At 41.0% G+C, this 72,089-nt stretch overlaps 2 long non-coding RNA genes across 2 annotated transcripts; both read left to right on the forward strand.

Moving 5' to 3' along the window:
* Positions 1-20,558: 20,558 nt before the first annotated feature.
* Positions 20,559-26,265, forward strand: LOC116789191. The gene is made up of 3 exons (XR_004357935.1): positions 20,559-20,582; positions 24,263-24,356; positions 26,156-26,265. It is a non-coding gene; the product is annotated as an uncharacterized LOC116789191 (long non-coding RNA).
* A 2,484-nt stretch (positions 26,266-28,749) lies between these two features.
* LOC116789195 lies at positions 28,750-51,283 on the forward strand. Its single transcript, XR_004357936.1, has 3 exons — positions 28,750-28,759; positions 42,618-42,622; positions 50,806-51,283. It is a non-coding gene; the product is annotated as an uncharacterized LOC116789195 (long non-coding RNA).
* Positions 51,284-72,089: the final 20,806 nt, after the last annotated feature.

Genomic DNA, 72,089 nt, shown 5'->3' on the forward strand with positions numbered 1-72,089 from the left:
TTAATTCTCTTTAGTGCTGGACATGGTCCTCTGACCAAGTTGTTTGCTGCTTTCAAAAGGCTCAAAACGAGAACTAAACTTCTAATGATGTTAATACAAACTCTCAGTTAAAGAAAGATTCTGTCTTTGTTCTAAGAAGTCTGTAAGGAGCTTTGCCCTCAAATAGAAAAGGCATACCTGGGTTCCAACCTGGCTCCTCTACAGTCAGGAAGAGTACAGTTTGAGGTTAGCAAGTGTGGCATTTCCTTAAAGTAATGATTTTTACATGGAAACAGGCTGTGAGAATTACAGTGTGATGCCAGAATTAGCACAGTCACCTAGTGTACATTCCTGCCTAAAATAAGCCATACTTTGCTGCTTGTGGCATGTAAGCCTGCTAGGGATCCTTTGCTGTTGTATTTTGTACAGAGCCACATGAGGCAAAGAACACCAGCAGAGAAGTCACACAGCAAACACAGCAAGTACTATGGCCCATGAGGTCCTCCCAGGACAGCTACCACAAACAGCTGCAGCCCACGACAGGGCACATGGCAACAGCCTCCCATGGCAGAGGGTCCCTTGGCGATGGGGCTGGTGTGGACCCAAACAAACAGACCAGTGTTCACCCTGTGTGACAGACAGAAGTGGTGCACATTCTCCCAGTGACCAGTGCTCATGCACTAACGCCTCCTGCCACTCTTGACACAAACCTCATTGAAACTGGTGACCTCGCGGGGAGGTATTTATGACATGTTCATTACCCAGCCTCTGAACACCTGGAAGAGAAAAGGGTCTGGATTCTATTACCAATCCTCTGAGTTGTCCTGTTCCACTAATTACTTTTAATTTGCATTTGTTACAAATGACATGGCTACTTCTCTGCCCATCTTTTCTCTCTGCGTGAAGCGTAACATAGAAAAATTATTATTCTTATTTAAGTCACCAAGTGAGAAAATGAAACAGTATCTCTCTTCAAATCCACAAGAAAGACAATTTCTTTAAAAATTGCTTTATGCATAAAATAATAGCATTATTTATGTAAATAAATTTGGCATCTATTGTCCCCAACACAACATTATATTCCAGGCAATAAGTCACAGTCAGTGATGATGAAGACAAAATGCAGCTCTTGAGAAGAAAGATTCAACAAACACATATTTACCCTTCCTGGGTTTTTGCAACACAACCACCCTTGTAGATACAAAATGCCAGTTAGATGGCTTGTTCTTCTGTGGCTTTCCCAGAATTTAACTCAAGACGAATTCTAACTAGTATATCTATACTGCTATCTGGTAGAAATACCCAAACTGCACACGAGACGACAAATGTTTCTGTGAGGTTTTTCTTTTTGCAGAAAGACCATTCCCTTTGAAGTGAAGAAAGTAAAAAATCAGCAGACAAAAGGCACACATTTTAAAGACTCAAAACACGGACTCCTTATTCTTTCCCCTGTCATAGGCTTAGAAAAAAATTGTGGGTAGCAGCACAGCCCAAAATGCATTTTATAAATATTAAATAAATGTATTTACTAAAAAATGCATCTTAAAAGTACTCAAGAAAACAGGACTCAACATTATTGATGGCGTTCTCCTGAAAGCACATGAGGTAAGAGGAAGGGTGAAATTTAAAGGCATCAGCCAGTGCCTCTGCCAGCACCAGAGAATAAATTGAAAGCAGTCCTATAAAACACTTACTTATAACATGAAATGAGTGAAGAGGTAGAAATTGAACTGGAGAATTGTCTTCTCATCCTCCACTTTACCCTACTTGAGAACATCATAAAAATTCGAAGCAATTTGGCGCAATGGCCCCTTCTCCTGTTAGCTCCTTAATGCCTTTCATTTCTTCTAGTGTTCTTAAGGCTTCATTAGGCAAACAATTATATGATTCATGCACATCTAGGACAGAAAATATTTAGTGAACTATTACAATTCTTGACTCTAAATTCTTATGGTCAAAACCACAGGGAGACAAGACAAACTTACTATAAAGCCACACAAAGCTTTTCATTTTCCCCAAGGTATAACAACTAGGTGTAATTACAATTAAACCCTTAATGAAAATATTTCCATATTATTCTGTCAAGGTGTGACAAACTCATCTGTATTCAAGGATTGGTGAAAAAAGAGTTCTGACACAACTGAAGACTTTAAGAGACTGAGCATACAGAAAGCAAGGTAATTTCCTCCAACAAAACGTGTCAGAATGTAGCTTTTCAGAAAGAAAAATCCCAGCTTGAAGATATTCCAAAACGCATTTGCTCACAAGAGTGCTTGCTAAAGGAAAGAAAATACAAAAGGAAGACTATTGCATAAGAGGAGAAAATCCACCTAACTCAAACCATAGCCATTTTCTTGTCTGATAAGTCCAGAGCCAGGTGGCTAGAATAAAAGATTGGTGTTTATCTGTTGGAAGATCAGTGCTGATTCATTCTATTTACTCCAGCAAGCTCACCTGTGAGGCTTTATAGATGCCTTGGGGGAAAGAGGTCAGCAGGGGTTAACTTCTTTTTGAGGGGGAAGAAAGGAGAGGTGAGATTTGGGGTTTAATTGGCGCAAGGGGAAATCCCCTCTCTTTTACATATGTGGTTCAGAGAAAAACACAGGTAATAACAATAATAATAAAAAGTCTTAGGACAGGAGTTCTGCTAAGCACAATTCTCTAAGCATTTCCAGGTCAGCTTGGAGGTGGGGGAAGGGAGTTATCATTATAAAAGCTTCCCCTGAGGTTCAGTATGGAACGCAGTTGTGAGATTTGTAGGAAGCTTTAACTTGTGTGAAATCTGTGAGTTTATTGCTTGAATTAACTCAGAGTTGAGGAATAAAGTATACTTAATGCACTTTTAAAGCACTGTTTTACTTCCCCTTTTGTTTCTATAAAAGGATGCTTTCCAAGCTGATCTGTGCAGTATATTTGTCCCTCTGGGTTTTACCTTAATTGGCTTGCTTGATCCAGAACTAAGAGACTTGAATATCTGGTCCCAGAAGTTATTCTTTCATTGTGTACCACTGTCACTTTTGTCTTACTTTCCATTTAAAAGACTCCAGCTTGCAGGATTGAAGTTTTCAGGTGCTGGAAACCTAAAATGACAATGCTTCTCTCCAGTGTAGTAACTGCAAAGATAAAAGAAATCAGTTAAAAACCCCAGAACAGTTGCTTTAGCCCAATTTGCAGTTGATGTGGGATAAAACACCAGGCTGTTTAAAACTAAAAGCAAGAACAAAAAAACCCCTTACTTTTACATATGGCTGCAAGGCAGTTTATTTTGAACAAAAACCCTCTAAAGTTATTCCAAAAGTATTTGCTTGTAGAGGCAAGGTTTTTCAATAGCAGCGGGCGTGTTTAGGTGTGTTGCCCTCTGTGTGGTTAGCAGATATTCTCCCACCAGCCTCCTCACCCATTGGCTGCTAAAGGCCACCTCAAATAACACAGCAGCAGGAGATGGTGCCAGACTTCATCCCTTTAATGTGAGAGAAAGATTTTTCATGTCCTCCTCTGTGGGTTTCTTCACTCTCTGATAAAATACCTGAAGAATTATACTACTGCTCTCTCTGGACAATTTGATCAGGAAACACTGCTGGCAAATAATAATGTCTTATATTTGCAACATTTGCTTTTTTTTCTTTTCTTTCTTTTTTTTTTTTTTTTTTGCATCTATCTACTTGTTAGGGTAGACAGCTACCTACTTTGCCTACCCTTAAAGCTATTTGCCTCCTGGCAAATGCTGTGTTGTATTCCCATTGAATCTATAAAGTTTACAGAATAACAAGGCTACTTTAATGTGGCAAATGGAAAGGCCAGAATAAGCCAAAATTACTTTGACATTTAAAAAGTCCAGCATCCTTTTCTTTACACTTTCGCTTAGCGCTGGAGTTGAGAAACACTTAGAAAAATAAAGCTTTACAGCTTCCTATTAAATCTATTTCATACAGTGTAATTAATTGTGCCCTCACTCTTTCAATTCTCTCAAACTGAAATTAGTAGGATCGTGGGAAGCTGTGACTTTTACAAAGATGGTATAAAAACTGTGAAGAAATACTGATTCAAAGAATAAAGTGAGAGAAACATAATAAACATTCTGTCTGGGGGAGAAATGAGCCCATTTCTTCATTTTTTGTTGGCTGGAGTCTCTGAATTTCCCCACCTTGGTACATCTTGTGAAGTGAACAATTTGAAGTAGATGACTTGTGGTTGTACAGTGTGGTAACACGGAAATTTTCTGGCTCCACAGCCCTCACGTACCTTCATCTATGTTATGCTCTGTCAGCTGCACGTGACTGAAAAAAAATGCCCAGTTTAACCTTCCATCCCATTTACTATCCAGGATAAACTGACAATGAAAAACTGGGGATAGGAGTTATTTGTCCTTAGTCCATTTATTTTTCACAAGTAGCTCCACAATGTACCTCAAAAACGAAACACTACTGGGTTTTTTTAACTATTTTCCTGCAGCTAGGCCTGAACAGAGCCACACAGCTGCTGGCAGCGGCACAAGGGCAAGCAGTGGGATAAAATGCAGATGGCAAATGTTCTTGCCACTGTTTCCCACACAGGTCCTACTGTGTCACTCCTTAGGGGTCTTTCTGTCTCTGGAGGCACGTGCCATCCTGCTTGTAAAGGAAACAAAGAATGTTCATTACTGCAATGCAGATCAAAACCAACATGAATTCTAAGGGTCAGAAGGGCGATGACTGCCCAGAGCTGGCCATGATAACTTTATCACACTGTAGAAAGATTGAACACTATAATCCTGATTTAAATGTCTGTTCTGTGGCTCTCTTATCCCTAGTGAAGCAAACAAGAAAATAAAAATAAAGGAGCCTGAAATTTCTGGGTAATCTTACAGACATATCAATAAAATACTCAAAGAACCAAACATGAATCTTGTTTGAAGAAGAATAAGATAGGAAAGAAGTTAGGACTTCACCACCAAGTCCAGTGGAAGCTGCTGTGTCCGCATTAGGGCAGGACAAAAGTAGTTGTTTTTGTCCCAGGAGCAACTAAGCAAGGGCTCAGAGTCCAACCAGCTTCTCCCAAGAAGTCCTGGAGAGCTGCACCCAGTGTTTCCCACCAAGAGGACTGGAACATGGCCACTGCCTTCAAGGAGATGGGTGCAGGGTCTTTCATCTCAGTGGCTGCTTTGCCAGTACCAATGGATTACAGTGCTGACTGGGGATGAGATCTCCTGTCACTACCTTGAGCTCTGCACCCGACCAAAGTGATTTTCCTGGCATCCGCCTGCGTGTCAAGTCAAACACAGCTGCAAATTTTAAGTAGAAAACTGTGGCAAATAATCAAACAAATCTTTTCAAAAATATTGGAGGGCAGAAAAAAGAAACAATTGCAATTGGAATAACAGAAAAGGGAAGAAAGGTTTGGCTGCGATCTAATAGAGATTTGTGAGGCAAGTATTTACTGTGCCTGGTGATTAAGTATCCAGCTGCCTGTATGAGTTTATTACCCTGAGTTAGGTGCTGAGGGTCTTTACAGAGGGTAGGGCCTTAGTTGCTCAGAAAAATCAAAGCACTTAAAAGTAGCTGCTCAGCGTCTAGGAGTAAGAGTTCTAAAAGCAATCAGTTGGAGAAGGGAACTGCCCAATCTAAAGTGGTAAGAAAGGCCAGTATTTCTAACTTGGAAAGAGACATGTTCTATCAGAGCAATTCCTTCTCCTTTCTTCATCAACAAATACTGGACACCCTAATATTGATTTGTATGTGCCTGTGGAGAACACTAACCTGGATTTAACCAAAGGTGTTCGCAAACTGCAGGTAAAACGAAATGCAGAAAGAAACGTTGATCTGCCTCTTCCATTTGTTGTTCTTTAAATGAGGCAGTGAGCCTGCTCCTAATGAGTAATTTGAGAGACAAAAGAACCAGGAGGCAGGAAAACAGAGGGCACTTAGCATAGGTGGGAAATTCCTGTTAATTCAGAAGCCAAATCTGCTTTTCAGTGAGGTGAAATTATTTTCTGAATTTTTACCCCAAGACAGTGCAGCTCATACATTAAAAGTCTGTATTGCCTAGGGAATCAAATCACTTGCTACAGCTCCTGGAGTAATTTCTTGAAACAAAATATATTTGCCTTTTCCATTCTAAAAAAGTTGAGATACTCAACACACATGCAATGCTAAGGGAATTCTTGTTTGCAACAGCAGTAAGAATTTAGTGAGATCAAAAATACTCCATGTGGTAACATACAGGAAGACAAAACCTCTGTTCCTCAGATATTTCGATTTTTTGGACAAAAAACTAGCTAACACAAATCACTATCCTTTAAATTACAATTAGTTTCTCAGAGACCTGCAACACTCCATGCACCAAGAGTTCATTTATACACTAACCAGCTTTTGCTGCTTCCTTTTTCCCTGCTTTTCAGAGTGATTTCTATTTATATTAATTCCCATATGTCTTTTCTGAAAGTCATTGTGTGGTAATATTCCAGGCCAAGGATGTACTTGGTGCTTTAAACCAGGGATTGAACAGACAATGCCCCATTGCTATTGTCTTGGCAATATTTCACCATCATTGCAGAAAAATAGGTTTTTGGATGTCTAATAATTATTGCTGATGTTAATCATACTACTAACATATTTTTATGTCAGCTATTATTATTTATTTATATGATCCTAATCAAATCTTAATATAGTAAATTAATAAAGTAAAAATGCATACTGTGAGATAGCACTCTCTTTCAGCTTCATTTCTCTTGGTTGCTCTTTACCTACTGGTGGGACACAGCCAAAGGATATAGCAGGGGCAAAAAATATTTTAGAGGTGGGAAAATTCTTCTCTACTGGAAGAAGAATTCTTTGCCACATCTGGCTGTAGAAGACAGCTGGACCCCAACAGCTAGGACATTCACATAAGTCCTTTATTACAAGCTTTTTCAGTAGCATTATGACATTAGTTTCTGACCCAAAGGATGTTTATGTGCTCAAATCTGCACACAAAAGTTGTTTTAATCACAGGAATACCGTGAGAACATGTGCAGGAACATTTCCATAGAGGAGTCGCTTTATACACTGCCTTGGAGCTGCTCTCATTTTCTGAACAGAAGCCAGTTGAGGATAAGCAACTTCCCACCTTCTCATGGAAAAGATATTCCAAGTCAGTAACTCTCACTTTTTTTTAATGTGAAAACTTGAAAACCCTTTTCATGGGAAAAGTGGATCAGGCTGAAACCTGCTAACAATAAGGCTGCTTTTCATAGGGCTTCTTGCAGATTTCCCTACCGTAGTTCCTCTCTCTTATCCTTCCAAACTGTCTCAGTGCACAGGTTGGAAAACATTGTTCTGAAGTTAGTTTCCAAATGACAACATAAAGCAATGAAACAGAAATCCCTATGGCACTACTATACTATGTTAGAATATTTTAGAACTGCAGGGAAAAATTATGTTTCACCTAAGGAGGAAAAGGTAAAACTGTTTCATAAAGACCTAATCTCACATTTCTTCAGAAAATGTAATTTAGTCATAATCAATTAGGCAATTTGAAAACCTTCAATAAATTAAAGATATGATTTTTTTGTGGTTGCATTACAGTTGGAAAATCAATTTCTTAGAGATAAAACAGCAAATGCATAACCTGGGTTACTGTGCTGTGTTGCCTGACAATCCTCAGGTGAGATTGCTGTGTTTTTCTTTAGGTGTGAGCATCAAACCTGTGCAATCCTAAAGTTACAGGTGTGAGGATTGTCTCTTTGTATCCTTCCTTACCCTCATAAACACGTATCAGATTGAGATGGGTTGGTGATCATTTTTTTGCTATAGCTCTTTTATTTTGGTAATTTTGTCAACAGTCTCACAGGAAAAGTGTTAGGGTTTGAAAGTGTGCTTTGGGGATTTAGACACTTTCTTCCTTCTGTGGCATTATATGAGTAATTTGGTGGTATCTCAGAGCATAACACAATTGTCTGGGGATTTGTAATGAGCTGGTTATCTCATTCCCTTTGCAAATCAAATTAGAGAAACAAACTGGAATATCCTGTTTGAAGGACGGGGGGGGTTTTATTCAGGGATGGTAAACAGACAAAGTAGATAAAAGCTGATTATTAGCATCCTACATTTAGTTCCTTGGACTATAGATATTATATACCTAACCTGTTTAATATGAATACTGTCTCTATAGCCCTCACAAAATGCTTGGTAATAAGAGCTAAACTGTGCTGTATTTCATTTCATTCCGCTGATAGCATTTATTCAGCAAAATCGGGATTTAAAAGCCCCCCAAAATATGCAATTTAAGCCTCATCTAACTGGACTGCTGAGGAGGACAGTGAAGGGGATATCTGGAGCCTGGAAGCACAAATATAAGAGTTGTATTGTCAGCTTGGGTTATAGGCCTTTTAGCAAATGGTTAGCGTAAGCTTCAGCTGACAGGCCTTTTCGCAATGTACAGACGAAAATATGAACTTAAAGTCTTCATGACAGATAGCTGTGCTGAATGAAGAGGCCAATGGGACAGTGCTGGGCTGGGGGTGAGGGTGACATATACAGGCCCAGTGTCTACGGCGTGGATGGCTCTTTGTAATTCGCACACAATTCATTCCTCCTGAAGACTCACCCACTTTGCTAAGCAAACTGGGATTTTTTCCCCTCTTTTTCTTCCAGACCACCTCTTTTTTCAAAAGATGAATGCTGAGTCTTAAAAGATGTGAGTGGCTGATTAAATTAATATGCAGGCATGAAAGATGTTTCCTGGATGCTTCTCCATTGGACTTTTCCCACCCAACCTAACACACTGCTATTGTAGGAAGCTTATTCACTGGTTTATGAATTGGCTAATCCTCAGTGATGGCAAGCTTTGTCAAAATTTTTAGAAAATTGTGTTTTGAAATGACTTTTCCTTTCTGTCAGCACCCCACCTCTTCAGCCCTGTTTGCTCACAGGTTGCATTCCCAGCCAGGATGTCCTTTGGTGCAGGAGGGACTCCTTTCATGAGATGGGAGGCCCTGGGAGCAGAGCACAGCCCAGCTACTGCCTTCAGAGGTGGTTTTGGTATAGCAGGGAAAACACAACTTCCACAGTCAGAGAGGCCATAGCTGTCTCTGCTTGCGGAGCAGCCCCAGCCCTGGGGCCCTACTCCTCATGGCTCCATCACTGGTGCCTACAGCACCTGCCCATCGGGAGGTCATTTTTCCGTGGCCCCCAAGATCCTCCTGAGGGTGCAGCTGCCTCCTGCATATACTGCTACCTCATCTACCAGCAGCAGTTTCCAAGCTAGCCTCCTTCAAACCTCACTTTATCCAAGATGCTGTTGGTGTGGCTGCCAGCCAGTTTTCTGCAGGAAAGCTCCTGGCTTGGTGTCCTGCAGGGTATCACACCAGGTGATGGCAAAGGTCTCCTTCTGGCCTTCGAGTCCATAAAAAAGAAGAAAACACCCAGGCACGTTTTGTTGATTTGCTTGCTTCTCCTTTTTAGAGGTAAGTGCCCAGCTATGGAGCCATTATGGTCTCCCCTGTACTTTAAGCCTCGTTACTGGGCTATGACAAGGGTAAACGGGAGCCAAAAATAACAACTGCACAGTACAGCCTCTGGCCAATGCCAGAGTCATTACCTTCACAGAGTACCCTCTGAAGTCAATGGACTGTAGGATCCAATCCCTAGTATTTGTCTTCTTTATATACAATTTGTAATTATCAATACAAAAAAATAGAAAGCCCTAGGTAATATGTTATTCTTACCAGATGTACCGTATATATCCTTATATGCTAGAAGCCTGGCAGGACTGCAATGTCACAACAGACATTTACAGAAGTACCTGGGGAAATGTAACAAAAAGTGTTAGTAGAAAATGGGTCCTTTCAGCTAAATTACCTAATATTTGCTAATGGTATCTGATTTAAAAGCCATAAAATACTAAGTTAAAAGCACATTAGAAGATGTGGTATATTTATAAGTGTTTGTCACCTTGGCAACAAAAGAGAAATCCCAAATCTAACACTAGCTTTCATGGGCCAAGACCTTTGAAAATGATAAATATCTGCTCTTTATAGCAAGGATTCTTTCAGTGAAGAAATACCCCACTGTAAAAGGAAGTCTTCACTGCACAACAGGATTGTGAGAACTTCAGGTACGGTTTTGCCCTGTCTGCTCACAGTAGTATAATTTTTTAAAGTCTTGACAATTAAAACATATGTTTTCAAATAGGTAAAGCACTGATCTTTGTTGTACCCTTTTTTGTAACTTCAAACCTTAATTTCCTGTATACAAACCAGGTTTGTTAGCATGCACTGAGCTCTAAGCTGGCCTGGGTCAGACCTATAGCTCTGCTCTGATGGCTGTGATAGGAGCTCTTTTTCCTGCCGAAGAATGCTGTGCCACGAGCACTAAACTATGCATGCCTTGACAAATGTAGTACAGCTCTGCCTTCCTACATGATATATGGTCCCATGAAACTGTGCTTTAAGACTAAAAGGAAAGCTATTTACTCACTTGTAATGCAAATGCTTCCAGTATGTTACTTCTGCATACAACTGAGGATAGATCCTTATTATGTTAATTCTCAAAGCTCCACTGATTTGCCCACTGATCATGGATGGAGAACACAGGGATAGATCTACACAAAGAACTATCAGTAAACCAAAAGGTATTCATCCAGTGGACCCCTTGTACATTGTAAAGCTCTGTCCTGTGTGATGGTAACAAGCTTCTCTGAGAAACTGGGAGTCAAATTAATCATAAGAAAGAAGCATTATCCAGAATAATTGCCTTTCATCTGTATCCTCAAATCTGACAGAACTGATTAAACAACTTGGTCACAAAAAGGAAAGCAGTATCTGTTGTATGTTGATAGTCTCTCAGCAGAGGTGAAAACCTATGGATTTGAAGCTCCAAGATGCCTTTAAGGATTAGAGAAGCCTTTAGAGAGTTTTAGGTAGCACTAGGTTAGACACTGCTGAGCATCTCATATCCCCTTTTTCTCCTCTTTGTAGATGTTTTCATTTTCCTTTTACTGTTGATTCATGAGGTGACAATTGGCAAAGAAAGGCGAGCATGCAAATCAACAGAGGAGAACCAAAAGGGGCATGTGAAGGGCAAGGCAGGCGCGGAAAGCAGAAGGACTGGAAAGTCGTAGAAGCCTCCATCAGCAAAATTAGGTTGGAGCATGCTCAGAAGTGTGTTTTATATGTTGGGCTTGTGAAATGGAAGTACTTAGGTTTTATTTAAGGCACAGTAAAGCACAGCTGAATTGTCCATGACCTCAGGAGACACTGAACTGAGCTGCGCAGAAAATTTATATTTATTTTTCATTCAATTCAAGTATCTATGGGAGAAAGGAAATGTGTGAAAATTGGAGAAGTTGCTTTGAAAGGAAGAACTTTTCATTTCAGAGATGTTTAGGGTTGTCAGTGTTGGTATATTCTGCTGTTCTAAGTTTAAAATTTTTGGGGTTTTTTTTAATAGGAAATTTGAAAACACATATTACTAGTATGATTAGATTTCTCCATGGAAGTGGTCATGTCTAACTAATTTTCATCATGAGCATACCTTGCTTTTGTTAAAAACGAATGAAGACTGAGAGTGTTAATCAGACTGAACCTCCAATCTTGTACAGTGTTTCAGTGGATTGAACACTGAGTTCACAGCTATATCCATCTCTATCTATCCATCCAGTTGTGCCCTAACACCTCCAGAATGAACACCTACAGTGAATCACAGAACTGACCCTTATATTAGTGAAATTGCTTTTTACCGAAATACGTGCAATTTATAAGGAGCTGATAAAGGGTCTATTAAGACACTGGTTAATAGATGTGGTTGGAGCTATTTTTCAAGTATTGATAATAGGGTGGAAAAAGGGTTTCAATTAACTGAGGTAGCAAGAATCATATGGATAAACACGTGCTCTTACACTCAAGTGCACAATTTTCACTGATTGATAAACCTAATACACCACTTGAGACTATATTCTAGTTACATCATTTCACCATTAAATTCTTCATTTACCCCCAAATGAATAGATTAACATTAAGTAAACTCCACTGAAAAATTGTCCCATTCAGTGAAGCTTTAATATAAATTAGTGCTACCCATAAAAGAAAATTAAATTTTCTCATTTGAAGCTCATTATTTAAAATTAAAAAAAAAATCAAATTTTCTATTCAATAAGTGTTTCAAGATGTGCTTGTTCAATAAGTTCATGCAAATTTGCAAAGGACCACCTGCATCACATGTATAATATATATATAAATACACAAATTACCATATGAATAAATGAATAATATTATATACAAAAAATATGTATATATTAAAAGGTGATTAAATTTTATTATTAAGATGACCAACCACATTGTTTTAGCAAATCTGTATTCATAGTTTTTGCTTGCTTTTATGTATGTCTCAAATAGATTGGATTTTTGTTCTGTTTAAAGTAATTAAGTAGGCCATATGACTCTGTCAATTGAATCAGCATTTTATATGACAAAAATGACTATATTATAGGGGCATTTCTGAAAGTCATTGAAAATGCAGAGAAGATGGAATCGCCTTAAGAAGAGGTGTAAAACCAGTACTGCTAAAGGATTGTCAGGACTGTGGCCCAAATTTTGAGGAATGGTGGAGTTGTTCTGTGAACATGAGACGACTGAAACCCCACTGTAATACCTCAAAGAATCTGGGCTCCAGTACACAAGGTTTGGCTGCACGCAGAACTAAAGACCAATTGCTAGTTGCTTTGGGCTTTTAAGAGGAGATGGTTTTCCATTATACCCAAAAGGCAGCTGTCACAAGTCCTTGGTGAATATTTGGAAACCCTTAGGGTCATTAACAGTATGAAAGATATGATGTTTCTAAATAGTCTTGTATAACTTAGTTAGAATTCTGAATATTTGACACCATAGGGGAGATCTGCCAACCTCTTTCTTTTTCTTTCAGCATTAAAAAGCATATCTATTTTTTCAATTCTCTTTTTAGCTTTGGTTTAAACTCTTACAGCTGAAGAGCTGGGCATTTGGATGTATTCAGTTACACTGTACCAATGAACCATGCGTGTGATAACTGGTTGGGAAATCAAATTCTATATTTAGTCACGTTTTGGGAATTGAGGAGCCATTGCTTCAGTTGCCTCTCTCAGATCTGCGCGTGATTGTTCAAATTTATTTTTCCTTGTGGCTTACATACAGCTTTCATAAACGCTGAACATACAATTTCAAACCTTATTGTTTTGTTTTGGTTATACTTCAGACTGTAGCCACCTCAAACCACTTCTGAGTGAAAAGACAATGGCAAAAATGGACTTTTCCCTACAGATGACAAGGCAATGAAACACAAAAACAAAAATCTATTTTTTTGAGACACTGACTTTTTATATGGCCTATAAATCATTTGCCATTAAAGTGCAGGAACTTTTGTGAAGATGGTGCCATAGTCAGGCAGAATGAGGCAATAGAGAGGATCTAAAACTCCCAGCACTTCAGAGATTTTTAAAAAAAATAATTATTGTTGTCTTAACTTTAAGTATATTAACAGTTTCCTGAAAGATGGGAAAATGTTCTCTGGTGACCAAAGTTATATATCTAACCAGTAAGCACAAAACAGTTGACTTAAAATGTAGATATCTGTTCTGAATGGTTTTAATAAAACCTGTGCTACTACACAGGGCAAAAATTACTATCTAGATTTGCAAGAACATGAAAATAAGATTATAAAACAACCTTCCAGATCTCAAAGATCTGACCTGCAGAAGTGCTCAGCATTGGCATCTCTGGGTGTTTGGAATCTTTCAAAAATCAGGCCCAGAGGCTGAACAAGAATGTCACCACAAGACATTTCCATGCTATTTGCAGATTTTCTTTACAATACCTCCAGCTTTTGATTGTGCTAAAGGCTTAAAAGCAAATCAGAGAAAAGACTCTTCTATTGTGCCTTACAAAAGATACAAGCCAGAAACAGTAAAACTGAGGAAGCTATTTCCTAATGCACTCCTTCACATGACAATCAGTTTAGATCTTTTACTTTCTCAGCCAACCTCAGTAACAATGTACTCAAATCTAACTTTTTTGCTGTAATATACTGCTATAGGTGACCTTACCCACTTTTAATTTACTTTGTACATTAAAATAATAATTACAGCACCACTGTACAACCATATAAGCCTGCTTAATTGTATAGTTTACCTGTAAAATAAGTACTGTACAAATAAATATATTAACTTCTGTATATGTATACAATATAGACAAAAGAATTATATATATATATATACTCTGTAAAACCATTGGGTTTGTAGATTGGTTTGACATATGATCAGCGTTTACTCTGATGCTGTTTTTATAAGAATTCCAGCTGTCACTGCATTTGCTAAGAAATAGAGCTACAAAAGATTTATGTGCTTTGGAAAGCAAGGCAGGAACAGTTAATAGTTTGTTTTCTAAGGTTTTCTTTAAAATACCATTCAGAATAAACTACTAACAGAAACAAAAAGGACTATCAGTTTTTCATTGTTGTACATACAACAGCCCAGAGTCTTCCCTGCACTCATGAGTTGGATGAGATGAATAAAGACCAGGACTTGCCTGAATTGTTCCTTGTGGCTCTGATTTGTCATACTGCATCAACTTCACTTGGTAATCTAAGATAAAAAAAAGACCGATCAAGCTCTCAAGAGTATCCTTGTTTAGAAAGAAATTAATTGCCACCTCTGCTAGTGGCACAGCATATCTTCATTCTTTTCTGTGGTAAACCACTAGATGATTTATCAAAACCTCTATGTTTGCTGAAGAAGACATGACAGGAGCTCTGAGGAAGAAGGTATCCTCTGCTTTTCAGGATGGATGAGGAGAAGCTTTGGGGCTCTACGTGTTCCTGCATATAAAAAGTAATGCTTTGGGTCATGCCACAGGCGCCACTCTCTACTTTTGCAGCCAGGGTGGCCTTGCTGCCCTTCTGACCATGCAGCAGGTGGCAGGGCAGGAGCTGGGGTGGCCAGTGTGGTGGTTCTGCTCATGCATCGTGCTGGGCCTGCACCGCTGGCACCTGTGTTGTACCTCCTGGGAGCTACGTCCATGGCTTCAGGATTAAAACACACCTTAGACACCTGACTTTCATTTACTGGATAAGTCTATGTGATAAAATTCACCCATCTTGTTCTCCTGACATGTTTGCAACGAAGATGTGTACGCAAGCTTAGGAAGTAAACCAACTGCCAACACTTCTTCACAGGCCATGGGTCAGCCACGCTGGGGCACAGGAGCAGTAAGAAGCAAGAAACAGTGGAGGGCAAGAAGTGAATTGCAGTGAAAACAAAAGGAGCTGTGGTAAGAAAGGAGGGGGGAGAAGTGTTTGACTAAAGTAGAGCCTGAAGAAAGGTAAGAAAAGGTGTTTCCCTGAGCGTTCAATAGTATATGTTTTCTTCCCCCCCCAATTCACAAATCAATAATTAAAAGGTTGTGTTAATTGGCAATAAATTAAATTAAATTAAATTCCCTGAGCTGAGGCTGTGTTGCCTGTGACACTGCAGAACAGCTGAACAACAGCCAGGGCTGGTGACAAGCAGGCCCCAAGGGGGTGGAAGGGCAGCAAGAACGCTCTGCCTACCAGCACTGAAAAGCCAACACCAGCAGCAAGCTCTGAGTGACACCTAACTGCTACTGCCAGCTCCCACCAGACACACTGGGGAAGCTCCTGAGGGGCGTTGCTGAGCTGTTAAGCAAGCTAAACAGATACCTTTAAGGTTAAAACTGCCCCTGGAGAAACTTTGCCAGAGAAATGTGGCCAACAATGGTGACTGCTGTTACATGGACTTGTAAGAGATTATTTCCATCCCCTGACTTTTCATACATAGTTATGGGGCAAGTCCTCTAAGCATAGTCAGAGATGAGACAGGTCCCTTCAAATTACATTTCAGGGCTGATACTTTTGGCAGGTGCTCTGAATCTCCACCTCGAAGAGCCTAATTTATCTCTTTTCTGAACTGAGTGGACAGAGGGATTGCCTGAGTAAGCTCCCTATGGTGAGGGTGGCCTCAAGTTCAGTGGCCTGACTCCTGTTATTGAAATAGTCTAGGTATCAATAAGTCCTGCACTTTGCCAGGATTGCTAATGAATAGCCCTGCTTACCTATCAGAACATCAGAAATAATGCTTAATTATTCTTCCCAGGCTACTGCATTTGATTTTATTTGGGTTGAGCTTCATCCTGACCCCACCTTAGCCACTATCTACATATGTAAAGGTAAAAGCACGTTTGAGACGGAAAAAAAGGCCTAGTCTGTGCACCTGATTCCTAAAGAGTCATACTAACCTATCAAGTGAATATCTCATGTTGAGGTTACCACAGTGTAGTATTCTCAGGGTAGACATGGCAGAAATAAATGAAGGCAGTTGTGCAGTAACATAAAAAAGACACTTAAACACTAAACACAGTTATTCCAACATATGACAGGAGTGCAATTCAATTGCCTAAACATAGGCAACTGATACCATTTTAGAAACTCTGGAGTATTTTGTCCCATGTTCAGCTGCAGTTGGGAAGGGCCAGAGTCTCCCAAATTACATCAAGTGGCCCTGTGTTTTAGGGCATCTCAACTGACCTTAGAAACCTTTGTTTAGGCAACTGAATTGTACCCTGACAGTCCTGATACTTGCATGGAAATGCAAGTCATGGTGAACGGTACCTAATGATGAATTACATTGTGATTATCTTACATGTTCAAAACATCTATACAATTTGCACTGAGGTTCAGCAATAAACATTCTGCTGATACAGCTACATGGAATATTTAGTTATTCCAGGATTACTTGGCTCTGTAAAATCTGGTTCTGAGTGCATTTGGTACTCTTCCAGGATGTAGAGCTGGGAGGCCAGAGATCAAGTGGTCAGAAAATGAAAGAGAAACAATATCTAGGAAACTTCCTGCATCCTATCCAGAGGAAGAGTCAAAGGAAAATAATGCTGAAAATTTGCTATGATGGACTGAGAGGAGAAGAAAGATGATACCAAGAATGGTAAACAAAGGCAGGAAATAGCCTGCTGGTGGTGTTAGTTCTTGATTAGGAGCCCGTTAAGTTTTGGCTAGAGGGCTAAACCCAAGGAGTCATTTTGTCAGCCCAAATGTGGAGAGAAAACAGAAAGACAATAGAACAATCAGACAGAGGAAGAGAGCAGAAGTGAACAAACACATTGCCCCTATTACAGGGACACACAGCTAGAGCTCTGTAGCAATACTGCCCAGCTGCCTTTAGATCAAGTGAAAATGAGAAAATAAATCAAACTTTCTCTTGACTGTCAAGGGTAAAGAGAGAACTGTTTCTATTTCAGCCACCGGTAACCCGATAGCTTGCCACAGTGTATTTCACATAAGGAAGTCTGTAAAGCAACATCTAAGTGTTCCTTGTGATTAATATTCCTTATGATCTCCAGCCACCTAATCGCATTCTGACCTCCATGAGGGTCAACTGTGAGAAGGGATGGGCTGTGGGAGCAGGGTGGGCTACCAGGAGATGCTGGTGAATGATGGAGCAGCTGGAGAGAACAAGAGGACCTCTGCAGACATGAATAAATAAATAGTGGCAAACCAAAGGCACTGACCTCGGGAATAATGCCATGGGTCCAGAGCGGCACAGAGCTATTGAAAGAAGCAGGGCAATCTGTTCCTAACCTCCAGGTTAGGAACTGAATGTAGGATATGCTTTCTTATTTTAATTTAATCCAAAAAACTTGAGCATGAAATGCAGCACTATCCTGAGACACAGAACACTATCTCTGAAAGGATCCCCAGGATGCATTAATCAGTGCTTGGCCTGCCCAATATGCTGCATAACACAGGGCAGATATTCTGCACTGCACAGTAATTCACACAATCTGAAAGGTAACAACAGTAAAAACCTTTCCTGGTTTTGTGGTTTGTTTTTTTTTTTTTTAGGAATTAGGTGCATTCCTGCATATCTAATAGCCTGGACCATAAGACAGTCCCTCTCCCATCCAGATAAGCTTTGTAGGCACCACTGGTCTGAGACAGATGTGTCTGAGCTGATGGGTCAATAGATGTACGTCTGTGCACATGGACTTCACATGATATTGATGAGGCCAGCTGGATCAAATACATACAGTGACAATTTTCTTTGCAGCATAGGGTTTCTCTCAATAGGTATTGTATTGGTAACCTGGAACCATGCAGACCTCCAAACCAACTGTTTACCCAATGTATCTAAAATCCTTACCATGGCTCTAAGATTTTTTTCAACAGGACACCTTTAATTGCTTATAAGCAAATTAATTTCCAATCTGTTCTATCTCCTCTTCTTAATCTTATCTTCAGAATATGCTTTCAGACATTAAAACATCCAAGTCGAAGAAAATGGCCTCAGGCATCAAAATGACTGATAGTCCCCCACAAAAAAAATCCGGAAATCTGAACCAGTATACTACATTTTTTGTTTCAACAAACATTTTTTGTTTCACCTTGAAGGAGAAAAAAGGGTTCTAATACAGAAAAAAAGATACTCTATTTCCATTTTTCATTTATGCAAATTACACTCTGAATAAATAAATCTACATAATCCACCTTCCTGCTAGACAACTTGCAGTAACATTTGCCAAGAGAAAGACAGGCTTTTCTGATACTAATGCATAAAACATGCTGAATAGAAAAATTAAAACAAATCATATTGAGTAAATAGCTGCTGTGTAGCTCTGGAAAGACTAATAGAGGTACTGATGAGTTACTCAGGATTGTCTTGTTCAATTATTTCAAACATGCTACCAGTTAAAGGTATATCGAAGTTAAGGTTTAATAGAGAGAGTCGTATCCCAAACCACTGAAATTATAGGAATTTTTTTCCCTTAATTTCCATGGAACAGGTATGTCAATCTTGCTGTTGAAACACCCACAGGGTCAGTTTTTTAGTCCTGGGAAACCAACCTATTCAGCATGTAGCTGATGTGCTGTGCAGGGGCTGCAGCCCCAAGAAAGCAGATCTGTTTTGAGAATGTAGGAAACGCCTTCCCTAATTTGATCAAAACTGATCTTTGCTCTGTGTGTTCTCTGTCCATGTGAGATACAGGCTTGGTGACTGTAAAGGTTGCCACGAGTCTTGAGACTGCCACAGGGGAAGGATAAAACAAAAATCAGTGTCAGTATGTTCTTTACCGGTATCCATGGCCTTCCCCCACTGTGGGGTAGATGATGAAAGGCAACTCTTATTCTCTATGGTCCATCCAGAAACTATCAAACTCTGATCATACTTGGTGCTTGGACACTCTCCTCTAAACTGTCAAGTATCTTTCCACACTGGAAAATCTACTCTGGACAGCTGAATCCTTATGCTCTTTTCTCTAAAGAATTAAGACTATTCCATGGGGATGGGTCCATCAAAAGTCTTGAGTATTATAAACTGCATCACTACATTTTTACATACTGTGATGCTTCATGGAATTCAAAGATATCTTTTCTTGGTGGAGAAATGTAAGTTCCTTATGTGCTTCTTGAGGGCAGTGGAGTGTGGGATATACAAAGCCTACAGACGGAGTAGGAAGCTACCTAAGAAGGCCAGTAAGAAAAATTAAGAAAATATGATTTAATACTGTGCCTCTGCTAAGAAATCACAGCCCCAAGACAGGCACTAAAAACAGTGTTTTCTAACAATTACCAGCTATCTGCAGGAGAATAAATTCTTTCTATTTGTTTACTGTACAATCTGGTTATTCAAAGCATACATCTGGGATATGGTATGTAACCCCCCTCCACCAGCTGCCAGGAGAGTTTCTCCTTGGTATGCTATTTGGTGTTGCAGATTGAGTTATTTACTTGCCAAATCTGCTCTACCATGAATGAAAATACCTGAATATACTTTGGAAGAGAGAAAAAGACTGATCTCCAAATAAGCAGCAAACAGTTTTGCGGCTGTGGCATTCAGCATTGACACCGGGTCAAATCCAACTTGCACACAGTGGAAATCTGAAGGCAAGCCTGTCGCCTTGCCCACCGGGAACTTCTTCCTGCAAGGTCTAGTAGGCTGGCTTGGAGAATGGTTTGCAGATCAGCTCCTTCAGGCAACATGGGATGGGCTTACCTTATGAGAGAAACACAGCATGGCAGGTACCTATGCCCTTGGGGACCTTCCTAGCTGACAGTTAAATGGTTTGGCGAAGTGAGGTCTGAATCCATGCATTCATCTGCTAAAAAGGCTAGGTAAGGTAATAAAATTCCAGGCTTCCAAAACCTGTGGTATTGGATTTAAAGCAATGGATTTACAGCTTTTATTTCTAAAACCGTTATTTTAAAGCAATGGGTTTTGCCTGAACACAAATCAACACTGAAAGAACATCAAGAGAACGGGCGCGCTAGGCAGCGGCCCGGGGAGTTTGGTCTGACGTTGCAGTGGAAGGATTTGCTCTCCGCACCCATCGAAAATACAGCGGTGCATCCCAACCCAGCCCGGACCGCGCGCGGACCGTGAGGGGCGGGGTGGAGCGGGCGCCGCCAGGCTCGGGGCCGCCAGGGCGCAGGCGCGGGCCGGGGCCGCGCAACGGCGCAGGCGCGGCCGCGGGATCCCATCAGGCTCGGGGCGGCGGGAGCGCAGCGGGCCCAGCATGTCGGAGAAGAAGCAGCCGGTGGACCTGGGGCTCCTGGAGGAGGACGACGAGTTTGAGGAGTTCCCGGCCGAAGGTGCCGGACGGGACGGGGCGGGGCGGGCCGGGACGTGGCGGGACGGCAGGCGGCGTCTGTGGTGCCGCCCGCAGGCCGCGGCCTGGGCCGGCCGAGGCGGGCAGGACGCGGCGGGCCCGGGGCGCTGTGCCCGGGATGCTCTGTGCCCTGTGCCGGCCCGCGGGGCACCGCCACGCTGTCCTGGGCTGCTGTCCTGGGCTGCCGCCCCGCTTCAGCCACACGGGAGAGGCTTCCCCGCGGGTCCCTGCCCAGCCCCCGCCCCGGGCAGGGGCTACAGCCACACCAGGGCCGGGATCGAGCGCGGTCGTGGTGCCCGTGCCCGACTCTGTGCGGTGTCACGGCGCTGGACACATCGCCCTGGAAGTGCTGTGTCATTGTGCGAGGGAGCTGCGAACAAGTGCGGGAGAAACTTCCCTCCTCTCGGCACTGAAGATGAGAATCCCCAGGGAAGACGAGGGATGAGGGCTGGAAACTGAGTGTGAGGTGCAAACGAATGTGAAAAGGAAATGATGTGCTCCGTAGTTACTCTGAATCACTTTACCTTTTGAAGCACAGATATTTATGTGTTGGTTTGCTTGTCGTAGGTACAAACATACTGAATGGGGAAGTTGAATTCAGTAAAACAACTCACTGTCCCTTTACAGAGATAATCTGGGAAACATCCCTAGGTTTGTTTTCTATGTCCTTAATTCTAGAAATTGTCTCAAGCTGTGGATAACGAGAAATTTTATATATAGCATGATGGATGAAAAGTTAGGGGCCATTTTCTGTAATGTCTTCATTACATGTGGTTTTTCCGTGACCTTAGATATCCTGAATCTTCAGTACTGGTAAAAATTGTATTTCTCCACTTGTTGACAGAAGAAGTTAATAACATGAGTGAAATAATAGCTGAAGTAAACTTAGAAGACTATGTCCTCTTTTTCATATGTATTTCCTAAACAGGAAAAAAGTGTTTAGCTGTGCTGCTAAAACAAAGTACTGTGCAGGCTTTCTGAGTGGAACAGAGATTTTAATAGGAGTGATCACCAGCAAGGCTTCTTGCTGTTCCCTCTTGCAGAAAATAAGAACCTCAGAGAGGCCCATTTGAATCTTCAAGTGAGGTCATAGTTTTGAGGTGTTATAAAGAGTGTTCAGACCAGTTTGACTGTTACCTGCAGTGCTTAGGAAAGTGCTGTGATAACTGTGTGCTCAAACCCATCCCACACTGTTGTTCCTTCAAGTTAAAACACCACTTTCAATGCAACAGAAAAAACTTTGTGTTTTATTACCTAGGTTTTAACCAAAGGAAATTAGATAACGCAAAGCTGTGTTAAGGGATGAAAATACTGGCTTCTGGGGTTTATTCCAACTTAAAATTTTTCTTAAAGCAATTTATCAAATCAAGTTTATGTATCGAAAGCAGACATATACAATTTTTATAGGACACTACGAAGTATAGCATTAGCATGGTAGATTAAAGTGTATGGGAATCAATCACTTAAGAATTTTTTGTACAGTGCATTTCAGAGTATAAAATGTAATGTATAAAGTAATACAGGAGGGGATTAAAAAAAACCCCCTAAATTCTAAAAATTGTTTTTTGTTTCCCAAGTGCAAAAATAGGACAATCAGTGATCAGCATAGTAAAATACTTTATTAAGGAGTCCAGCCATGACAAAATTATAATTTTGATGTGTATTAGCAATACTTAAGGATAGTGGGCTTTCAAATGCTCTTAATACTTTCAATCCCCAATAATGCTCCATTATTTTTTACTTTTACTCAGTCACAGGCATATAATGTAGCTGGGAGTGATAACTGTATTGTGCAATTTTGGAGTATAGTATCAACATACAGGTGCTGTAGAATCTTGTAGCCACAGTGATGAGAATGTAATTCAGGCTTTATTTTCCACCCCTTCAGTGTGGAAGATCACATGGGCCTTTCTGACTCTTCATCACTCAGTGTGATTTGGAGCGTGTTTTCACAGTCTGCCCAACTGATCTTTTATGATTGAAGCTGCTGTTTGTTGTGTTGGATACAAGTTATGAGCAGATTTTTTTTTTTTAAGTTTGTGGTTCTGTCTGAGTTACTTGTATGTTTGCAGATAGCAAAGTATGACTTCGTAATTTTAAACTGGTTTGAACTTTCTTTTTTTGTATCTTTGAAATCCAGCTAAATAATTGGTAAAGCTTTTTTATTTTAACAAAAAAAATCAATTGTATATAAATAGGCAAAGCTTATTGCAGGCAGTTCTAAATTATAAGTCCTTCTCTTTGAGCAATTAGCAACACAACTAAATTCAAATAATGTGGTTTTTTTTAATCTGCATTTTCCCTTCACCTTTTCTTCCCATGTTTTTTTTTCTTTTGCTCTTATAGCAGGATTTTTATGGTCCTTCATCTTTTCCCATTATATAATTTATATGAGTAGGAAAGTTTGATTGTAATGCCTTTTATACATGTGTCTTCAGTCAGTTACAAATGGATTTTTGTGTCCTGGTGAATGACAAATATTAATTTTGTTGCCTGTCAGTGTTAAAAAAAGGAGGTGAATATACAAAGACCAGGCTTTTTTCTTAGAAAGTTAACTGATCACAGGGAATTAGTTTTTAATGTTTTACCTCACTAGCTTCCCCTCCCCCATACCTCCATCAGTGTTTAATGTTACTTCAGGCCTTAGTCCTCAGAGTGTTCTGTAGAAGGGCAGTAGATGGCTCACTGAACTGTAAGGGGAAGAACTCTTTAAATACACTACCAGACTTTGAGAAAGACAAGTGACAGAATTAGGGGCTTCTTTTGTTTTGGTAGTATTTGAAAAACTTGGTGTCCTTCGGTAGGGGAAAACTGAGAAACTCAAAGAAATTGAATTAAGCCCACTTGTGTTTTCATGGTGATTCCGAGCTTTTAATTTTCATCATTTTTCTAAACTATTTAGTTTGATCATAATTTTTTTTAATAATGATGCATTAAGTGGGCAATGAGTAATTTGTCAAGAATGATGTGCCAGATTACTTTTTTATAGGACAAGTAGAAATAAGGTTAGCAAATGGGCATTTAGTGCCTTGCCTCTCTAAGGAAACAGCTTCTGCTGTCTTGGGAACCCAGAAATAGCTGGTTACGGGTATCAACTGCTGTTTGCAGATGCCTGTTTCAATTTGCCTTTACTTCTGCATCATGGAGAAGTTTTTGGCATTTATCCATAGACTGACTGCATCTGATCTGAGTGAATGGAGGACCTGTGCATGTGTTTTCGCAAAAGCATCTGATACATATTTACTTTTTTATTCTGAAAAAAAACATATCAGTACAAAGTGGAATCTCACACCTTTTGTTGAGCTTTTAGGAGTCAAGTACTCGGTGTTGCTTTCTTTTTACAATAGTGTTACAGTTTGTCCATTTGTTTATCCATTTGTATGTCCATTGTTCAAAATGTCTTTTATGAATGTGTAATCTTGGAAACCATGATGTGAAGTGTGTAATGATTTTTTTTAACCGGGTTTCACTTTTATTGTAATTCAAGAAATTGTGAGGCATGTTTTAGATCTTTCTGTCTCATAAACACTTGAATGTGATCCAGACTTCTCTGTTAAACTTAACAGAAGGCTGCCTTATCCAGAGGCTGAGCTAATCTGTCAGTAACACATGGTACCAAAACTATGCAGCATACAATATTTAGACCTCTTTTTCTGTCTTTAGATTGGACTGGTTTAGATGAAGATGAAGATGCACATGTCTGGGAAGACAATTGGGATGATGACAATGTAGAAGATGATTTTTCCAATCAGTTAAGGTAATTTTATTTTAACTTACTGTTCTAGAATGTGGGTGAAATGTTTAAAATGGCACTGATTAGTTACTATTTCAAAGTTTGAAATCTGCTTAATTTAAAAAAATAGAGATCTGAAGTGGAAATAAATGAAAGCTCTACTTTCTGCTTTTCTATTTAAAACCTTTCAGAACCAGACTTAGAGATTACAGCACTCTGACGTACTGATCAGGATATCATCTTTTAATAATTCTAGTGATCCCTGAAATATGCCTTATGATACGGGGGGGACAAACAGTGCAAAGATCTCTGCAAGCTGCAACACAGTTCACACTTTCTTAATTTACCATTAGATCCCTTTTCTAATGACTTTCCTGCATATATGTGAAAGTTCTGAATTGTGCTGCAAGGATTAATGGCAAGGCATCCAAGATTATCTCTTCCGTGCTATGTGGTGTGCAAAGTTTTTTGTTTGTACTTTCAAATAGGACTGCTGTTCTTTGTCCAAATGGACAAATTTTCTAGAGATCAGTGATCTGTAATAATGTTAAGGTTCTCTTCTGTGTGATGAGCATGCTGTTTATGAGCAACAACAGCAAAGTAATTGTTAATTATATGCTTTAAAAAAAGTGATAGCAATTTGGGTACCTCTAAACCAGTTGCTTAATCTTCTTTGTCACTTATTTCAGTAATCCTTTACTGATGCATAATTATAACTTAAATTGTTTCAAGCATCAGAACAAAGCCAGATTTTATAATTAATCCCTCAGTATGTTGCATGAGGAGCAAACTGTCTGTAATACAGCCTGCTTAAACAGTTCCTAGGTTGATCTCCCTTGTTGTACTCCAGCAAAAGCAATTATTTTTGTATCTTCTACATAAAAGATCTTTGGTATAGTTTTTTCTTATGAGGTTGAAAGGCATAAAGCTGTAATACTGGAAAACAGGTTGATAGGTAGTGAAACAGACTTTCAAGAGGTATAATAATTCTTGATAAACATAATTGATCTAGACAAACCTTCCCTAACTGGCCTTAATTGTAGCCCTGTAGTATTGGTGACTGTATACTGTTTTGCAATGTTGCTTGGTTGCAGCATGGTTTTATTTCATCTCTAGAAAGCAAATACTGCAGTCTTCCATTTTTAAAATTCCACTACTAATTATGTAAACTAACCTGAAATATTTTTGGTGATTTGGAGTTCTGTATGTAGAGACACATATGCTAAGATGAGGAGATGAAACGGGGTGCATCTCTCTGTGTTTGGAGACAGGTGAGGAGCGAAGTGGGGACAGGCCAGGAGCAATAACAATTATAGTTGCTGACTTGCTACCCTGGCAACTAAGGGCAACAAAACAATCCTTTCCCTCAGAATTGTTCGCTGCAAGGTGTATTTCACCAAAACATAAATAAAACTACCAGAGTGCACTATTTTTAAAACTAAGAAAAGGCTTAAAATTGTCTTAGAAGCACATGCATTTAAATGATTCAGAATTTTTTGGTTTAAGGAAATCTTGAGAATAACTGTATAAGATAATACTTTGGTTTTTCTAGTGTGTTTGGAGTTGTTGCAGGCTCATGGGTGCTGCTTTGGGTCAGAGGGCAATAACTATGATTAAAACAAATATTTGAATTTTTCACTGAGAAGTCACTTCTAGTGATCTAAGATATAAAGCTGAAGTTCAAGAACTACAGAGTAAGTAAGGTCAAGGTTACTGGTGTGAATCAAAAAGCAGTATGGCGTTGATATTCTAAAATGATTGTATATTATATGGTACATGCAATTTTTAAAATCATTTAACAGGATTGTATCTGTATGTTTCAGTATATCTATCTCTTCTATACAGAGCTGAATTAGAAAAACATGGATACAAGATGGAAACATCATAGTTTTTGCAGAATATGGAGTGGCTTAACATGGAACTGTGGATAGACTATATTGAGAAAAGAAGAAAAGGTGGAAAATGAGAAGACACACCTAGTTCGTTATCTGCTTGGATTTATTATTGTTTTGTATAAAAAATAAAGTTTTTAATCTTAGCCTCATCATACATCAGCTGCTACTCACCTGGTACCTTGTGGTTTGGTTCTGAAATGCCTTGTGTGCCAGAATTCATGGACTTGAATGCCACAAATGATCTGTCAGTGGCTGACGATCTTGCACCAGCTTCTGTCATGGGGAGCTAAATATGTGCAACTAGAATGAAGACTAGTGAACATTTCTGTCACAGGAAATGTGGAGGTGTCAAAAAGAAATAAAATACTGGTATATTCCAATTAAAATGTGGTAGAGATAGAAAGCAGTTTTAAGGAGTGATAAAGCTTGTTTTGCATCAACACTTTGTTTCATAATTACTTGGGTATTTTTGTTAGTAATTTCATGTGGGTGCTGGTTTGATTGACTCAAAAGATAAAACCTGCTTTAAAGTGTCCTATGACAACAGGAACCCAAACTCTCCAATCTGGTCTTGTCATTTCTCAGATCTGTTAACGAGGACACCTCTCTGGAGGTGAAAGAAGTTTAAGCCTAGGAGTCTCTGCTGAAATTGCCTCCAATTTGCCAGTTGCAGCAGTTCATGTGTATCACACGAACAGGCCTGCTGAAAACGGAAATCAAACTTCCAACTCGTTTCACAGAGGCCAGCAGATAGTTGCCAGATAGATATGGCAGCAGTGACTGGATTCGATTACTCTCTGAACTAGAAAACAAGGTGAAAATTGCAAAACCTATGACCGCTTCCATGAATCTTCCCCAAAGGAGCTGTTGAAGCTGGTGTATGTAAAGACAGAGGGAGATGTAGCCATGATTCCAAATTTAATTTTATTTTTTTTTTAAATAAAGAGGCAACTATAGTTACATACTAACAGAATTTGAATTAGCCGCTTGCTTTTTCAACAGTTCACTAGAGAAGCGGAGCCCTAATTGTTATTTATAGTGAGCTTTCAGAATAAAGGTATTAGTTGATGGACATGCAGTTATGGTATTAAATGCTTTAACCTTGTTAACTAAATAACCGAGTCTCTTATGTTACAATGGCGTTTATTAATGCAAAATGCTAGGAAGTTTCCCTTCCCTCAGATTATTAGGTGGTGCTGTATTATAGTGGAGGCAAGATTCACTGTGACCCTTACTGCTTTCTGAAGATAATTCTGTAAAGACTGAGACCTTCCATTGCCATCTGAATGGCTCTGCAAAACCAGATGTTTCAGATGGTGTTGGATGTTGTCAGTTTGTCCAGTTCTGTGCTGCTTGGGAGAAGAAAGGGAGGCCCTGTCAAGTAGGCTTGCCCTAGGGTCATTTAAGTTGTTCACATTGAAATGTGTGTCTCAGGCAGCCCAACTCGGTAGAATACATAGTCCTCGAGTTCATATTTTGATAAGTAGGAAATGAAAAGTCTGTCTGTTGAGTGGCAAATAGCAACACAAACATCCTCAGCTTAGTGTTGGGAGTTTAAGAACAAAGTATGTTGAGTACAGTTCTGGGATTATTAATGCATGGGTACTGGGAAGTTGAGTAATGCGACTGACCAAAAGAGGATGACAAAATAATTACGGAGATGTCTGGTGCAGTCTGGAGAGGGACAGCTGCTTTCCATTACAGGATTTTGGAAACTTTACTAAAGCAGCCCTGTCTCATCAATTGCTAGCAGCAGGAGGAAGCCATGGAGGTGGAAAAGCATCTTTGCCTAAAGAAATCTTTGTTTTTGCTGAGCCACAGTTGTGTTAGTATCTTTTTCTGCTTTTTTCACAAAAGCAGAATTGGAAGGAAAGCCTAGGCTGAGGTAGCCTGGTGGCTCTGTGCTCTTGCAGTAACAGCCTTCAGCTGCTGGGTTATGATCTGAAACCTGGTGTTTTAGAAGGAAGTTGAGGTGGTTGGCCAGGATGTCACTGTAGCAATTCACCCTAATGTACCTGTTGTTCAACCTTAGAAGGATCTAATCTTCCCATATGAGAAGAGGTTTTTAGACTGGCCATGCTGAGAGGTTTCCTTTGGAGGTGTTCCAGTGATCCCTATTAGCAGAGGAATGCATGAAGTGTGGGAGATAGGAATGCTTTGGGGTTGTGAGGGAGGACACACTAAGCGAGGACAAGGAGTTGGGAAGGAAGATCTGCAGCCTGGCAAGGGTGGGAACGTGGTGAAGAAAGAAATTTGGCGAAGATCTGAGCGAAGAAGAGGTTGGGCCTTCTAGTTAAGGAAGTAGGATGTATGAGGGGGGGTGTGGCGATGGCTGGGTGTGGGCTGCTGAGTAGTCTCTGTTCACTGTTTTGGGAAGCAGATTTAGGTTGATGTCACCCTGTGTTTGGGGACCTATCCTCCTCTCAGCCAAGCGGTGGGACTCTTGGCCAGTATCTTTAGTCTGAGCCATGCTGGGATATGTGGCACATGTCCGCAGCTCTCCTCTACATGAAGGAGAGGGTGTTCTGCAGTGTGGGAAAGGTTGGCTTGCTCTGACCTAGATGCTGAGGATGTCTCAAGGCAAAGCACTGTTCAACTAACTTGGAGGAAAGCTCTGGAATGTTCCTTATTGCCAATGAACTTGATGCTTTTGCTTTGCCTTGGTCCTTAAGAAACCACACACACATAAGAAATGCAAAGTCACAAATAAGCACAAAAAATAGTGAGCAGTCCAAAGTAAGGCCTCTGGAAAGCCTTCAGTTGAGCTCTTTTGTTTCATAATAGCCTTCCTCTGGCCCTCCCTCTCTGCTAGCTTGCTCAACAGCACCAACAGCTTCCCCACATACTTCTGCTCTAGGGTCACAGTGTGTCCTGTTCCCCACTTCCTGAACTGTGTCCACACTGTGCTGTACAGAACGAGTAAGTGTGGGTCCCCATACTGCAGCAATCCGTCTGTTTTGCAAACGCTCTAATACATTTTCCACCATCCCTGGGAAAGGGAGAAGTGTTTCCCCCTTTTATAGTGTACAGTAATTTTAAGTGCTTGGTGTGAGACCCCAGGACCTCGTCTTTCGCTGGGTTTGGTAGTATGTGAAATGCTCTGCTCATTCAAATGTTTCTTTAGCTTCAGTTACTGCTGTGCATATTCAGCATTTCTAAGGATCAGGATTTATGGGGTACCAAGTCAGCCACCCAGAAAATGAAGAACACACATTCTAACCTTTGCAGCTTCTGTAAAGAATGAGGCAAGGACTCCACAAGTGGATACCTTTGCCTGCTAGCTTTTTCTTGAACCTTATTTTTTCTTATCCTGTTTTTTCTTGAACACTAATAAGGATTAATAAGTCCCCCGAGGGATAGGGTGCATGTAGGAAAATAATGATCATAAAATTAAAGACTATGAAAATACATATGTATGGAAAAAGGAATTTATATTGCACAGAGTTACAGTTCCAGCATTTCTTATCTTTTAACTGTCTGACTTTACAGACCTAATAATAATCTTTTAATGCAGGTATGATTTTGTGTTTGCATAATGATACAGCTAAATTTGATTTAATTTCAAGACATGCAGGGAAGTAAGAAGATTGATGCCCAGAAAGTTTCTGTGATGGAATTTTACTAAAGAATAAATGTTATGTAACATTTCAAACACAGTGAGATCCTTCAAGATGAAGTGTGTGATATAAATGTAAAATATTTGCAAACTATAATTTAGCAACCATTTTAAAATCGCAATCAGTATTCCAGCCTCTTACATGTGGGGTGTGAGATCCTTTGTTGAGATCTAGCCGAGAACTAAGGGCAGTGAATGTGAGATTCATTAAGTAATTATATAGGAACATTAATTTCAAATTAATTTCAACAGTTGTTTTAGACATTAGCAACCAAATTAAGGGACCAAAGGCAAACAGTAATGTAGCTTAGTACTTTTAATAAATGAAGGCATTTAAAGTGATTTGCATAAATCGGATGATAAGTCCTCATTTAATGGGCTTCCAAATGCCCCCACCTCCCCTTCCAGTTCACCTTTGAGCGCTTCCAAGCTGTGTCTGTGCTCTGCATCTCCCCAGCTCTCTTATTACATTGTGCTTGTCTCAAATCCTTCCTTCACTGCCTTCATAATAAACGGTCAGACTTTCTGGAATTTGTTAGCGTGAGCTGGAACCCTTTAAGGCTTCTGAATCTGCAGTGCTGGGAGGCATGGGAAGGGAAGGGAGCCACTATTGACAAGGCTCCTAGGAAAATAAATGGTGGAGAACAAAAAAAGCAGATTAGGGTATTGGGGGATGCTTGCCTGCAGGCAGGGCAGGGAGATGAAAACCATCCCATCAGCAAGTGAATGGGTCACATGTAATGGATAATGACCAGCCCTTTTCATCTTTCCTGCAGTGAGCTCAAGGCTCTTAATGAAAAGGAACAGGCACTGGTCTGGACTTACATAGCACCTGATGGTTGCAGGGCAGTTCGGTGACTCACCCAGGAGGTGAAACCATCCCTGCCAATGCTCCTGCCATGGGTTCCTCCTGCCATGAGAAGGAATAAAATAAGTAAAAGCCCTTCCTTCCCGAGGGAGCTGGTAATCTGTGAGATGTAAAAGGTGAGATAGGGCAGCTGAGGAGGGTGAGTGACAGGCTGCATTTCCCTTCCTCTTAGTATTGGTTTGCAGTGTCTAAATAGGATGCAGTGGAATATACAAGGCAAGCCTCTAACATCCACAAAGATTAAAACAAGGAATTCTCCCAGTCACTGGGCTGTTCAGTGATACTCTCCACCTGGCAGTAACATTGGGACCTTGTTTTTCAAGACTTGAGTGATGAACTGTTGCTATACAGGCACTACTATCAGGGAAAGCATTGGGGTGGCTGGGTGGTGCCAGCATATCAAGAAAACAAAGATGTAATGATTCTGTTTGTGCTTAGCTCAGTAGAGCTTTCTTACGTCAAAGAGATCTGGTTCAGGTCAGAAATGCAGAAAGATACATAAGCTCTAGAAGAAGAGTTTGATCAATCTTACTCTGAAGTATTTAAGATGTTTGCTTTTCTCCTCCCTTCCCAAGCTGCCTGCTGTGCCCTCAATTCAGGTGAGTGGGAGCTGGTGCTTGAACTGGCAGAGCTGAGACCCAAGCACTTTTCTTCTTGGCTGGCAGTTTGCCATGGAGGAGGATCCCAGAAGGTCATCAGGGCAAATGGAAGACCATGGCAGCAAGAGGCAATGTAAAAACCCACCCTTTTTCCCTCTGAAGATTAACATGGGAAAGAGTAAAAATCCCTCCTAAACAGAAAGCAGCATCTGAGAGGGTATGAGAGCACACCACATTTTTAATCGCTGTAAAGAGCAATTCGCTCCAAAGTATACATGTGAAATGCCAGACCCCTAATATAACCAGTGGTGTAGATGGATCCATTTCAAGGGTGTTGCTTCAGTGGCTTTTTAGGGTATATTACTTTTTTTTTTTTTCTGGTGAATATTAAAAATGTAGAGGGTGCTATACAAAGCAGACCTCATCCAATAGGTATGACCTCAGTTCACTGAGTTTCCTGATGCAGGGCCAAGCCTCTGAGCACTCAGTGCTGCAACCAGATGTGGCTCTTCAGTCTTTTCAGAGCCAGGTTCTGGCTGCAGCTGATCCCTGGTACCTCAGAAGAGAAATGGGCTGTGCAGATATGGCTGCGAGATGGGTGCTACTGTGTGTTGCCTACAGGGAGCCTTGGCTTCAGCCTAGGAATGTGACTTTCTCCAAGCCTCTGACTTGACATTTCACAGATGAAGTATTAGCTGCTAAGAAATTTAAGGGATTTCACAAAAATGTGCGTTGGATTCTGTTCCTTGCTCTGCTACTCTATGATCAATGTCCATTAGAAGAGAGAGCAAAATAATGTTTCATTGCCTGTGAGCATCAGTAAGATTACATTAGTGCTGTACATCTTTTCAAGGATGCCGTTTTCGGACATTACTAGGGTGAAGCTTGCCTCATTAGAGCCTGTCTGTTCGCCTTTGTAGGTGCTTGCTGTCTGTACCACAAAGAGGGTCTGGAATGGGCTAAGCCAGCCTTAGAGGAATTATAGCAGTTTAAAGAGTAATTATAAAAGCAATGGCTACAGATTTGATTGCAACTTGATGGAGCTGCAGGAACTGTGTGACTCATCTTAAATAGAATATATATATTACAATTATAAATCGGCTTTTTTTTTTTTTGTGGTTCTAATGGAATATTTAGAAATTGCTGTTTTTCTTAAAAATAACTTTCATGTTATACAGATATCTGGAGCTTGCAGTTGCATTGTTTATTGTGAAAACACTCCCTTTAGCAGCAACTTTCTGTCACAACAGGCATGCATGGTGCTTTTGGAAACACAACATCAGCCATGGCCTTCCTACCCTGAGACTCTCAGTGAGACCAAAACAATGCACAGGATACATACACTGCAAGAGAGGATGGAATGGGTTGTGACGGCCACCGGTGAAACAGCACAAATAGTGGATGTTTGGGATCAGGCAGAAGAAAGGAAAGAGGAGTCTCCTGGGTGAAGAAGTTAGGATGAAACAAGGGACATTCTGGTTCAGCTTCAGTGGATAAAATGGACTGGATCCAGGTTGCATCTGGATTGAAAAGGCTAATGTGAAGTGGGCTCTCTTCCTAACCTGAAGAACATACTGTGTACTTCCTAACCTGAAAAGCATACCTGAAAGACATAGGGAACTTGGTAAGTTTGTTTCACCTAGGAGACAGTTCAGTGGTGATATAACTCCAGTTCTCAAGTTCCTCTGTGGAGAAGAAAATTGTCCCATAAGGAGATGGTTTTTTAACCTTACTATAAAGGCAGAACAAGACTGAGAGACTGGAGGCTCAAGTTAGACTAATTCATGCTGTACATTTTTACAGCAGGTTCTGAATTGAGCCAGTGAAAGATTTTTCTCCCTCAGATGCAGCAGTCTGCCCACCATGGAACTGGTAATCAAGATTCCTTTTGATGCTTTGTGAGAGAGATGATGTAGGTGCAATGCAGGAGTGGCAGTATGGAAATATGGATATGTTAAAGGGGATAAGTGCAGACCAGTGGTTCAGTCCTTCCTCACCACAGCTTTTCTGTTTTCCTTCTGTTCAGCAGTGCAGTGATTTTTGCTGTGCATTACTGGTGTGCAGCATGAGTTCGTGTTGAACCATCTCTAACCTTTTCCATGACAGAAGACACTGAATCAGGCAGTCTGCCTCCCAGGTCTTTGTCTCCTCCTGCTTTAACTTCATTGTTGTCAAAGGGTGTTTGTCACTTTCACACTGATGTGGGATCAGAACCTGGAGCTTGAGAACATGGGGTAAAATGGTTGCAGCCATGGACTCGAGGAATCACCGCAAGGTTGTTCGTGGTGTGTATGGAGCTGGTCCCCTGGCACGACTGGACCACTGGGTCCTTCTGTGTGTAAGAGGCATGGGTCTCCTTTCACTCCTCCCTCTGAAGACTGCAAAGACAGAGATTTAAATAAAAGATCTTAACTAGGTTCAAACTTCTTACAAACTTTCAAAATACTGAGAAAGGTGTACAGATTCTCAAATATTTGATATTTCCAAGGGGCAGTGGTTGGAGTCCAGTGGCTGAAATCCATCCTGTTGGAACCATATCGTGAGCTTCAGCTACGTAAATTGGGAACATAGAAGTGATTTTTCCCCTAGGAAGTCATATTAACAAGAGCATTCAGGGAGCTTCGTCCTTAGCTTTGCTGAAGCCAGTTCCAGTAGGTAAAAGTCTCATGCTGATCTCATCTTTGCCATTTCCACAAAGGTTTTGAAAACAGGAGAAGGAATCAGGGAAGAACCATGAACTGACTCAAGAGAGATTCCTGACAGCAAGAACATTGTGCATATTGACAATGTAGCACTGAGGTGTCACAGGACAAAACCACCTTAATATAGTGAAGGTCCCACATGCCTGAAAAGCAACTGTAAGAGGGTCTCACCCAGAGGTGCCAGCTCCTGGGAGGGAGAGTCTGGGAGGAGTATCCCTAAAGCAAAATCTTCCCCTCAGAGACATGCCACTAGTGCTGCTAGCAGGTAGACACAGGTGTTCTGTTTTGAGTGGGGAAATGGTCATGGAGAAGCATTTTTGCCTTCATATCAGTATATCTCCATGGTGCAAGCTGGTGACTTTTATAGCTATGATGAGTGATAAGCAACAGTGATCATCTGAGGCACTTCAGCATCAGCTTTGCCATCACTGATTGCTCTTACTGAAGCTTCAAGTGATTGGAGAAACTGCCCCAACGTTCATGAAAGGAGTTTAACCTATTCAACCTATTGCTGGAAAATCTTGAAAACAAAGATATTGGTTAGTTTGGGAGGGGATAAGTCAAATACTGTGTTAGTGAGTTTGGAAAAACATAGAAGGAAAGAAAAATGTAATTGTAGAGACAGCAAGAGAGATGAGAAAATGCAGAAGAGGTAAAACCCACAACAGCCACTGAGTTGAAGAGAGTAAGAAATGTTGAATTCAGGCTGTGGCCACCACAGGGACAAAGGAGGATGCATTGTTCCCCAGGGAGGTACATATTGCATCAGGATGAATGCTTGCACCCAATCCCCATGCCTGAGTGCCATGTTTTGCCAGTGTCTGGTATGCAGAATGGCACCAGGGCCTGGGCTGTGCCTCTCTGTGTGTCAACATATCTGTTTTAGAAAGTGATGGCAAAATACCAGTTGGATGTCCTTTGGGAAGAAACCTTCCCATGTGTAGATACTCCTCCTCCAGGAGGGTGTTCTGGTTTTACTTGCTTTGAAATGTTGGAAATAGTTGCTGGTTTTCCAAGGACACCTCATTGTGCAAGATGTTGCATGTCCCCACCTGAGCACACCCTGTGACCTTAGCCACAATGTCTCAGGACAGAAAGTATTGTTTTTCAGAAAATCTTTAGTTCCTGAAGCCAAGAGTCTCTTTGGGAATGTATTATATTGAGCTAGAGGTTTCAGATCTGAGATCAGAATAAATGCAGAAGAGAGTGGGACACTACGGGGGTTACTGACAGCTCCTTATCCAATGGCAGGGAGTAGCTGGGTGGACAAACCCACCGGTGCAGAGTCTGTGATCTGGGTGTAGAAGTGGCAGCCAGACCCACTGGTGATTTGCCAGGCAGCGTCTTTGTCACTTGTCATGCAGAATTTCAGGAGCTTGTTGGTTTATGCTGAGGAAATGGTAATGAATGAAAATTCCCTTTTTTTTTTCCTTTTTTTTTTTTTTCTTAAAATCTCACACCACCTGTTGAGGAATATTTCTGCTATTTTAAGAAATTCACAGTCTGAGACCCTGTTGGTCATTTTTATCTGGTAAAGTTTGCTGAATTTATAGCAACATTGTTCTCACTATTTTCAATCACCCAACACTTATGTATCTGAAATTTGTACCTTCTCATAAAAGATACCTAATTCTCTGCTTTTCCCTGCCAAAACAGTCTTGCTCAGTTTGCCAGAGTTGTCTTTTAAGAGGGTTACAGACCACAGGAGGTTTGATCTCAGTACAACCCAGATGGGCCCATATTTTGTTACATCTCCTGTGGGCCCTGTGTCTTCCAATCTGCCATCTGTCCTTCCACCTCCATCAGGGAATTCGGTAGATGTAGTTGCCCACAGACTTTTTTCTTTCTAGTGTGCAAATTAAAAACTATCCCCTGCTCATAAATGGGGCAAAATACGGAGAGGGGTGTTGGGCTGGAGGAAGGTGCACAGAGCTCCAGGACACCAAACAGTAGAGGGGAACTGCAGGCTCCCTTCAGCTGTCACCTCAGGGGGAACGAAGGCAGTGGACTGGGGAGAAGAACAGACATTGCATTTTCAGCAGAGTTAGCACTATCACAACACAGTACACCATTTTCAATATTCCACTTAACTACTACTACTGACACTCTTAGAATTTGCAAATAAATGAATTACATGCTATTAATGATCAGTAGAAATTCCTATTAAAGTCTTTCATGTTATCAGAGGCCAATTCTCCCTTGCATAGTCACCCTTTGCTTTGATGACTTTGAAGTTGCATTTCTGTTTCAATTGAAATAAAACTGAGCAAAGGCAATATTTCAATCACAGGCCTGTGTTTATTTTCATCGGGAATGCATTAACACTTCAAAGAAATAAAATCTGCCCAAAAATCACTGGGTGATCATCAGAGCAATGCTCAAATAAGGTTGTGAAGTCATAAGGTGGAAATCCACACTCCTAGTACTGTTGAGTAACAGCAAAGGGAATGTCCATAAAATAGGAAGTGTCCAGAGCTGCATTACTTTAAGGGCCATGGAATCACACACATGGTGTCAGCAAGTTGGCACTGCTGATTTTGCTGGAAATTCAGCAATTTAAGTAACCTAATCAAGTGTCATAATTAATTGGAGGTTCATTTCCTTTCTTGGAAAACATTAAGGGTAATCATTGCTTGCTAAAAACAAATTAACACTCCTCACAATGGCATGGGGGTGTTTCTCTCCCTTGCTGACATGAACCCATTGGCAGCATGCATCTGGGGGACACAGTGGCCAGCCATTCAGTCCTTAAAAAGGGATGCAATGCCCTCACACATGAAGGGAGCCCCATGGGGAGGATGATGAGGTTTTCGTGACAGCTTCACCATCCATTAGTGAGCTGCCCTTGATGCCAGAGTGGGCATGTGTGTTGGGAAGCAGCGTTACTTCCTTCTTTGTACAAAGGGCCAAGATGCTGGGATTTTGTAATTCTGGCCAAGTAAATCCTTCCCTCTGAGGCTGGCGGCCATCTCGTCCTCTGCACAAGGGGTCGCAAGGAAGACCTGATTCCTGTCCTCAGATATGTGCAATGCTGGGACCCTGCAGTCCCTGCTGGGGACCCACTGCCCTGCTTGCAGTGGAGACAGGAGAGGCTGAGCCTGTGAAGGCAGTCCTGCCCCGCACTGACAACGTTCAGCTGTGTGCAGGTGTTTGCATCTATGTGTGACAAGGATGTCCAACTGCAGAGATGCTCAGGTGTGCTCCTTGCACAGGCGGTGGGCACTGCTGGTGTGAACTCACCTCTTGCTCCTTCCTCCTAGTGACAGTTGCCAAAATGCACATCTAAAGCTGGGCAACAAACACTCTCTGTGGAAGAGCACAGTGCCAGCAAAGAGGATCACCATTTCAATGCTCTATCCAAATCACAGGCAAGTTTGGTGGTGTCAAACATCTCCCATTTCCCATGTAAAGAGCAAAGCATTGCTTCTTTAATGTGTTTTGAAAACACCAGTTCTTGGATTAGCCCATACAAGATATATCACTATCTCTTAATGTTTGGCAAAAAGAATATCTCAATCCAGAGGAAAAGGTTTTGCAATTTTATTTTAAGAAGCACTTGGAAAATAGTCAGTTTTATTTTTGAATGAAATTTAAACAATGTTAAAAATCTGCAATTCTTGTAAATCTGAATTTCTGACTTCCAAAAACACAGTGTGGTCTCCAGTGAGCAGATTTCTGTGGGCTCTGCAGAAGTACTTTCACCAAGTAGTTCTACTATTGTGCCAGCTTAGTGTAATCATTGTAATCAACCAAACCAATTACAGAATAACAACCTAGTATACACATAATATTCTAGGTATATATTAGGGATGTTCTGTTAAAATTGGTAAAAGTCCTTTAATGGGAAGAAAAGCCTTCATCACTATTTTTTTTTTGTGCTTCATTTCACTGAAGACTTAAATACAGTAGCATTTATATTTTTCACCTTGGAAAATATTTGTGCTTTAAAATAGCACATTAAAGCTTTGAGCCCAAAAACACTAATGCACAAGAGTGACTTTATTTATACATTAGGAATATTTTAGTCAAACGGTCTAATGTTTGCAGAACCAGATTCTGAAAAATAATGTACTGTTTTATGTTATACCACTATTGGTGCAAAATTAATGGATGCTTTATTTAAATCAGGCATTTAGAGAGAAGCTTTATAGCTTGGCTGTTTTGTGCTATCATACTGTTGGAAGAAACAAGTAAATAAAATATGAGGGAATGAGAATTGAAAAGAGGGAATGAAATGAACACATGTGAAATGTTCAAGATGTGAGGCACACCTGCTTCAGCCTGAAATGTCCCAGATTCAGAGAAAAGGCAATTTGCAACCTTCCCTCCGACCTAGGATTTAGTAAAACTCTTGATCCGTCTTTTCACATCTAAAAAATCCTTTCATCACTTTGGTCTCCATCAACCCCAGAGGTTAAATTTTCCCTTTCAGCTCCGATTATCACAGATGTGACTCTGTATGAGCGGAGACCCCAGTTTTATCCAGGACTGCCCTCTGCATTCAAACTCAAATGCCTTTTCTTCCAAAGCTCACACAGACCAATTTGTTTAATGCTCTGGATATTAAGTATAGTTTTGCAGAGAACATGTGGGACTTTGCTGAAGCCAGCTCACTTTTAACTAGAAGAGTGAACAGTCTGTGGCTCTAGCAGGATGGCAAACTGTGCTTGTTCAGATGCTGGAAAGAAGAAGCTGAAATAAACAAGCAACACTGCTAGAGGAAACACAGGTAATCCTACACACAGATATCCGTGTTTACTTCTGGCAGTGATCCTTACTAGACCTTTTATTAGAGACCTATATAGCTGGTGGTGGGAAAATACACCACCTGCCTCCATCGATAACACTTCTTGACTCTTTTAAGATTAGATTTTGACCTCAAAGTTGTGGTATCCTTTTCATTGCTGTTTCTGTCACCCTTGAGTAGCTGGTGTGGTCTTGATGCCATGATGGTATCTACAGGAGAGGTCCCCAGGTAGAGACTGGATTTGTAGCACACTCCACTGGGTGCTGAATTGGGTAAGCTGTAGCTCAGAGCCAATGCAGTGCTCTTTCTTGGGTGGTTAAGCAGTTTCTGCCATCGTTACTATAATTTACTGGTAGCAAAGCAAAACCTTCATTAAAAGAAGAGTCTCCCACTAAAACACCTAGCTAAATAATTTTTATCCTGTCCTGTCACTTTATAGTAACAATCCACAGTTTCATGCTTGAGCCACCAAGGTGTGGAGACCAGCCCTCCTCACATGAGCCGGTGGAAATAGTTGGATGTTTCACTCAGAGGAGCATCAGGGAGTTTCCCAAAAGCAGCAGAGCCGGTTGTGTGGGAAAGCTAGGAGTAAAAACGTCATTGAGAATGAACTGATGACAGTCACAACCCTCTACCTAAAATAACGTCTCAGTTGCGCAAATTATAGTGTCACCACAACTGTAACTCCTTCCTGGCCTGAGATCTCCACAGAGATGTAATGGGAACAGAAAGGTACCCCATAGATGGGATGTTTTGTGCTCACCAAAATGCTTATTGCTTTTCTGTGTAAATGCAGTGTGGACTTGTTGAGAAACAGGGATGATCTATTTCACCTTCTAAACAATGAGTGGTTTTCTACTGCATCCTGACCCACAGGAGCACAGCAGCCCCCTGTGAAGGCCTGACCATCTCTTTTTTTTTTCTGTTTTGTCTCTCTTAGCTGTCCAGCTCTGCTTCCTCCTACAAACATTCCTGGGCAAAGCTTCATTGTACACTTTGTTGTTTATATATACTCTTTGACAAACAGCTTTCATAAATGGTACCTGCCTTTTCTTCCTAAATAGACCCTTTTACACAATAACTACCATGCGTTTCTGACTGTGAATATGTAAATAGGGGAAAAAGAAAATGCATCCACTGTCACACAGAATAACATTGCAGCCTTAAACTTCCAATTCATTCAGAATGATTTGCTAACATTTGGTCCTCCAAGTTGAAGTTCCAAAATTGCCTGTCTTGTGCAATTTTCAAACATTCCACCTGCACAGAGCGAAGAAAAAATAGCTATCTCCAAGAGAGAGCAAACTCCATTTAACATGTTTTGCAAAGTACTAAATAGCTTTCGTATTTCAGATGAAGAGCAGAGAATATGTCCTTTGTGCTGTACTTACCAAGTACTTGCAATGTTGTCTATTCTGGGTAGTTTAAAAGATACTTTAACATTTGGCATTACTATGATTATTTATCAAAACCACAGTCGTGAACCTTTGTATGATCCATGAGCTCAGGGGGTAAAAATTTAATTTCTGTTGCATTTAATTTCTTGAAGAATTGAAATAATTTCCATTAAAATTACTTTGAAAGACTAAAGCTTTCTGTAGTTTGCTTGCAGAATACAATTGCAACTATAAGGTACTTAGGGTATCATTCAACAAAAAACCTGAATATCAAACTGTAGTCAATTATCCTTAATCTTAGGACTGGTAGTGCCTTCTGTACTCTGGGTCTTCTGTCACATCAGAGTTTCTTATAGACACGAGAAACTATTTTTCCATATGTAAAGACATTTGCAAAGTGTACTTTGTAAAGCAGACCTGCTATTTAATCTAGCAGGTAAAGGTTGACTCCCAATAAAGTCTAGTTGTACAACAGTCCTGTTTTCACAAAGAAAACCTAATTTACACAAATACAAACCTGCACTATAGAGGATGGTAAAGAAAAGGCCCAGTAAGCCTTGTGCAACTGAGTCCAGGTTCAATGGGGGGCTGAAACTCTACAACAACGATTTATTTATTAATAAATATTTTATCTGAGCCAAAGACTGTCCTTACAGTTTGTAGAAAACTTGCCCATGAAATGGGTAGCTGCTAGTACATGCACCATTTTGGTTTATACTATATTCTGCCAAGAATATTGTTGCTTTATCATTGATTTTTGTTAACAACTGTACTTTTATGAGAAGGAACCATAGTTTCTCATAATGGCTGAGAATTCAGAAACTTTTGAGGCTCCTTTGCATTAGGTAATCTTCCCAAATACCTATGCTTCCTAAAAACATCTAAATTATTCCCATGCTCTTTGAATTGTTTAAATCAAACAAATTTTCCCCTAAAACAATTGAAAGCTCCACACCAAATTTTTGCTAATTGATTTGCAATTGATTTGTATGTGATGCAGCTTGGAGCTGGATATCCAGCTTGAAGCTGGATATAAAGAACTGTGTGGGTTTTTCTGTAGACTTGATGTGTTGAATCCAGGTCAAAACTTGTAGTCAGGACAACTGACACTGGAAAATAAGAACTTTTCTATGGCAGAAGGAAAACAGTCTTTTGAAAGAGGGATGCTTAATTTGTGAATATGCCATAGTGCAGATTCCTTGCCATATTTCCAGCATTTTGTCTTGCTCTCTGGGCTTGAACTACCAGGAGAACGATTTGTCTTGTGATGTTTGGCATTTCTGCTGATGATGTCAGAGTAAACTAAGGAGAGAAAAGGCAATTGGAAATTAAAAGGATGCCACATGAAAATCAAAAACTAAGGTTAAAATTTGGATGTCTTTTATTTTAGATCCTCACTTCTCTCTAATATCAGCTGAAGTGTATGACAGCCACTTCTGAAGGCAGGTCTCTGTGGTAGTTGCCAAAACAACCAAGAATCACACAAATACCCTAGGAAGAAGTCTGGTCAGAGGCAACGTGCTCAGGCAAGCTCTGAGCCTGAAGTGACAGAAAATTTGGTCACGGAAAATTTGGCCAGACAACATGTCCTCCACTGAGACACGCACCTGCATGTCCCACCATCTCCAATGAAGGTGGTGCTGTGCTGCTGAGCCAAGCCCTTCTCTGAGGAGCTGCTACAGTGGGCCCTGCCAGCAATGCAAGTACAGGGTGTGAACTTCCAACATCCCCAGGCAGGTGAGCCATCGGTCCGCTGGAGCAGTGATTGTGATGCTGGCTGAGAGCCAGGCCTGATGGAAAGCTGAAGACTACAGTTGACTTCCGTGGTGGGAAGCAAAATCAAGGAGGAATTTTGAGTCATCTGCTCAGTGCTCACTCATTAATAAGGACTGATGGCTGGTGGCTGCAGCAGATATTTCAGCCCAAACCTCTCCAGTTTTTCTGCTGTCAGAAGATGTTGTTACATGGGTATGCAGCAGAATAAAACCTTTCAATCCAGAGGAGACAGATTTGATGGAAGAGAACTGAATAAGAATATCACAACAATGCTAAAAGACATCTGGAAACAAAAAAAACATTACTGATTTACCAGTACTAAGTGAGGGCCAGCAAATGCAACAGCTCAGTGAGAAACCATGATGATCTGCCCTTTGTGAACATGAGGCTGTCTTGTGGTGATGCAGGAATCTCCAGCACTGTGGCTGGAAAGTCAACAGGACTTTTGTTCCCAGCGTACTGAGCAAACACCAACACAGGCTCTGTATCATGCAGAAAATGTCTCCCTGATCAGTTCCCAGCAGCTTAGGAAAAATTCACAGCCCACTGCCCAGAAATAGCAAATGTTTGGCTGCACTTACGGTAATTTCTCACTCTCTGCTCTCCCTGTGTCGAAATGATTATGTATATTCTTCAGAGTCGATAAAGTTACTCAGCTCCAAAGCCAAAAACATGTGTTGAAAAGCCGAGGTTCATTAAAGGCTCTTTCTTGATTCCAGCCATTTCACACACATTTTCCCTAAGCTATGGCAGGCTTCCAGTGCGGCTGAATCCAAATTTTGCTCCTCTCACAGGCACACAGTTTGCCAAGGCTCAGGTTATTCCTTCTTCTTGTAATGCAGTGTTTGTTACTAACCACTGCTGTGTGGAATGAACCTGGTGGCACCAGCTTGGCTGCTACATGTGAAAAAAAAATTCTGATCCCTCAATTTTGGGAGTTTTGACATGGTTTTTTGCATTTATTTGCACATCTCTAAGCATTATTCAATTGTCAAACAATCATGTGTTGGTGGTAAGGTGGCAGGTAAATTATAAAACTGAATCAGCAAGACTTTCATTTGCAGAAAATAATTTGTCTCCACTGTAATGCATGTATATATTGTCAGGTTGGTAAAAAGGAGCATTCTCGAGAAATGAGAATCAGATTTATCAGCTCAGTTTCAGAGTCATGTTCACTTGCTTTATTTGCATAGCATAGCAAAGAAAATCCAGCTCTCCTGCTGTTTTCTATTTCCCGAGAGCCCCCTTCACCTCTTGCACCAGCCCTCCCTTTGCTAGTCCCACATAAATAGAAAACGGTACCAGCATATTTTTCTAGGTGGAAAGCTTGTAACCTTCCCACCCTGACAATTCCCACATGCAGCCATGTATTCCTACCTTGGCTGAGAGCTGGGAAGTCTAGATAAATACATCATTGTCAGAAGAACATTTGTTCCCAATGGCATTTGATTGCTGTCTCAATTTCTTGTCTTAGCCATAAACCTGCATAAAAAAAAAAAAAGATGCTTCTCTTTTGCTTTGCCTTCTCAAGGCACCAACTTTGGCAAGAGTCACAGGGCAGAGCTTGGTGACATGTAGGATGAGGTTGTACTGGCTCCTTTTGGGTCACAGCAGTCATGGGGCTTTTGGCTCACATGAAGGTCAGCACAGGTCTGGGATATTCAGTGCTGTAGTTACAACAAAGTGAGAGTCCCAGACCATTTGCTTACTGCTGTCTCATTTTTCTTGCTGCACCTGGAGATTGCTTCTTGATTTTACTTGGATTGTATCTGGTGTCAGGACTCTACAGCCATAGTATGGCTCTACTAACTCTACTATTCAGCCGTAGTATGAGTCTACTAAGCGTGGCCTGTAAAACCATACTTGGAGAGCTGTCCCTCACTTTGTGACAGCAACGGGTTCATCATTGTGTCTCCATTGCTGCAACATCTTTTGCATTAAAAATTAATTTGAAGCAATGAGGCAGGCAGCAGGCACATTGTCAGTGGGTACAATGAAGCGTAGCAGAGAAATGAGCGTGTTAAAAGAAAGGCTGGAGATGCCAGGCCACACCTCTTCACATGTCTTCAGGTATTTTCAGAATAATTTTTCTGGCTTTTATTTTTGGATTCCTTAAAAAAAACACAGAACCTTGCCTTTTGCTTGTCTAGGGCTTTTGCTTCTCAGTCTTCAGCGCCTGCACTGCTCCTCCTGTTCCACAGTATGTCAAACAACACATGACATATTGCAATTACCCCAAGGGTGGCAGTCCCTGGGGAGAGCTGACAGCACGGTTCAGATCAGCAGAGACTTGGAGTTATTTTCAGCTAGTTTTGAAAATCATTCAGTAATTCCCTTACATATTCTGCAGATTATGATCAAGATTTTCCCTCTTGTAGTTTTCTAAGTGAAGAAAAAGAATCACTCCTTGTTTTCTCTTGCAAGCAGAAGCAAGAGGACTCTGCATTTCAGCAGTGCAATGGCAAACTATGAATTTAGAGCACCAGGCTTTAGGAGTACAAAGGAAAGGTATCTGGTCTTTTTTTTTTTTTTTTTCAGATTCAAAGAGATAAGACCCACTGCCATTTATTTTAAGCTAGTTTTATGTATCCTTTCCATGGTCTCTTCTTGATCTCCTTCCATAAGACATTTTCTCTCACTAGACATACTACACTACAGATTGCAAAGCTTCCAGGGTCCCTAAAATGTCAATTCCTTCCCAGTCCTTGACAAGGAGGTTCAATCGAGCATTAGAGCAGGTTTCCCAGTGCAGTCTTCATCCCAGGACAGCTTAAAAATCTGTCTGGATAAAGCTCTGAGCAACCTCACCTGATCTCAGAGCTGACTTTGCGGAGAGCTGGAGGCTGAATTGAGACTTCCTGAGATCTCTCGCATCCTAAATTATCTTGTGATTCCATGCAGTGCATCAGGTCAATATGGTATGGTCTACTTAAAGTTGCAAAAAGTTAGAAGAGGTTCTTTACTGGGACCTAAGAAAGGAACCCTGAGTAGAAAAGCAGAAAAAAATCCATCCCTCTCCCCATAAGAGGTAAGTGATAAATGTGTTGACACAGAGTCTTTTTCTCTTCATCCTGGATTAGTCAGATAATCCATAGCCTGGCTGTGTGATTTGAGCACAAGGTGCTGGCACATAGTTTTGGAAGACCCTCCTCTGGCTGTACAGGCTAGTTCACAAAGTGTCACTACAGAGGAGACAGACCCCTTCTAGGACTGACCACCATCACGCTGGATATCTGCTGGCACCTCTATCCTAGCACCTTTGGGCATCCCTTGTGCCTGTGTGAGCAGGTGTAGGCTGACAGCAAGGAGCAAGAAACTCAGGTCTCTACATCTGGTGGGTCAGGATAAGGCCCTGCACTGCTGTATTTGTGTCTTAATGGAGGCTGGTGCGGCAGGGAAAGGGAAATCTGACCCTGAACATTGGCTGTGGGGCTGCTCACAGTTTTCAGCAACTACTCAGAGGATATGACCATGTCAGTAATTTGCCAATATCAAATAGCTACTGTGAGCAGCATCTACCAAGAATGACAGAGACCTAAATACCGAGAAGCTTCAGTTCTGAATATGGGACATGACACTGAAATAGATGGGGTTTGTAGCTTCTTGTAATTTTTCACTCTTATATTGCAATTATTCTGGACTTCTGGAAACTCCCTGATACCAATAGGATATTGGTTCAATCAGGATTAGATATGTAACCAAATTCAGTGTTGTCAATTTTTATGTACTTGTTGTGACCATGAATCCATTCTACTTACAGCTCCTGTTGCTCTGGCTATTTTATAACTAACTTTTTGTGTGAATGAAGAATACACTTCTAGCCCTTATGTCTGGAGAGGAAAGCTTGAGGTCAAATAACCTGTGCAAAGATGCCAGCAAAGGAGATGTGTGATAACAAATGGGTTATCTCTTTCTTGCTTCTAATTTTGTCTAAGCTGAACTCAGTACTGCCTAAGCTATGTTGTCACCTATGAGATTTCTTCCAATTGTTGAACATGGCTGGGAAATTTGTTTTTTTGTTGATGGTGCCCCCATCTCGAGACCTGTTTGTTACCATACCATATTGCTGAACATTATCCTGCAACTGTGATACCAAAGAAAGGGCTTGGGCACACATTAAGTGTCTCTTTGGCAAAGCCAGCTAGCTTAGCTATAGGGCTGAGGATGCTGATCTACACTTACACAGTCAGTTTTGCTGGTTGAATTCAGAATAACTCAGAGTCCTTTCCACCCACACATGGTAAGATGGGCACAGCAGACCTGAAAGGGGACCACAGTGTGTGGCCATTTCCCCACCATTAGGGCTGAATAAAGTCCTAGGTGAAGCTCTCCACACAGGCACAGCCTTGTCCTTCCTTCCACCTGGGAGGTGATATCTGTATTTTCCCCTTTTGGATGCTGTAGCAGCTTATTCTGTAGAATTTCCTTTCTTGCACCCAGGAAACCCTTTTAACTCCCTTGCTTAGCCCTCCATTATAATTTTGCTGTGGAAGGAGGTGGCAATTTTTATGTCAGGGTTGCTGGGCACAGAGCAGGACCTGGATGATAAGTACAATAGAATGAAGGTGTCAGATAAACACTTCTGCAATGCCTTAAGAATTATCTGATACCCTCCTTCCTTAAAATGCAGGCGTTTCCTCAGTGCATACATATCGATCATTCGTGGTCACTGACACCCCACTGGCCAATGAGCCGCCCAAGAGATTGCGTGGACACACGATCCTAGCGACAGCACTGGATGTGTGTTTGTGTGGGCAACTGAGGCAGTTAAATCATCCTGGTTATCATCCCTTTTGCTCACCCCCTGCCATGAAAAACCACTACAGAGAAAGGAGAGGTGGGGAGAGGGAAGGGGGAAGGGGAGCTCTTGCATGAGTTTTCACCTGGATACAGTTGCTATAGGAACCACTTACAGAGCATCTTGGTACCTCCACTATACAAGAAAATTTGCTTGCCCTTAACAGTGGGCAAAATGATTTACCCATAGGTGTAGACATTTGGCCCCTGCTCACCCCCAACAGGACAGGAGCTCCTTGGCTGGGGCAGTGGAGACCACTGGCACCTGCAGCAGGTCAAGGGGCTCCTTTGATTGACAGGGCAGGACACGGAAAGAGAGATGCTCTCTCTGCATCTGCAAACAGCAGTGGTGGTGGTCAGAGTGCTGCTGAGGTTAATGGACAGTGGTGGAGGGTCTGTGGTGGACAGGGAGGATAAGAAGCCAAGAGATAGTGATAGAAATCTGGATTTTTATTGCAAAGGGTGCAGGAATAGAGAAAGTGCATGTAAGCTTTGGAAGAAATGGAGTAGAGGAAAAGATGAGAGAAGAAATCAAAGCTGTAGGAGAGATGGATGGCATTAAAGGTGGAAACCTTGGAGAGTGAAGCAGCGTTAGTGGAAAGTGCCCGGCTTGGTGTTTGTAATGTGCTCTGGTATCCTTGGATGAAAGGCTTAAGTAGAAAGAGCAATACTGTGTCTTTTAATATAATTTTGATAGCTTTTGCAATAGCTATTAGTTTCAGTCCTTGAAACCTCATCTTATCCTGCTACCGGGTGTACATTTGTACTTGATGGTGTCATACAAGTGTGGAGATTGCAGCTGCTGGAACAGGGGCTTATCAGCTGTATATTAGAGCAACTCTTGACCCTTGGTTTGTGGGGAACAGTTCATTGGCAGCCAGGAACAGACCACAGACAACAAGTTAATGACCTTTCCTCACAAGTTCAACAGGAAATGTAACTGCAAAATTGACATTGCTTGCAGAGCCTATATCAGAGGAGAACGGTACTAATCACCGCAAAGCAGTGAGGGGAGCCTATGAGGCAGGGAAAAGATTAAGTCGAATTACATGAAGGACACCCAAGTTCAGCAAAGCACTTGAGTGGGTGCCTAATTTTAAATCGTAACTAGCCCAAAGTATGAGCCAATTTGGAGCGATCATAGAAGGAACAATCTAAGGATGGCTCAACAGAGCAGTGTCACTTAGCTGGAGCTCAAACGAGCAGAAGAAAGGCAGAGGCAAACTTTAAAATGGCTCAGAGTAGGTAACAAGTAGATGAGCAGAGGTCAGGTGGAGAAGTGTAGCATGACAGAGGAGGAAAATGACAGCAATAGGAGTGAATTATAAGCTATTATGATAAATGACAAAAGGATTATGGTAAATCATTTTGATGGCCTATTTGTAGGCTGCAAATCAACAAAGGTTGGAACCTATTTACCATAAGATGTGCTTTAACTTCACAAATTAATGGTATAACCCTAAACAACTTCTGCTAAATACACCACTTCACAAAATTACACAATTTAGGTAAGGAAACTTGAATTTCATATGTCAACTGATATAAATACAATACTGATATAATTGTATTTTTTCAAATATATGCATTTCAAAAACCCCCACATAAACTGAGGAAATGAAAAGTTTATAGACTATCATGTGCTGTTTGTGCATTGCCAGCAGAACTTGGAGTGAAAGCGTTTTTCCTGTAGTCAGCTCTGCAAAGGTCTGCCACCACAAAGGTTCTGACCTCAACATTTATGTATGTTTCTAGATAGACATTTATGCATAGTTTTTTTCAAAAATATCCTGCCACTACTTCCAGTGTTTTTTGGCTAATCCCATAAAAGACACAAAGCAGAGCATTTGGTAAAAGCCAGGAACCAGTCATACACCAGCAGCTGACATGGACAGGACTACTTCAAGTGGTGGTATGTGTTAAAAATACTGTCAGTGGTGGTCTGCTCCCAGCCATCCTCTGTACCAGCTATAAGTTTCCAAAAATAACTTTCTGTGGTCAGTGAACTCATTGGTTTGGGTTCAGAGCTCTCAGAAAACTGGGACAACCATTTCTCCCTTGACCATGATGGGCAATACACACGTCTAACCATAGGCCTCACAACTGATCTCCCAAACATCAAGGACAGAGCAACAGATTTTAAATACTTGTAACTCACGAGGGGCAGGAGCCACACAAGGAAACACAATTACTTTATGTGCTTCTGCAGCAGAGAGATGTGATACAAGTAGTGGAAGAGAAAAGTGGAGAAAAGACATTTATGTTGCTGATATTCAAGATAAAGAAATAGGCTGAGCTCTGGGTAGGGGTGATAAAGACCAGTTGAAGAGTTCTACTACTATGTCTCAGGGCAAAGTATATATTGGAAAGATAAAAGGTTGTCACAGGAGAGAATTCCAGGCAAAGCACCAAGCTCATCCTAAATCTTACCAGCTGTGAAGGTGATCTTTCACTTTCAGAGGCTGGAGGTAGGAAGAGATGATAGAAACACTACAAGTATTTCAGCATGCAAATGCTCCTGACAGCAAGGAGGAAGGTGGTGGGATTCAGGAGCTGGGGGAGAGGTTAGTGGCAAGAGAAGTGCTGCTGCTGCCCCTAGGGAGGGTTCCAAGGCATCCTCCAGCCAGAGCAGACTGACAGCTCTCCCTGGGCAGGAGAACTGCTCCTTTGCCAGGCGGGGATTGCCTTCCACAGGCTTCTGGGAAGAACTTTATTGCATTACAACTCCTCCTCTGCTCTACTAATTATCTGTTGACCTGATTTCTCCTCCAAGAGATCTTTATTTGTATCATCCTCTCTTGTGGTTGTTCTGGATATGTTTTATATCCATATAAATCTAAGTATCATAACATCCTGGGGACCTGGCAATAGACCAGGGAGCTCTGCAAACTGACTGCACATTGTGTAGAATAAACATTTCTGCATTTTCTAGTTCAATACTCCTCCCTATTAAGAAAATTTAAAGTTTTCTTTTTCTGGGTTATTATCGGATGGAGACAAGAGACTTTCCCACTGTAATTTCTCTCATACATTCATTCTTCTATTAGCTACTTTTCTCATGGCTCCTCTTTTTGCCTCATTGAAAACTGACCCCATTTTTCCATTCTCTCTTCAGAGGACTGTTTTGACAGCCTGGCTCCTCAGGCATCTCTTGGCCGGCAGGATTCACTTCTCTTCTGAGCTGGGAGGAAGAACAGCTCTGTCCGCTTTGCAGACAGGGTTCTCTACTGCTTTTTGCAAAGACTCTGCAGCGTTCTCCATATGACTGAGTGTGCTCTTCCTTACATAGCAAAGTGGAGGTTTGCTTTTGGGCTGTAGCTCCACATTGGGCTGAAATCTTCCCCGCACTTTCCAGTTGCTAGATTTGGTGCAAACACTGTAGGATGTAAGAGTCACTGCCTTTCTCCTATCCCATTTTGCTTCTCTGTTGTAAAGCAATATTATTTATTACTAGCATCACAATCTCACTGGCTTCTTCATGTGTAAAAATTATTATTATTACCAGGGTTGAATGGCGTAAGAATATCCAGCATATTGCCCCATAGGATTTTTATCCTCAGATGTAAATTCCTGGCTCCACTAAAATCCTGGTGGATTTCAATAGATTTTCAGATTTTTGTTCCTAGTAATATTTATAACATCACTTCAAAACTCATAGCAGCCTGAAGAAATAGATTTAGTGAAATTCTGCATATTCAAACAAATTTAGATTGCCATGAAATTAGTGCAAAATAGTAAGAGACCATAATGAGAAATATTCAGCATTTCTAGGTTACCTTGCACTATCTTCCATCACAGCTTGAACATTTTCAGAAGTTTTGTAGTGTTAGTAGAGAGGTTATGATTTTCAGTTGGTTTTTTATTTCCCCTGGAAAAAAAAAATCTGCATAAATAACAATCCATCCAAGCAATTTATTCCTGTAAAATTAAACAAAAGATGAAATCTTTTCTTCCCATGAAATCTAACAGAAAAAAAAAAATCCTGTTTGGCAAAAGATTTTTCAGTCCTTTCATCAAGTGAAACCTGGTTCTTGAGGCTAAGATTTGAGACACCTACTCTTTTTTTTTTTTTTTTGAAGGATCCTGTCCAACGAGAGATCTTTGACAGGCTTGAAACACTGCAGCAACCTTTAATTTAGAGAAATTATTTCCAGTAGGGAAAGCGGCTGGTCATGTGCAGGACTCAAATTAGGACCAACAACAACAACACCTCCCCCCCCCCCCAAAGAAATCAGGATGCATCATACCATCCAGGCTTGGCTTAGCTCTGAGATTGATTTGTGCCTTACCAGCAGCTGTTCAAATAAGGAGCTGCCCCGAGGAAAGATCTGTACAAATGACTGGGCGGGTTTTGGTTTTTGGTTTTTTTTTCAGTTCTTTGCCTCTCACCTAAAACCCTGAAACAACTGGTTGCCCTTGCAACGGATGATTATAATAATTACTGGAAAACAATTGAAGTGTGATCAGGCAGGGAGGGTGGTAATTGAAATATTGACAGGTGGTTGCTTTGTGCCAAATAGGAGTTTCTAATATCAGCTGTGTTTGAAGGACTCCCAGCTAGGATGCTTCTGATAAAATCTTTAGTTAACTGTATTAGAGATTTTACTGCAGGATCTGCAGAAAGACTATAGCAAGACTTACTAGAAGAAGCTATGAATCTTGTACAAATAATTTTCTGTTAAATATATGTTTGTAAATACATTTTTCCTGATTATTCCTCTTTTTTGTTTACATAGATAATGTGTATAAAAATAAAAAATTTGTGTTATCTCCGCTGATGAGGAGACACATTGACACATAACATCCCAAAACATCGTTGACATACAGTATTATCACTAATGAATGATACTAAGGTGATCACATCATAGAGCTGCAAGTCAGAAGGGAAGAATTTAATATCCAGACAGCTATGCCAATGCTAAGAGGATGACTAATTGTAAGGATTCTGAGATTTGTGTGGGCATGGAATGCGGTTTATGACCTGGACAGCAGATGTTATGAATTATTGAGAAACTAATAATATTAAAAAGTATATTTTTGTTTAGGCATTACTCATAATAGAGTAAAGTAATAAGAGTGTTTCCAAGATACTAACAAAACCTCCTGGTAGGAAGAGTACTTCCTGAAAGGACATCCTGAAAGGATGCTAAATTTGAACTGCCTGAGGCATTCCCTCCTTGTTAAAGGTCATTTCATCAATTATCATCCAAGAGTTGTACAGAAGATTTAAACACCCAATCTTGTAAAAGTTTTCACAAATGTAGCTTTTTCCTGAAGCATGAGATGTGAGACAGACACTGTCCAGCATTTTGGACCTGATGAATGATGTATGCACTTTTCTATCACCCAATGAAATGGTATCCATTCCTCTGCCAGCAGAGAACACATCCCCCCCAAAAAGGGTGCTGATCAGTTTTCATGAGTAAGGAAAACACTAAGGATGGGGCTGGGAACTTCAGTTCTATTTGCATAGGTAAGTGGCTTTTACAAACATATACTCACTAGATGAGGCTCCTGCATCAATTGAAACACCTTTGTTGTTGCAATTCATATTTCTCAGTGAGCTGATTATTTGTAATTTAAGGCTAGTGATCTTCAGTAAATGTTGTGAGTAATCAAACTATCACTTTAACTGTCTGCATAACTTCTACCAGCTCCACAATTAACTAGGTAATTTAGAAGCATCTCTGCAGTAGAATTTATTAGTTCATTTCTAACATTTTCATATTAACTCTGTTAACAAATCACAGTATCCTTGCTAAAACCTTGGGAACAGCAAGAAAAAGTGTTTTCTGCTGCAGTTTCCCTGGAAAGTGTGCTCACACAGAGCCTCCCTGAGCATCTCTGGCAGGCCAAAGGGGCACGGACATCAGGTCTTATTCCACTTTCCTCCCATTTTTGCTTCGCTTCTGCAAGTGTGAGGTTGCTCACTTCCTCCATCCATCAAGGACTGTGTTTACCAGGGCAGACCAATGTTTCAAAGCTGGGCACTGTGTTGAGAGGCGCTTTTGGTTACAGTTATTCCAACTCATTACTAGTTTTCAGAGGGGCTGCCCCTTTGATTTTGAGTTGCAGAAGCATGGAAATGTTCAAGGATAGGTTGGATGGAGATTCGAGCAACCTGATCTAGTGGGTGCCATCCCTGCCATGGTGGGGGGTTTGGAACTAGACCATTTTAAAGGTCCTTTCCAAACCAAGCCTTTCTATGACCCTATGATTCAATGAAGCATAAGATATTTATTTGAGTTGCAAACTTCAGCCAACACACAACCAAAAATATTGGTCTCTGACTTTGATGGCATGGCACCTTTTCAGTGGAGAAAAGTGGTTTATGCTACAAGATAAATATTCGATTTCTCCTCCAAACAAATGATCAGCCTTGGCTCCCATTTGAGTGCACTCAGTGATTTACATTGTTACAACGCCTTTCTCTCAAGTGTTTCTAAAGTGTGTAGTGCTAAAAAGACCAAACAAGACAAAGATTGTGGTGAATGTGGACTTTTAAGGTGGAATACATCATATGACTGTGTAACTGAACCATCAGGCACCAAAGTAGTTGCACTTATCAAAATGTGGCGAGCTCTAGCTTTCCATTTAACATGCACAGGAAAGAATCCGGAATTATGGAAAGGAAAGAAAAGAAAGATTTCCAAATAATATACAGTGGAGAAGACAAGAATTCTGAGATTCAGGAATATGATCTTCTAACTGATTAGATTCTCTGAAGAAAGATAAATGTGTTAGAAAATTAATATAAAGACATTCAGATAAAAGAAAAAAGGAAGCAATACTAAACTGAGCCCCTTGTGTCCACTTTGGAGGGAGTTCCACTAAGCTGCCGTGATTATTTAGAGCTGGATCCAACCTGAAGATTGAACATGGATATAAAAGAAGCCCTACTTTGTACTGATAGAAGAGTAGGAAACTCATAACCACGTTGTATATGTTGTCTCTTTATGACCATGCGGATTTTTCATCTATCTAGCTACTTATCTGCCTACCTCCCTATTTAATAAGCACGTCTGTGCTTAATAAAAAGATAGGACATTGATAAAAATAATTTCAATCAGTGCTAACTACAACAGCACTAACAATGATGAGCTTTTTTAGACAAGCAGTTCACAGCCTGATAGTAAAAGTAGATACAGAAAGCCCTGATCTAAACAAGGATAAGAAGGACAAACCCTCCGGTCTACAGCATGTGACCTGGGATGCACTATGCCAGCTTTCCTGGAGGGAGAAGGATACAGGGAGATGAGGAGAGGGGAAGGCAAGCCTTTCCTTCCCATCTCCTCCCTGCCCTTGAATCTAGTAAACCAGCATCTGACTGATTTTTTTCTTAATTTCCTCATTCTTAAAAACTAGGCTAAATCCCATTGTCTGCCACCATCTAACAGTGATGGCATCTAACAGATTATTCAGCACCTCCTTAATATAGAAGGGATCAGAGCATCATGATGAGCACTTTTAAAAATTACCACAGAAAATGACTAATGACTTGGATGATTTTAGCTCTGCTGACCCAGACCTGGTGGTCAGTAGCCCACTGTCTTTGTTTCCCCGTTCGTAGAATTGTCTTTCTGGTCTTTGTGTAATCGCCTGATTCACTGGTGTGGCAGGAGCTGCTGAAAAATGCATTCTCTGTACCTAGGAAGAACATGTATAAATATTCTCAATAAATAAATAACAGTTGTCATTTTCAAAATATGACAATCTCCAGTTGCCTGTGCTTAAATTGAATGACATGTCATTTATCCTAATAGATGTGAATGCATGTATAGTACATATGAGTGAGTCACCTAATTCTTATTCACCTCAGTCTTGGTCTCAGTTGGGGGCAAGTGCCTCTAACAGGGTTTGTATGGATCAAATCACAAGCAGAAAAATCTTGGTCAATTATAGATGCCTAAGGCTAAAAGGGAGGTGTCTTTTTTTTTTCCTTTCCCTAATCTTACTGAGCACAGGATGCCCCTCCTATCCTGGGTTTACTGAAGGAGCAAGTAAATCTCCGATCTGTGGAATTTCTGGGAATATCTCTTCTCCCTGTAATTTAACATGACTCAATTCTCCATCCTGATAATACAAGTGGTGAGAAAAGCTCCTAATCCTATCGGCATACCCTCTTGTCAGCACCTCTTTATTTCACTGTGTTAAAGGCTCAACATGTTTTCATTTACAATAAGCACTAAGATAACTGCAGGTGCCCTCTCTAAAAGCAGGGTTAACTCACCTGAGATGAATTCTTTTACTGCAAACAAAAGCAACACATGAGCAGGAAACACAATTAATACAGGTGCTTCCCTGAAACTTAGCAAATGCCATTTGTCTTGAAATGACATAAATCCCCATTATATAAACAGACCCCAGAGGCTTGATTTGTATTATTTCTGGAGAGAAAGGATTTAAGCAAAAGATAAATGGAGTGGTGATGGTGGGGAGGAAGAAATTCTTATACTTACAAAGTATTTATTTGACAGTAAAACTGCTAGTGTGCTATTTTATGATTATATTAAAAAATACAGAAATGCCTTAACAGAGACAAAAATCCTAGTCTAGATGGGATTTGCAAGTTAACTCATTTTTGCTGATCACGTGTAATATCCTGTGTATTTTCAATATACCCCCCAAGCACTAAGTCTGACAAACAAAATCTCCTAATGATTTGCTGTTTGATGATAATAATGTCAGATTCTTCTGGACATTGCCAGCCATGAAGCACTGTGGGTCTCCACAGCAGCAGAAGGATGCTCCTTCCCAGCTCTCTCTCTCTCTCGGAGGGCCTTGCAGGGCGCAGCCTGCGCTCTTGCTCCTGCTCCTGCTCCCTTTGCACCTGGAGTGCAGCTCCAGCCTTCCTGGTGGCAGGGATCAGGGGCAGGTCTGTGGAACTGCCTCTATACCCACCATCTCTGGGGCTACTGCTGTCCCTAGGGATGCTGGAGTTCAGGATGTCTGGTGAGTCCATGCTGGTGCCACAGAGCTGGAGAATAGGTCATCCCCAGGACAAAGGGTACCCCAGATGTTTGGTTTGTGGCTGGCGCTGGGGTAACCATGTCCATAAGCAAACTAGAAATATGCCAATGAAGCAGCAGACTGGAAGGACAGCAGCCTGCTAGATGATGTACTGCTGCCAAAATACTCTGTTCTCTTTCCAGCTCTTCTACTGACTTAAACCGAGCAACCTCAGAAAACAACCCCATCTCTCCAAGACTCTTCATGACTCTTTCCCCTGCTGATTTAGTCTAGCTAGTCTTCCACTACAGGTAGGCCCCAGGGCCCCCAGTTTTTAGGTTGAACAGCTATTGTGCTATGGACAACAGCCTCTATTATGTTATTTTCTGAGAAATGTGTGTTACTTTCCTGAGACCCTGTACCTCTCCTCCTTTTGCAATTACCAGTATGAACCCTTGGTGTTTATAAACAGGTAGGAGGAGGGTAGAAGGCTATTATCATTGCTGTTTACAGTCTAAAAAGCCACTTCGAAATGGTATTTAGATAATAATTTCTCTTCCCTATTTCCTTTAAAATTTATATATAACTACTTAAAAAACTCACTCCAAAATTACCTAAAACAAATAAACAAACAAAAACAGGGAAAAAGAAATAGTAACACTTAATAGGATCATCAAACAAACAACTGCAATTATGTTGACAAGTATAATACACTCTTCTAGGTATTCAGCTGTATCATCACCAAATTCAGTACCTGCTCTTTCTTCACCCAAATGCTCTGCTTTGTCTGATCTCCCAGTTCCCAGTTTTTAACAGCTGAAACCCCAATTTTTGCAACCAGTCCTGCTTGGTTGGATTTTTGTAGCCCTGTGGAAACTATTGTCCTCAGATTAACTATGACCTCACCAGGAGCCAACCTGCAGAAAGCCAATTACATCATCTGGGCCAAAGCTGAAGCACCAAGTTGGCCTTTCTCTTAACTCCATTCTAACAAGCCAGTAATTTCCAGTATCAAGAAATCAAAGATGTAAAACTTTATTACTTATCCAAACCCCTCACCAGGCTTGAATCTATTGCACATCCCAAATGTCCTCCATTATCCATTGGAACTTTAGGTGTTAGAAAAAGATATCAGTCCTTTTGCTCCAAAATTCAGGATTTATTCAAACACCTACAGCAAGATTTAGCAATCCCAGCCTGCAGACACTACCTGCTCCAGGCTTGACAATTTGATGTGGTTGTATGCTCAATTAAACCTTCTCTTCCCTTTTAAACAAGTGCATTAGACTACTAAATTATGTGCAAGTTTTCTTGTACACTTTGACTACATTAAACTTAAGATGCCAAACTTTGGCTGCAAACCTTAACTTGGTTATTTGGAGAAGAAAGGCTTAACACAATTGTTTTTGACAGACATCAAAGTAAAATAAAAATTGTTTTAGAGTTTTCTCCATTTCATAGGGAACATGCAGCTTCCCCAGAAAACAATTTTTAAATGTGTGATGTGTAAAAAAAAAAATAAAAAGAAAACCCTGCTTTCCAGAAGTCTCAAGAACAAGCAATTCCAGCTGACTAAGGAGATGGATAACCATTACCTGCAAATCTAGTCCTGATGTTCCACAAAAAATACTTTGAAAACTTTACCAACTATTCAGCTCTAGACTCAGACAGCAAATGTGGTATTTTTGCTTTAGAGCTCCTTTCTTACAATTAGTTTCCATGAATGGGCCCTTTCCTTTGAGTAGAAGTCCACTGAAGTCAGCAAAGCATTTGCATCTAAAAGCAGAAATAAGTGTAATAATTTGTTAAAATGATATTCTGGACTGGCTGACTGGGTTGTTTTCATTCATTTATCTGACAACAAAAATCCTAAAGTGATTCAGTCAAAACAGCTTCTCAGATAAATGAATGAAAACAACCCAGCAGAAGCAGCAAGCTTCTTCTGATGCTACTCTCTTTGTCTAGGGTTTTCATAACTATTTCTTTAACAGAAGGAAGAGTTGAGAAAGCATCTCTGTCTCCAAAAGTAATTTCTAATTTTCTCTTAAATGGGTGGGTGGAGCAGTTTTTTCCAAGGAATAAGAGGTGCCCAAGGATCTTTCAAAAACTGAAGGTCATCACCAATTCCTTTTTTGACAGAGTCAGACTTCTGTAAAGACCACCTTCCACACACTTCCTGAGAACTAGAGGTAGATAGCCTACCTCCATGAGCAGCTGCAGAGGGACATGTCATGTCCATTGCCCCCACAGTGGGTTGGGGGTATCACCTTGCCACAGTTCAGCTTCTAAAATTAGAGGCTCCAACTCTTCTCTGCTTCGTGAAGCTGTTTTATTTTCAAAAGGTCAGTTTGCTGTAGTTCAGAAGGTCACTGAGAGGCATCTGTGCTCAAGATACTAAATGCTGAATGGAAAAAGGCTGATGTAGGAATAGCACCACTGAGCTGAAGTGCTTTAGGTGTGCTGGCCTTTATTGTAGGAATCAGTCACATTCCCTGTCTTCCCATTCCACTGGAAAAGGGAAGACAAACCACTTCTTTCACAGGAATTTCATTGGTCTAAGAGAGAAGGTACACTCTTAAGCAATGGTTTGACATATTCGTCAACTCTGAAGACTCAAGAAAAAATTCCTCCTGAGGGAACAGTAGGGAGTCATCCCAGCCCATTCCAACTATTCTTCAGTAGCTGTTAATATGATTTGCAGCCACTGGCTTTAAACGATGCAAAGAGAGTCAGAGAAGATGAGGATAAGGCTGTAGTGTATTTAATTTTCAGTTTCTGAGTATCTCCTATGAAATATTCTCCAAGCTTTTGGATTCACAAGAGATTACAGCAAAGGAAGGTTTCCCTCCAGATAGCATAAACAGAAGAGGTCTCTTGCAAGGCCGCACTTTTCATTTCTGGCCAGAGGGCAAGACCTTGAAGCCCGTGCAGCAGAAACACAAACCTTTTACTAATATTACAAAAATCTATGGTGAGCCAGAAGCAGAGCAACAGTGTCCTCCTGTCACAAGTGAGAAAAAGGACTCTGTCCCCTAAATGAAGGAGCAGAGGAGTGCTCAGTGTTGGCTTCAGAGAGACCTCTTGACCCAGAGATTGATACCAGGTAAGACTGTGAGATCCACAACTAGGAACATCTGTGTGCAGCTGAAAACTTCTAGTAGCTAAAGACCAACTAAATCCTAAATTTAGTCTCACACACACACACACTGACTTCAAAATTCCATGAGAAAAATGGAAAAAGCTCTCAGCCAAAATGTTTTTATGAAAGACCTGGGAATGCATTTTATTTCCTCCATATTGTAAAAGACTCACAGAGATCTGGGCAAGGAATGGACAAAACAAGACATATGTCTCTGAGTCTCCCAGACTTCCAGGGAGATTTATGTGCCTTTGAATGTAATATGATCAAAATGATGATAATATTTTCTGTATCAATGTTTTGATTTGAAATGTTTGCAACTGAAATAAGCAATGCAATTTGTACCCTTATACCAAAAATCTGTGTGGGCTTTTGCTAATTTAAAGCTGGAAGATTCACACTCCAGATACACAAGCATTTAACAATGCTGTGTTTAGGGAGCACTGCATTCATTGGAATGGGTCTGAAGGATGAGAACAATATTGCTGTTTGAATGCTGAAAGAGGACTGCAAATTCTGCTGGGGTGGAGGGAGGGGGAAACTGCATGGTCTGAATGAAATCCTGAAAGAACAACAGTGACTGGAAAGATGGAGAACCAGAGGAAGACAGGGCTGTGGACAAGTCTTTCAGAAGATGGGCCTGGTGATATCAAAAGAAGTTAAACAGCTGTTAAGGAGCGAGGGGAAGTTGGAGATATTTGATGCAGGAAAGGTCATTTGCCATAAGACTGGAGCTGATCAAACAGAGTAAAGGCAAAGGAAAATGAGGAACTGAAGAAGGAGAAAAACATTTGGTTTTCTCTGGATTACCATTCTGAAGCTTGAATATCATAAATATGTACATCTTAGACATGATATGAAACTTATCTATCGACTGTTCATGAAGAAATTAGACTGAAAAGCACTATTATGTCAATAAAAATACACTTTTCAAAAATGTGCTGTTATTTCTGGATATGATTTTCTGATATGCCTGATCCCCAGCTAGCATTGCTCTCAGACAAGTGAACTTCACTTTAAAAGTTTGATATTTTTTGAAAATCACACCTAATAACTTCTCTGAAGTTACAAGTGAAGTTACATTAAATCTAGGAAAATGCAGTATATGCAATACAAATTGTCAGGATTAGATATAAATGCTGTACATGCATACAGAGAGACACAAATGCTCATTTGCAAACAGACAGAGGCGTAACCAGGTGCTGGTGCTATTGAGCTGCTGTGGTAGATTTGTCATTCTTATCTCGTTCTTGCTTCAGAGTCCAATTGTCCTTGCAATTGTCGTTTTGATTATTTATCAGAGCACTAAAGTAATATTGTTCTCCATGTTGCTGTGTACTAGGAGATGTTTCTCATGCAGGAGATAAACACATTTCCTTCACTTTAGACTCTGCCTTTCTCCCTTCACTTTATCTATAAACCAAAATGTGTATTAAAAAGGTGTTTGTTCCCCAATTCTTCTAGTTTAAAAATCAGGGATTTGTGACAGACCCTCTACCTTGCTTTGATTCCTATGCCAGCATCACTTTGTACACTGCACAAACAGAAAATCCATGGCAGTCTTCTGCTGGGGATTTTTCCAGCATGGTAGATTTCCCAAGCGTGCAGGAGCCTGTCCAGTGCCCATGGCAATGTCCCTACTGCCTCCAGCATGGGAATAGGATGTGGCAGAGGGGCCAGGGTGTCCCAGCCACAGCTTGGGTGAGCTGCAGCATTCCAGAGCTATGGGAAAGCAGAAGGATAGGTTTCTTCCCAGCCCCTCTAGTCTCACCAGGCATTTAAAACAAAGCCCCCTGCCTGCCCTTAAGTAGATTGAAAATTCTGAACCTGAATGCAATTGCCATCCCTGTAAGCTCTGTTTCACATGTAGGATGCACACAGGTCAGAGACACTGCCGAATTTCATGCATCTTCTGTGAATGACACCAAGGTGATAGATGTCACATGAAAGAAAGATAACTAGAATGTGCCCTGAATTCAGAGCACGTGGAGAAAGAGTGGGGAGAGGTACTAGCTAGCTGGCACTATTTTCATAATTATAAGTAAATAGGTTTTTAGCATCAGCAAAGCCCCCGTAATCTAATACTAGTAATCTAATCAAAGAGCTTGTGAAAAGCAGATTCTATATCCATATGATGACGTGATGACCTATAAAATGATAATAGATATTCCTAGCTGACATTGGTATCTAGGAGAGAAAAACATGTTTATTTTGTGCATTATCTGAAAATGTAAATTCCATAATTATACACTGATCTGTCCACAGAACCCTGGAGTTCTAGTTGTTAAGTCTGCAGATGAGTTGGATGGAGATATTTAAAGTAGAAAATTAAAAAAGTATTATAATATAAACCAGAATAGAATAGAATAGAGTAGAATAGAATAGTGTAGAATAGAATAGAATATTTCAGTTGGAAGGGATCTACAATGATCATCTGGTCCAGCTACCTGACCATTTCAGGGCTGACCAAACATTAAAACCTGTTATTAAGGGCATTGTCCAAATGCCTCAAACACTGACAGGCTTGGGGCATTGACCATCTTTCTAGGAATCCTGTTACAGCATTTGACCACTATCTTTCCAAGGCCTTTAAAATATCATTGATAAAGGCCTATTTGAACAGAAACAACCCCTCTCCCACCTATTTTCTCAGCAACAGACAATAGCAGCAAAAAAATATTCACCGTAGCCAGCAGAAATCAATCCTGCTTAGCACGTGAGAAGCAAGAGAGGACTAGGAGAAATAAAGGACCAGCATCTCAAACTTCATCATCTTTCACTGCAAAGATAGGATATGTTTTGACAAAGTCTTCTGCAAAATAAATGTGTTTTAAATCTAGAGTTGGTATTACCAAGACAAGACACACTTTGTATATGCTTCTGTTTCATACAGCAAGTGATTTTTGTACTATGTCTTGCATTATTCAAAGATGCCAGGCACTGTGGTGATATGTAACTAGGTAACTATTAACAAATTACCTCCATGGAGATTTCAAAAAACGAAACAACATATTGAAACAAAAATGAAAAATAATGTATAGGATTAGCAGACTGTATTGGTTTTGTGTGCCAAGATTTTGGTAGCAGGGGGCAACAGGGGCGGCTTCCGCAAGAAGCTGCTAGAAGCTTCCCCTACGCCTGATGGAACCAATGCCAGCTCCAAGATGGACCCACCACTGGCCAAGGCCGAGCCTATCGGTGATGGTGGAAGTACCTCGGGAATAACGTATTTAAGAAGGGGGGAAAATAAACGTTGGGCAACAGCAGCCAGGGAGAGGAGTAAGAAGATGTGAGAGAAACAACTCTGCAGACACCAAGGCCAGAGAAGGAGGTGCTGCAGGCACCGGAGCATACATTCTCCTGCAGCCTGTGGTTTAGACCATGGTGAGACAGGCTGTACATCTGCAGCCCATGGAGGTCCATGGTGGAGCAGATATCCACCTGCAGGCATTGGGGGATGCCATTCTAAACTGGGTGGATGCCTGAAGGAGGCTGTGACCCTGTGGGAAGCCCAAGATGGAGAAGGGTCCTGGCAGGACCTTTAGCCCCAAGGAGAGAGGAGCCCACGCTGGAGAAGGTGTGCTGCCAGGGGTTATGACCCCATGGGGGACCCACCCCAGAGCAGTCTATTCCTGTGGGAATGCACCCTGTGGGAGAGACCCCACATTGTAGCAGTTAATGAAAACTTCAGTCCATGGGAAGGAATCGTGTTGAAGAAGGTCATGGAGGACCGTCTCCCATGGGAGGGCTCCCACACTGGAGAAAAGGAGAAGTGAGGAGTCCTTCTTCTGAGGAGAAAGGAGTGGCAGAGACAGCATGTGATGAACTGATCGCAACCCCCATTCCTTATCTCCCCTGTGTCACTGGTGATGAGAAGGCAAAGAGTTTGGGAGTAAAGTGAAGATCAGGAAGAAGGGAGGGATGGGGGAAGGTGTGTTAAGATTTGATTTGATTTCTCATTATCCTACTCTGATTTGATTGGTAATAAATTAAACTAATTTCCCCAAGCGAGCCTCTTTTGCCCCTGACAGTAACCTCTGAGTGATCTCTCTGTGCCCTTATCTCAACCCGAGCCTTTTGCAATATTGTCTCTCCCCTGCCTAGCTGAGGAGAGGAATGATAGAGTGGCTTTGGTGGCCATCTGATGTCTAGACAGGGTCAACCCACCACACAGACTTACCTCAAAATCAGCTGGGTATCAGATTAAGGAAGGATGGATTTCATCTATGGGAAGTATATATGAAAGGACTTCAGGTCTTGCTTCTTTTATGGAGTACATTTAGAAGTACTGAATATTTCAGTGTTTGTGCTAAATTCTCTTCACTTCTATATTTCGTAGCCACAGCCTTTCTGCTTTCCATTTGCTCTAAAAAAAAATTAAAAAAAATAAAAGGAAGAGAGAGAGAGAAACTTTGAGTTTAGGAAGAAATCCCTCTATCCAGCAACATGCAATTAGCATATATGAATAGGAAATGAGTTCCTGCTGCTCTAGACCATTGTTAATCCATATTGATGGGGTAGAAAACATGACATCAACTGTAAAAATCCAAGAACATTCCTTAAAATATTCAAATACTGTGCCTGGCCCTGTATTCACTCTGCATCTCAAATTCTCTTTGACTTTGTGGGTTCCTGGAATGCAGGAGGAATGCAGGATTAGGTACACGGGCTACGTGTGGTATGCCTACCTTAACAGTGAAAACAGTTTTCAATTCTGTCGGAAGTTCTCCGAGACAAATATTCAGGTCAAAGGAACTGTACAAAAAATACACACGAATTTTGTACAGCTGCTATTTGTTCTGGGCCAGATGCCATCATGAGCTTGATGGGGCTCTGTTTAGCTGCTGCTGAAGTGATATGTGCATGCTGCACCATGCAGTGCTAGAGAATTGTGGAGCTAACCCCCCTTTGAGTTCCCTTACTAGACCCACACCTGCTCGCTCCTTAATGTCTCTTATTTTTTACAATCTTTGTGCAAGCTGTTAGCATGTAAAATTTGTCTTTATTTGACATCTTGTAATGGTGGGAGAAAAATATCATAAACCTGATGATGGTTGACACACTGAGCAATTCTGTATTTTCTGGGAAGTTCTCAAGAATTAGTGCTGTGGAAGTGCCCTGGGAACTGCTGAGTAAAAAAGACTCAGGAGTCATCTCAAGTGGTGTATTAGGGCAGCCCTGAGGCTGATCTTCAATGAAGCCAAAGCCAAAATTAGCTCCTATATTACTAGAGATAGAAGTAGTGTAAGATGTTACAATTACATTCACTTTCACCATCTCTCACCTCTTTTCGTCCTGTGAGAGAGAAGTGTCCCCTTTCAAGCCAACAGATTGTATCTGTATATCTTTACCTTCATTAAAAAACAAACATAGAAATATACTAACCCATAAAAAGATTAGTTCAAATCTGAATTCAAATCTGTCTACAAGAGAACATCTGAATATTCCTAGAGTGTCCAAAGAACTGTATCTATCTACCTAATGTCAGCCTACCCATGGTGAGGGCTGGCTCGAAGACTTTCTCTCAAAGCCCATTTACTTAAATTGTTCTTCATAAATTGTTGACCTTATCAAATTTAATGACATCTTCTGAACCATCATTATTGATAGGGAAAGTGGGTGAGTCATTTCTCGCCCAACAAATAAAGGTTCAAAAGTTACAAGCACAAGCCAGACCTTTACTTTTCAGACCAATCTTTCTACCCCAAAAAGTCAAAGCCATTAGTCTATTTTAGGATTTGCAGGCTGTGAAATGTCATTCTAAAAAGAACATCCATTTTTGAGTTATTGGTGTACAAAAGCTGCCTGATAAAGGTATCGTAGTACCATTGATAATAGCTTTGGCAAAGACCTTTCAGGTCATCTAGTCCAAATCCCAGTAAGGAACAGTTATGCTAACCTTTTGTATTGGCCTTGTTTTGAACTCAAAACTGATGCAACTCCATGACTGAAGGCTTTGTTCCAGTACCAACTCCCTTCTCCTGTAATCCCCTAAACCTTGGTCTTCCTTTCTTTAGAGTTAGGCCTCCAGTCCCTTTTTTTATTAACTTCAGAAGCACAAAATGTTTCTTTTCCAAATTCTTGTCAATTTTCACCTTAAATTAATGGAAGGTCTAGTTTGAATGGGCAGCTACTGAACCAACAGGTTCCTCAACTTTTATAGGGCTATTTTCACTCTCTTATCATTTTGCCAGGATTAAACTATTTGAGATGACACTTTTCTGCACCTAGGTGATTTCTTTGAGGGTACAGAACTTAAGCTGAAGGATCCAACAATTTCCACTATCAACAATAGGAAGAAACATGATGTTAATGCATTTGGGTGGCATTTTTTGGCAGAGGGATCTTCAAACACAGGGGGGACAGCTTTCTGTGGAAAAATACACCTTGGTAATCAGTACTGGAACAGGTTGGTCACAGTACTGTGTTCTGTAATAGCTGTAAAAGGTAGGTTGGACAGGCAAATCAGTATGGACCACCTCAAAAACTGGTGGTCTTTGGGCAATAAGTCCTGACTAGGAAATGCTGCAGAAGAAATACTGCCTCTAGGAAAAATTAGGCTTGGTAGTTCTCACTGACTTTCTTCACTTTGAGACTTGACTAAGTCTCAAATAACTCTGCTGCAGAACAGCAAAAAGAAAATGTCAAAGCATTTCAAGGGCAAAAGAAAAATCTTTAACTAAGAATCTTCATTTTTCATGGGTGTTTCTTTTGTGTATCCTGGTGAATAAAGCATAGCGATTGCAAATCCTCATTGGATTATACTTTTAGAACAATTATTTAGTTTGCTGCAATCATCACATTTACCAATCAACTAATTCATACTGAATTTTGTCTGAAAGTTCGGAAGAATCAGTTTTCTAATGATATTTCAGTGTTTCTTCTTATGTATCAGCCATAAAGTGGAGAAACATCAAGTTTAAACCTACCTGAAGAATAGGACAGAGAGGGTCCTGAGCAGTGGGATTCAGAGCTGTTCATGTAGAGGACACCAGGCTTCCAGAGTTGAGGTCACCTCCCAGTCCTCCCCTGTCCTGCTCAGTGCTCTCTCCCACAGCCCATGCCGGTGGGCAGGCAGAGGCAGCAGGTGCTGTTGGCTTTCATCTGCCTATTTCCTAGTTGCTACGACAACTCACCAGAAAGTACCCGAAGAGTTATATCATCAAACCTAACAGATCCAGTTGCAGGAGGTGTCTGTCATGTGAGCCTTTGGCATTACTGTGCCAAAGGTAATGCTGCCCCGCTCCCTCTGCAGTGGTGGGGCAATAACAGAGATCACCCTACTCTAAGGCACATCCTGTTAGCATGTGGCAGATGCAGTAGCTGTCTCCTTGTGCTCCAAACTGCTGACAATAAAATGCCTTAATGAGGTTTTGTTTTCTACCTTTCCTATCTAAACTTGCCTATGGGTAATGAAATGAGTAATTATTTCCTTTTATTCCTTGCTCCCTCCCCGAGCTAGCATATCCTTTCATCCTCAGTGTTATCATCAGTGTCTTTGCTTTTTTCTAAACACATCTGAAATTGAATTTTTTTTTAATACTCCTACCAAGTTTCTCTCTAAATGAGGTATCTTTATTAGATACTGTATTCCCTGCTTCGTGCACTTGGCTGCGTTTAGGAAGTGAAAGCACAGCCTACCTATATTTCTCAACATAATAAAAGATCAAAGCAACACAGAAGCTGTGTCATATAGTGTGTTTTCCTGTAGTATATGTTATTAGTTTTGTTCTTATCAGCAAAGCTGTGTCATTTCTACCCAGGAGAGGAAGGGATAGCTTCTCCCTCCATGCAAGTAGGGGACAATGCTGCCGTGGGTATATTAGACAATGGGTGAGTTTATCCCACCCAACCTTTGGGAAAAACTGGGGAAATGAAAACCTCTTTAGTCGTTGCTGGATATCAACTCCTAATTTTAGCCACTCGGCAGTATTTCTGAGGGTAGATGATTACTTTGAAAGGCCCTTGTAATGTTTCCTCAGGTGTTCAAAAGCAATGTATTATTTTTAACTCTGGGCATTTTACCATCTTCTTGAACACCAGATTGCCTGGATTTCTCCCTTATTATGACTCCTACACTGGAAACATTTTCTTCTCTCATTATTTGAGAAGCAGAAGTTACCAAAGCTATATAAATAATTCATGAGCAAGCATGCCTGCCATGTGTGGGAATAAATTGTATGTGTGTGAGAGGAAGAGTTCAGGGAGTACAAAAATTGGAACAAATGAGTGCAGAAGACGCTAAAACCGGGCTGGATTTGTGGCTAATTTCTACCAGGCCAATAAAATGCAAGAGAGAAAAAAACAGGGGAAATGGGCTTGAAGAGATGACCTAACCTGGAAGCAATTTGGGGCCAGGACAGCATGTTACATGTGTGTACAACATCTGAGTACATGCTCTGTGTAGAGGGGGAGTGTAAACTGTTCTCTATATACGAACCATAATAGAGCTAACCACACTCATATTCACTACTAATGAAAACCAGCAAGTAGTACCTTCTACCTCTCTCACAGTAACGGGGATCATGCAAGAGGGAGGAGAGAAGAGAATCAGCGGTGGGAGATGTCTTCATTTCAAAAGGAAAATAAAATAAAAATAAAATAAAATTTACTCTGGGTAATAATAATAATAATGATTTGATAATGAGTTACTTTGATTACATTTGATAATGAGTTACTTTGATTTGGATACACTTAGCTTGTTTGGGAACCTTGCAGAGATGTTGGCCTTTGGATTAGCTTGCCTCTTTCTTTGTCCAGTAATGCCTCTAGAATTCTGAAGAAAAGTTAAGATGCGGAGCGTCCAGCCTCTTCTAAAGGTGAGGAGAGGGCCTCAGTGATTTGTTTTGAGATTTGAACTGACGTGCTGTTGGTGTAATTCTTTCCTGGAGAAATCTTTAACGCATTCACTTCAAGAAAAAAAAAAGTCAAATCCAGAATTTGCAAAGTTTTAAGGGCATGTAGGACACATCCATCAGATGATTAATCCTCTGTATATTGGATGCTGGATTCTTGGCTCAAGAATATCAGTCCCTTTTGCTGCCACCATGAACATCTTTGACACAAGGACAGTGGGATATCTCCTTGTGGTGATGTGGACATCCACCTAAATGAGCTGGGAGCTTGTAGGCAGGTGAGTGAGTGCTTGAGAGAAGGCTCGGGTGTGACACCTCCACCCCTCTCTACTAATTGCCTGACTCATGACAGTGGGGAAACTGCAGAATCTTTGAGCAGCTGAGGTCCCCCTCTGGGTTTCTGGACCATTCTGGGATCTGTTTTTGACCCTGTAGTTTATAATTAAGAATAGATTGTGTGTATTTCCCAGTGACTTTTTACTGTGAAGGACTGAAACAAGGTTGGGAACTGTCAGGCACTGCTGAACTAGATCAACGGGAGCCTTGAGGTATATCTGAGAGAGGTGTGGGTACTCCTGCCTCCCTCTCCTCTATCCACTGGCTTCACCCTGGGCTCAGGGAGATGGTTCTTGAGCCCTTCAGACAGACCAGGCTCTAGCTGTACTCCCTCACTTGATGAGCAAGTGTTGAGCCCATGATATCTCTGAATGGGATGGAGAGCCAGCCTTGCCTCCTCAGGACAGCCCTTGGTATGGGGCTTGTCCCACAAGTATGTTGTGACCAGTAGCTGAGAACTTCATCCGAATTAGGCCCTCACGGGACTTGGGTGGAGAGAAAAATTAATTCTGTCTGGAGCAGCAGTGGGTTGCCAAGGAGTACCAGCTGAGATGAAAGGTGAGGTTCATGCCTGTCAGGGAGAGGTGTTTTGGTTAATACCTGTCCGAACTCCTGTTATAGCTAGTGGAGATAACTGGGATAAAACATCCCAGAGAGGAACCCGTTTCTTTCCACTGGCTATTGTCATTGCTTAGACAACTTTCCTCAACTATATGTGACTCCTGGTTACTTCCAGATGGCTAAAATTAAACAAACTGTGTCCCGTTCTGGGTACCTGAAAGCAAAAGTGAAGCAGGGAGGTACTGAGGCATCCCTCAGCAATTCTAGGAGCTAAGCAGCCACTGGAAATGGGCTTTTGGCTTGCAAGATTTCCTTTAAGCAAATAAATCTATCTTGGCTAACTCTTGTTTCAAGCAAGGTTGTTGGCGTGTTCATTTCCTGATAGGAAGCCAGAACAGGTAAGGTAAAGTGAATGCTGAAGACCTGGCCCACTGAGCTTTAATATAGCTAGAGGTCTTAAAGATCACGTGAACTCAAGCGCCGAGGCATGTGGAATGCAGTGCCAAGGTAAACTTAGCATCTTCCTGTTATCAGTATGTACATCACCTTTGACATTGCTTGACAAAAACATGTTTTCTAAAACAGGCACGTTCCTTATCTACAGCTCAGAGAGATACAGAAACTGAAATCATATTTTATGAATGGAAAATTAAATTAGCCTAAAATTACAGTGATAAATGTAGCTTTAGAAAATCTTAATTCACTTCAGTCGAGTGATTAACTTCTGCCACTCCACAGTGCTCAGTTATTGCAAAGTCATTTGGTGACATTAAACAATTAAACTTTAGACCTGGGAATAATTTTGCAAATCCTTATAGAACCATAAAGTTCGTTATTGTTTTACATGCTTGCAATGAAATACAGTGCGTAACTCCAGCTGTTTGCACTAGCATAAGCCAGCCTCTGGATAGAAAATGATACGCTCTGGGCAAACTACCAACTCTCCATCAGTCCAGCTCTCCCAAATGGCTATTCTCTGCAGGGCAGAGAGTTTATTTGTTTCTCATAGTGAAAAGTTCCTGCAAAATAGTTTCTTCTGTAATAGTCTGACCAGAATGACAACTGTGAGCAACAGTGGTCAGAAACAATCTTGGGGCAAACGGGCTCTGCTGGGGCCAGCTCTGATGCTGGCAAGCACCGGTTATCGAGGTGGTGTTTTAGAGTCTGCAATTCACCTCACCTGGCATTCAAGCATTGGAAATACAGGCATTTTAACTTCTCTTTGCAGTATTCAGCCGGGTGCCTTTCTTCGTGTCATTATTCCACCACAACAGGAACATTTTCATTGTAAATAGCCCTATTCTGAGGAAGAAAACTGGGGCCCTTAGGAGGAAAATTGTTGTTTTACTGAAAACACATGTGAAATGTCATGATTTCTCATTTTTTCACCACCAAATTGCCATTTGTGTGACACACAGCAAAAACCAGAACATATGTATGGGTGTGAAAATGGGTAATAACACAGCAGAAAAAATGTAGTGAATGTTCTCAGCAATTATTCAAGACCCCACTCTTTTTAACGGAGTGGCTCTAGTACACATTAAACTAATAAGTATATGGTTTGATTTCCATAACGTCCTTGTTGACAGTAAAGGCAGCTAATTAGTGTAATGATATTTGTATTTACTTCTCAGCTGTTTTCTTGTGTAATTTTGGAGAGGAGCTGTTCACGCTGTTATCCAAGCTGGTGGGTATAGGGAGCAACTGTGACACTGGCACAAGGGTTTTTTAGGACTAGGAATGGACCCTGGGAGGTTTCAATGAGCCTGCGAGGCATCAGTCTGTTGCTGTCACTATCACAACAACTAGGTCTTCACAGGCTCACTGAAACCCCTGTTGACCACACCAGCCACCATCTCCACATGGCCCTTGCTTCATTCCTGTGGCCACCATCCAGGGGCTACCGCTTGCAAACTAATTTTTGAAGCCTGGAAAAGTGAATTTCCAAGCAGAAACTTATTTCCAAACAGAAGCTTCCCCCCCCCCCCATGTTCTGGCTACCAAATGTCATTATAATAAGCTGCAAAACTACAGAGGTGATACCAGCACGGCAACAAATCGCTGCATGACAATACTACTTTCTGTAGCAAGAAACAGTTTTTCTTTGTGACCACATTTCTAATTGGGCTGTAAGAAATAGCATTAGAGCAGTGGTGTATGAGCAAGAATCATATTTGTATGAGGCTCATGGCTTGCTGTGGCTCATCCAGATACCACTTTACACTTCAGTCATCAAACTGAGCAGAACCACAACAGGCTCTGGTACAAGCCAAAGGGGAAAGTGCCATTGTAAAACGGATACAGCTGCTTCCATAATAAGACTAATTGCATATTGCATCGCAGAGCTAAATTAGTAGTGAAAACAGTTATAAACCAACAGACAGTGAAACATGACTCACCAAGCAATTGCTGCCAGTTCGGTGAATTCTCATTGCCCCAGTTCAACAGCTCACACCTGCATTTTCTGAATAGTAAATATATAATAAGGCATAATTACTAAAAAATACGCAGCACTCCAAATGTGACAACATGCTACTTGTTATTGAGATAGTGAATAGTATATAATAAGTTTGACCCGAAGTACTTCTGAGCCACCTGGGGTCACAATGTAGAGAGGAGACAGACAGCACAGTCCTGAACTCCGTAATCCGCGAGAAGTTATCTTTAATGTAGTTGACAACTGCTTCCAACTGACATGCTGAAGTGATACAAACCTCCCCATGCTACTAAATCAAAGGAGAGTAAATAGGAAGAAAGCATAAACAATAATCACCGTTTTAAAAAAAAAATAAAGTCAGATATTTATAGCTTGGCTTAAAAATGCAAGCTGCAATGACTTGGGACGTCTCAGCTGACTTTGCTCACAATAACAGCTCCCTCAATAAAAAACAGATGTAGAAAGTGAACTTCATCTGTTCCTTTCGCTTATAGTCCCTTTCTCTCTTCACTTCCAGAGGATTTTGTGACTGTGCTGCCGACAATTCATGAAAGATTTAGAAATCAGACCCAGGACAGAGGGAGTGAGGTGTGCTCTCTCACTCCTGGGATGTGCTCTCTCCGCTGCAGACCTTGGAGCTGGTGCTGACTGCCAAAGCCAAACCCCTGGTTGGAATTCAAGGATGGCAGTACCTGGGCACTACTCCAGGCCCAGCAACATTTCCCAGTTTGAACAGTGATTTTGAAGGACATTGATGTGCTTGGGTCCTGCTTTCCCTTTCTCCCTTGAAATTCCTTCCTCACTCATTTCTGCAGAGGATAGGTGGGAAATCTTTGCTTTCCTGCACCTTTATCAGACAAAAGACATTACAATGCTCCAACTGATTTTTCAAAGTCTGTTTTTGTGACTGTCTCTGGACATAATTGGGGAAAAGCTCTAGAACAAGCACATTAACATTTCTTGCCTCACCTCCAGGGCAGCAGCTCTTACTGACCGAGAAATTCAGACATCTAAATTGATTTGGTGTTTCTGCTAGTGCTTCTACATGTATTTCACAGAAATAAATTGTCCTGTGGCTCAGTTTTC

The sequence above is a fragment of the Chiroxiphia lanceolata genome, chromosome 1 (assembly GCF_009829145.1).
Source record: "Chiroxiphia lanceolata isolate bChiLan1 chromosome 1, bChiLan1.pri, whole genome shotgun sequence".
NCBI classification, from domain to species: Eukaryota; Metazoa; Chordata; class Aves; order Passeriformes; family Pipridae; genus Chiroxiphia; species Chiroxiphia lanceolata.